This window comes from Papaver somniferum, chromosome 1, assembly GCF_003573695.1.
Source record: "Papaver somniferum cultivar HN1 chromosome 1, ASM357369v1, whole genome shotgun sequence".
Classification (NCBI taxonomy): domain Eukaryota; kingdom Viridiplantae; phylum Streptophyta; class Magnoliopsida; order Ranunculales; family Papaveraceae; genus Papaver; species Papaver somniferum.
Genome location: NC_039358.1, coordinates 233319189 through 233390897, shown reverse-complemented (window position 1 = coordinate 233390897; position 71709 = coordinate 233319189). Strand labels below are relative to the sequence as shown.

Below are 71709 nucleotides of genomic sequence, written 5' to 3'. Positions count from 1 at the left end.
AGGTACCTTTTGGATTTGAACCTTCACTTAGTGTAAGAAATTCAAAGCCTTATCGAGGTTCTATGGTGAAACTAGTCTTGAACCAAGTACCCCTTGTGATAAAACCGGAATCTCCACACATATTGATTTCATAAAATCATATGTTTCGTAGCTTAGCGCGTTAATGGCCATGCACTTATATCCTGGATTCATGAGTCTTCTTTAGAGAACGGTCTTCTTCTCTCAGGCCGATGACCGTAAACTCTGCGTAGCGGCAAACAATTTTGAAAATATCTAACATTCTCCCCCTATTTTCATAATTGAAAAAACACAAAAAACAAAGTAAAAACTTTTAAATCAGAGTGGCTGCATCACACAAGTGACTTCCTAAGTACCCGAGTGGGATCAAGCGAACATAGTTCTAGCTACATTGAGACTAAGCATCATCGTTGAAATCAACACATAAATGATAGGTATCTTTTGGATTTGAACCTTCACTTAGTGTAAGAAATTCAAAGCCTTAGCGAGGTTCTATGGTGAAACTAGTCTTGAACCAAGTACCCCTTGTGATAAAACCGGAATCTCCACACATATTGATTTCAAAAAATCATATGTTATGTATCTTATCGCGTTAATGGCCATGCGCTTATATCCTGGATTCATGAGTCTTCTTTAGAGAACGGTCTTCTTCTCTCAGGTAGATCACCGTAAACTCTGCTTAGCGGCAAACAATTTTGAAAATATCTAACATGTGATTCCGATTTCAAGCTGATTTCCAGAAATATTTGTACATTTACAGCTAGGTTTATCAGATGGAAAGACAAATCAACTACTTACGGTTTGTGGGACACGACTTAACCTCAAACATGTTTACGATTGAGAATCTTAAATATCCAAACGGTAACTATCAATTGCGTACGATGTTGTTTAATCTAGGCTGTTTGTGATTCCTCGACAAGATAGAAAAGTCATTCTCCGATAGGCAAGATAAAAAAGTCACAAACATCTTCGTCTCACTGTTTGTGATTCCTCGACAAACCTCCTGTGTAGTAAGGAAGGATTGTAGAGAGGTGATTGATTAATCTAGGCTGTTCTTCGGGAATATAAGACCGGATTATCAATTGGTTCATGTTCACCTTGATTTCATATCTTAAGACGGAACAAAACCTAGGGTTTATCTGTGGGAGAAAGATTTATCCTTTGATAGACTTTTCTGTGTGAGACAAATTTGTTTATTATCAAGTCTGCAATTTTGGTTGCAGCAACTCTTGGTTGTGGGTGAGATCATCGAAGAGAATCAAGCGCGCGGTATCCTGCTGGGATCAGAGGCGTAGGAGTACAACTGTACCTTGGACCGGTGGGAGACTGATTGGGGTTCAACTATAGTCCAGTCCGAAGTTATCTTGGAGTAGGCTAGTGTCTGTAGCGGCTTAATACAGTGTGTATTCAATCTGGACTAGGTCCCGGGGTTTTTCTGCATTTGCGGTTTCCTCGTTAACAAAATTTCTGGTGTCTGTGTTATTTCTTTTCCGCATTATATTTTATATAATTAAAATAATACAGGTTGTGCGTTCGTGATCATCAATTGGAAATCCAACCTTTGGTTGTTGATTGATATTGATTGATCCTTGGACATTGGTCTTTGGTACCGTCCAAGTATTCTTTGTGTTTGATTAGGACTCACATATTTCTATTAGCTTGAGTAATATCAAAAACAAGACAGAGATATTAAGTCCTTGAGATACTTTTATCTAGATTGAGTCTGACTGTCTAGTTGATTCTCTAGCAAAGTATTTCGGAGTTAGTCCTACAGATTGCTAAGCGAAATATTGGGAGCTGTTGTTAGACCCCCGCTTTTTCAATTGGTATCAGAGCAGGCAAACACGGTAAACCTAATAAGTTTGTGTTTGTTCGTTCCATATAAATTGCCCTATGGGAAATTTCCTTGGAAAACTTGCTCCTGACATCTGTAACGCACGCCAGAATTTCTTAAAGATTGTTCATGGATTGTTATGGTTGAAACCTCTGGGTTCTCATGATAATCTTACTTCACATAAAAGGGGAGATTTAGATGTTAAGATGCAATCTGAAAGAAAAAATAAAAAGAAGGAAAAATTGGGAAAACGTTCAATACGCTCAAGGATATGGAACCTCACTAGATTAAATCTTGATCTCTATGAGGAATACTATCGTGATGGATCAATTGATAAAGATCTGTTTAAAGCGTTCGAAGGGGTTTTTAAATTCTTAGAAAAACTTAATTATGTTAAGTCTATGAATCTTTCGGGAAAGGGTGTTGGTCGTGTTAAAACTGTTAATACTGAACAACCCAGAAATCGGAAATATCCTTCTTCTAGCCTGAACCAACGAAGGATAGAAAGCTCCAGCTGCCCTGACTATCATCATTATTTTAATTATACTACAGGGACTTTTCACACTTATCAACCAGACGTGTCGCATGAGAACTCCTCTGCGCATTATGCCTCTTGGTAAAAAGACTTGCTTTTCCCCATTTGTACATATCTTGAAGTGGGGAAAGAAATGGATTTGGTTGTGTACAGTTGTGTTGTTGATTGGTTAACCTTCTATTGCTTCTGTTTTCTTCCACTTTTATGTTGGTTGTTTACCTCTAATGTGGAAAGGGCTAAGATTTTTCCTTAAGTCTTGTGAATCACGGTTCGTGTACATCCCAAGCCCATGAATGAGGGATACATATATATGTTGGTGGTTCGATAACCTTCTTCTCTCTCATCTTCCGTCCGTGTACGTGAACTAGGGTTTGTGCTTCTCCACCATTAAAGCTTCTTTGAAGAAATCAAAAGGAAAGGTGTTTGAGGTTCTCTTCAAGTAAGTAATTTCCTCTTGTATATCCTTTTATGATGATTTCTAGAAGCATGAAAAGAAGTTCTAAAAGCTCAAAATCCTCTAGCTTGAATCCTCCTTGTGATCAAAATTCTCTTAAAATTAGGTTTGTGAATGATTCTTGTGCTAGAACTTTTGATATGATTGCTTCCAAAGGTTTTATTCTAGAAAAGAAATTGGAAACCTTTAGTGGACATGAAGAGGATTTAGTTTGCTTTAAAGAATTCAATCTTGGGAATATCTTTAATGGCATTGGTGAAGGTTTTGATTCTCTAACAAGGATTTTCTATGCCAACATTCATGATGTTGATTTTAAGAAGATGGAATTCAAATCTATGATAAATAGAGAAAGGTTTCTTATTAATAGAGAGTTAATTTCAAGGGTCACCGAAATGTCGTTGGGCAACGTACGGTTACCTAGACCAAGTGATGAACGTCCTTCTTATGATGATATCTCTATTGGACTTTGTGGAAAGAAGGTTGTTTGGAGTCAATGAAAGTTTCCTACTAATGATCTTAGTATTGCTATAATGGCGTTTGGAAAACTTGGTATCTCTAACCTTTGTCCCTCCATAATTGAAAATTCTTGGTGTAGTTATGTGTTTGCGGAATTGGTCTTCTTCCTTGCATCCGGCAATACAAATCTTGATATTTCTGGTTTTATCATCTTTCAAATGATGACGATGACTTCTCACATCAAGATTTTAAGCTATCCTTGTTTGATTAGCCAAATTTGTCGTGATCATGGACTTGATTTTATCGGAAATTCTCTTGGGGTTCCCAAACTTGTTCGTCCATGTACCTTTCGGCGTATAAGGGAAAATGTTCGCAAGCGACAAAGAGGTACTCCTCTTGATGTTGAAGACCCTACCACCTTGAGGCTTATTCAAAAGGTTTACAAGGGTGTATGCAAGGTAAATGCAAGAGTAAAGTGCTTAAAAGATCAAGTGTCATTAATTAAAACCAAGTGTCCTGAGCTCAAGGAAGAGTTGGATTCAATTCAAGCTACTTGGAAATTGTCCGATGATAAAGGTGATGAGTAATACATCTTCTTATATGCCTAGTATATCTTCTTTTTGGATTAGTTGGAAAAATAACTAGTGCTTTGAATAGCGATGATTGTGACTACACATAGCTATTTTTGTTTTCATCTTCTTGTTATTTTTAGGTTTATTGGTTATTAAATTCAAAAATATTTGGAGGATGATGTTATTGCAGTATTGATCTTTATGATTTTGTGATATTGCAATTTGTTTATGGGATATGTATTGTTTGCGTCCGTGAACTTGAAGGTCCCATATTGCGGTCAAAAGTAAAGTCGTTCATGAATTGGTATTCGTATTGATGAAAGGACGAATGGACTTTTGACAATTACAAAATTTATTCCTATGCATTCATTTATTTGATGGATTATAGGATAAAATATTTTGTTTGACAAGGATAAAGTTTATTATGTCGTTATGATGGAAAATAGAATAGATCCTTGTATGTTATCCACGGTATTAATCTTCATTGATCCATTTTGTTATGTATTATCGTGAAGGCTCCATTGTGTGTCTTATGATTGAGCACGATACAACTAAGTCTATTATTCTTATTGGCTTGTTGGTTGTTCCATAAGATGCTATATGTCGAGCATTATGAACTAAATTAATCATCTTGGTTGGTTATTTAGTTATTTGCTCCGAAAGTCTTCTTTTGTCGAGCAAAACCTTTTGACAATTAATTTGATTACTTTTGTGATTAGTTTGGTTGTTTGTATTCCAATTAGATTAATTATAAGTTCTCTTGTAATTAGTCTAGTTGAGTTTTCATATACTCTATAAATTCTTGTGTTGAGTATATGAACGGCTATACTAATCATGTTCTATTGGTTGATGTAGTCGTATATTCCGTAAGGTTTTCCTTATGTTATGTGAACGATTAAGTTAGTCATCTCCGTATGATTACCTTAGTCGTAGCTCCGTAAGTTTACTTATGTTGAGCATTTTCGATTAAATTAATCACTTTTGTGGTTTGATTTAGTTGCGTATTCCAATTGAACTAATCATGGGTTTACTTGTGATTAATTTGGTTGAGTTTTGGATATAGAAAATAATTTCTATGGTTTTTGGTGTCCAAATTAAAAAAATCCTTCTTTTCTTTCGAAATTAAGGTCGCTCTTTTTGTTCTTTCGGGAATGACATCAAATGGGGGAGAGTTCTTTTGAACTTGTGCTTAATGGTAATATCTTGCGGGGTGTGCGGATGTGGAATTTTATATGGTTTATCTTGTATCTTAAAACTCCTTGATGAATGCATTTAACTTCGACTTTATAATTGCATCTAAATTAAGTTGGTATGTATTTTTCTTTTAGTCTATGAAATGTCTCTTGTGGAAATTTCACTATGATCCCGTTCTTGTACCTTTGCCAATTTTATTAACAAAAAGGGGGAGAAATATTGTAGTTCACACTACAAATACATATGGTTTTCGGAACATTGTGTAAAGGGGAGTCGTTTCCATGATCGAGAGGGAGTATTGACTAAGGGGGAGTGATACATATCACCGTAGTATTATTGTTAAAGTCGTGATGCAAAAGGACTTTGATGTTACATAATAATACTATGACACTGTATAATGATGATTGAGAATCCCGATTTCTCTCATTGTTATAGCTACGGATCTTCAACAACGGTGATGCTAAACTTACAACCTTTGGGATCATTGGAGTACTTGGAAGGATGAAGATTTCAGGGAACGTTGAAGATTAGACTATGGAATAGGAGCCACTAAAGTTTATCTTTTTTGTATTCCATATGTATTAATAGTTTTGTCACTAAAATTGAAAAAGGGGGAGATTATTAGAGCATAACTCGGTCGACCTCGCATGCGTTGCTATCTCAAGCATGTTTGTCAATGTTAGTGATCAAAACTATGAGTCTTGATTTCTAGCCTACATAGATAAGTCTCGGACTAGGATAGAAAAGTGTAGTTGAGCTCAAGGACTTCATGGAGATTCATCATACAACGACTAAGATTCATCAACAAAAAGGTTTGTGGAGACTTGAACTTATCTATCACTCAAAAGTCTATCTCTTCTATCTCCTACTTCTTATGAGACAAAAAGTCGTATGTTATATAGACTAGATCATACACATGTGACATTTCGAGCTCAACATTCATTGCTTATCTTTTTTTCGAAATCGTGTGTTGGTAAAGCGTTTCGCTTTGATCAAGTTTATCTTCATCTAGTGACGAAAGTCATGAAAAGTTTCAATCACTTTGAGAATTTCTCTGACGTGAATCGGTCAGTGAATAACGGCTACATAGCATCCTCTGAGAATGTCTCAATGATTGAAATGAGAGTTTTGATTACATAACCATGTATTCCTTGAATCGAAGTTTTTGAACTTTGTTGATCAAGAGAAATCAGAAGGATTGTGGAATTGGCTTGCCAAGTCCGCGAACTGTCGGAAGTTCTCGACCGAGAATTTCTGCTGGATTTTCCAAAACTCGTTTGTGTGCTAAGTCCGCGAACCCAGTCCGCGAACTGGCGGAAGTTCTCTTTTCAAGAATTTCTGTTGAGTTTTGAAAACTCAACCGGTTTACTTAAGTCCGCGAACTTGTTTGTGAACTTAAGAAGTTATGATCTAAAGATGTGCTCTAAACATGAAACTTAAATTACTAAGGAATGCTTTATGCAAACCGTGGTTATAAAGTTCATGAGCCGATTCAATCGAATCGAATCATCTTTGTTTTAATTGTGTCTTGTGTAGTTGCATAAGATCTCATAGCAATTTAACAACTATTTAACTAGTTCATTTGAGTCACTTTAACTAGTTATGGTGAAGAAGAACAAGGTTAATATGAAATGCTCATATGGTTAACCTTTTGGGTTACTATGTTGAACCAACATACACGTACACGTTTGGGCATGGTTTTCGCAAACCCAGTAAACGTATACCCAAGTGTGTGTGACAAGCTAAGTTTTCGATCTAATGGTTGAGAAATATTAGCTTGAATCTAAATCAGGTTTTCATCTAACGGTGAATATGGATTGCTTTGTAACTAAGGAATAACCCTGATTTAAAGGCTATATAAAGGAGACATCTAGCTTTGAGAAAAACTAATCCCTACACGTCTGTGTGATACTAGTGCGCTCGTTAGAGTCAATTCTCCTTTAACCTTTGGTTTTCTTCTCTAAAACCTGGTTAACAACTTAAAGACTTCATTCGGATTGTGAAGCCAGACCGATACTACTTTTATCGTAGTTGTGTGATCTGATCTTGCATATTCTATCGTACGAGTACAATCGATTGATTGGCTTGAGATCGTGAGAGTTCTCCGATAGGCAAGATAAAGAAGTCACAAACATCTTCGTCTCACTGTTTGTGATTCCCCAACAAACCGCATGTGTAGTCAGGAAGGATTGTAGAGAGGTGATTAATTAATCTAGGCTTTTTTTTGGGAATATAAGACCGGATTATCAATTGGTTCCTGTTCACCTTGATTTCATATCGTAAGACGGGAAAAAACCTAGGGTTTATCTGTGGGAGACATATTTATTCTTTGATAGACTTTTCTGTATGAGACAGATTTGTTTATTATCAAGTCTGCGATTTTGGGTTGCAGCAACTCTTGGTTGTGGGTGAGATCAGCTAAGGGAATCAAATGCGCAGTATCCTGCTGGGATCAGAGGCATAGGAGTACAACTGTACCTTAGATCGGTGGGAGACTGATTGGGGTTAATCTATAGTCCAGTCCGAAGTTAGCTTGGAGTAGGCTAGTGTCTGTAGCGGCTTAATACAGTGTGTATTCAATCTGGACTAGGTCCCGGGGTTTTTTTGCATTTGCGGTTTCCTCGTTAACAAAATTTCTGGTGTCTGTGTTATTTCTTTTCCGCATTATATTTTATATAATTTAAATAATACAGGTTGTGCGTTCGTGATCATCAATTGGAAATCCAACCTTTGGTTTTTGATTGATGTTTATTGGTCCTTGGACATTGGTCTTTGGTACCGTCCAAGTATTCCTTGTGTTTGATTAGGACTCGCTGATTTCTATTAGCTTGAGTAATATCAAAAACAAGAGAGAGATATTAACTCCTTGAGATACTTTTATCTAGATTGAGTCTGACTGTCTAGTTGATTCTCTAGCAAAGTATTTCGAAGTTAGTCCATACAGATTGCTAAGAAAAATATTGGGAGGTGTTGTTAGACCCCCGCTTTTTCACATATCACTCGAGATATTTTCATTTATATAATATCAGAGTGTTTGTGTTTGCCTTGGTATTAGTTTATATAATTATGATTCCCAAAATAGATAATCTAGATTTGATGCTTCAATTAGGTTGTAGTCATATTAGCCAAGCAGTTAATTAGGTTGGGGCATGACACAGTCGTAGTTTTAATTGATTAAAATTATAAGTAGAAGGTAGCAGAATTAAAAGTTACAATTACAATTTCTCTAACATCGTCCATTATTATCTTCTGGTCCTGAAGTTCATTCTCAAAGATCTAGGATACCCCCACTTGCCAACAAACTTTGGAAATGTTGAAACGTGGGAGGAAATGGTTGAAGACCACTAGGTGATTTTTGGAAAATACTCGGTGCTCCAAATGTATAAGCGGTTTGTTGTAGTGGTGTAACAGTGCAATAAGGTTAAATTGGGTTGTATGGCGAGAATGATGATGAAATACGTCTCGGATAAGGTTGTATCAGTGGAGGTTGAGAAACATGAACAATTTATGGTGAAGTATTGGGTGCTTGTGTATCTCCCACCACTATATCATTGTTGTGCCATGATTTGTTACTACTGGTATAATCGAAAGACTGTGAACACCCATCAGCATTTATAGTTGGACTCAATCCAAACATTGTGTCTGTCTGCCATCTCTGACATACTCACGTGTATAGACATTGACTGGTTTTCTGAATCCAAACGATATGCATTGGCTGGTTTTCCGAACCAACCAATGCATATCGTTAAGTTGTCTCTTCAACTCATCATTACTGGAATCCACATTGTAGTAAGCATGCATATCGTGTTTGGCTCACCTTGTGAAGTAATACTTGGCATCTACCAACGGATTTCGTGTAAATTTGATGAGGAAGATGAAGAACTTCCATACGTGGTGGGGTAACTCATAAAGCATGTATCTTCTAGAGGCGTCTGGCTAGGAACGATCTTCATATCAAGATCCATGCGTGATAACCCTGGGAAATCAAACCCATATATATGCATGTTGTGTGTACTAATTAAAGACTTTGCAATTGACTGGTACCAGTTAACATACTGTGATTCCTCAATACCACGTGTGTGTTTATAATATCACACCTCCCACGGCGTCATTCTCTCCCAAACAAAATTTGATGCGGAGGTTTTCATCTGGTGTTCGGGTTAATTGCAATTGTGTAAATCCCCTATAATAAGAACAATAGTCATTCTCCCATGTACCAAACACCACTGTCCCTTTTCGGAGCGTCAAAAACAACTCTTTGAGGGAATAATCGAGAATAGCTCGTACCTCCTCATTTTGCAACTTAGGAAAATTAAAGTAAGGGTGGACATAAACATTCTTGTGGCTCCGAGTCATCTGTTGATATCTCAAAACAAAACTAGAAGATGAGCCGTCGCTACCAGTGTCCTTCGCCCAGTTAGTCGTGTAGTCCATGTCAAGTATTGGAATTCTATGGATATTGTGTTTAAAAATTGGTTTACCAACACGGGAGTAGGTATACCACCAATACTACAAATTAATCGATAATTTAGTATTTTTGACCATGTTTGTATTTTTATTTTTTCATAAAAATTCTTAAAGTTTCTTAAAAAATAATTTTGATATTTACCTCTATGATGCCACAGAAACCAATGAAGTTAGGTATATACCTATGGACGCTTGATCCATCCACAATATATTTCTCCTAAAATTGCAGACCCCCATAATTTGGTGTTTTTCTAAGATATCTTAACGCTCCAAGCCAACCCATATGAGAAACAGTAGTTTAGTTTGGAAAGAACGTCTAACCCATCAACCATAATATAAACACTCTTCCACGTTCAGTACATGCAGAGTCTCTACAAATGAAACCGGCACCTGCGAAACATGGATGCCCCACGGCTGCACCATCTGCATTAATCTTAATCTAATTCAAGTTTGATGTGGACCAACCTACCGAAATTGTCGAAATCCTTTTGGCATTTCTTGAGTGGTTAAGAACCGGTGAATCTCCTGGTAACATTGGAGGTAAGGATTCTATTGCTACGAAATATTCTTGATGTTGTTTTTTCTCCCAAGCCAGTATTTTTTCTGATGTTATTTGCTTTTGGCGGTAAATTAGCTCATTTCTGGCCAGCCATAAAGTCCAGAATAGAAAGCAAACAGAAGAGATGACAGATACTGGTGCTGATTGTTGCAGAATTTGGGAAATGGTCGTTTGCGGCATTAAAGGACATATGGGTTATAGTTGGATTTGGTAAGGTTGATAGCTGAGTGAATAAGGTGTTCCAAGCTGAAGTCGCCATTGGGCAGTGAATTAGCAGGTGAGTCGTTGATTCCTGATTAGCGTTGCATCTGGGGCAAATGTCGGAATTGGTCAGATGGATGTGATGTAGGAGAGAAAAGGTTGGTAGACCCTCATTGATTGCTTTCCACAAAAAAAGCTGAATTTCTGGTGGAAACGACAAAGTCCACAAGAATTTTGTAGGTGGGAGGGGTTTTTGAGTAGGTTGACCTTGGGTTAGACATTTGTATCCCGATGAAGTAGTGTATTTTCCAGATTTTGAATGGGGCCAGATTATTTTGTCCTGGGGGTATCTTTGGATAGGTGGACGTTTATTATTTTCTGAGATGTATGATTGGGTAGGGTGTTTAATTTTTCCTGGTTCCAGTTATGAGAGATCGGATCAATGATATCAGCCACTTTCCGGATAGGGTAACATTCAGCTGGGTCTAGGTTTGGGGAGTGTGGAATCCAGTCGTCTTCTGTTGGTGTTGATAACTTATTTCTAATAAAATGAAAAATCAATTGTTTCATGGTAGGGACGAGTGATGCTAATTGTCTCGATTGAGCGTTGGAGGAAGATAGTATAGTATCAATGCCCTGTAGAATTGGTTGCCGGTTGAGATATTTTTCACTGCATAGACTTCCACAAATGAAGTTAGGTTGTTCATGTAAATTCCATATTATTTTCATGAGAATTTCCTTGTTATGATTATTGCTTTTCCTTATGCCTAGCCCTCCTTCAGATATTGGTTTTGAAAAAGCGGGGTTACAACAACCACACCCAATATTTCGCTTAGCAATCTGTATGGACAAAATCCAATATACTTTATAGAGAATCAACTAGACAGTCAGACTCAATCTAGATAAAAATTATATCAAGGAGTTTATATCTCAAGCTCTCGATTTGATATATACTCAAGCAAATAGAAATCTGCGAGTGTCAATCCAAGTGTCAATCAATTTATCAAATACTAGAGAGATAACTTGGATGGTACCAAAGAACAATATCCAAGTGTCAATCAATTTAAATCAACAACCAAAAGGTCGGATATTCTAATTGATTGAACAACGCACGACCTGTGATATTTCAATTATATAACAAAATATAATGCGTAAAAGAAATAACACAGACACCAAAATTTTGTTAACGAGGAAACCATAAATGCAGAAAAACCCCGGTACTAAGTCCAGATTGAACACACACTATATTAAGCCGCTACAGACACTAGCCTACTCCAAACTAACTTCGGTCTGGACTGTAGTTGAACCCCACTCAATCTCACACTGATCCAAGGTACAGTTATGCTCCTACGCCTCTGATCCCAGCAGGATGCTACGTACTTGATTCCCTTAGCTGATCTCACCCACAACTAAGAGGTGCTACGACCCAAAGTCGAATACTTTAATAAACAAATTCGTATCACACATAAAAGTCTACGATGATATATAAATCCGTCTCCCACGAATATACCTATGAGTTTTATTCCGTCTTTTGATATATCAAGGTGAACAGGAACCAATTGATAAACCGGACTTATATTGCCGAAGAACAACCTAGTATTATCAATCACCTCACAATAATCTTAATCGACGCAACGAAAAAAGATATTGCGGAATCATAAACGATGAGACGAAGTGTTTGTGATTACTTTTCTATCTTTCCTATCGGAGATATAAAATCTCAAGTCAATTATTAACAATAGAAATAGAAAGATCAGATCACACAACTACAAGAAAAGTAGTATCGGTCTGGCTTCACAATCCCAATGAAGTCTTTAAGTCGTTAACCTGGTTTAGAAGAAGAAACCAAAGGTTAAATGAGAATCGACTCTAGCTTAGCACAACTAGTATCACACAAGGTGTGGGGATTAGGTTTCCCAGTTGCTAGAGTTCTCCCTTATATAGTGTTTCAAATCAGGGTTTGCATTCAATGTTAGCTTGGTAACAAAGCATTCAATAGTCACCGTTAGATGAAAACCTGATTAGATTCAAGCTAATATTTCTCAACCGTTGGATCGAAAGCTTAGCTTGTTACACACAAATGAAATGTTCAATTTTGGGTTTATGTAACCGTTCCCAAACATTAACATTTGTTGGTTCAACAATAATTAACAAAATGGTTAGCCATATGATCACTTTCATATCCACCATATTCTTCTTCACCATAACTAGTCCAAATTACTCAAATGAACTAGTTAGAGAGTTGTTCAATTGCTTAGATCTTATGTAACTACGCCAGACACAATCGAACCAAAAACGGTTTGATTCACTCGAATCGGTTCATGAACTTTATAGTCACGGTTTCCAAAAGCATTTCTTAGTTTATATAAACATGAGTTCAAGAACAACCGATTTTAGATATAACCTACTCAAGTTCGCGGACTTAAGCTCACGGAAGGAGTTCACAAATTACCGCCGGTTCGCGGACTTGGCTCACGCCACATTCCGTTTCTCTTGATCAACAAAGTTCGCAAACTTTGGTTCAAGGAATAAGGACTTATACATATATGTGTCCACAAAAACGCTTATACCCTACCAATGGTTATGTAATCTAAACTCTCATTTCAATTATTGAAACATTCTCTGAGGACGTTATACAGTCGTTATTCACAGACCATTTTTCGTCAAAGCAATTTCCTAAGTGATTGAAACATAACATGACTTTCGTCACTAGGTAAAGATGAATTTGTCTAAAGCGAAAGCTTACCAACACATATTTCGAGAAATAGATAGGAGAGATAAACTCGGCTCCAAATAGAAAATGTGTATAATGAAAGTCTATATGTCAACACGACTTTTGTCTCAAGAATAGGAGATAGAGTAGATAGACTTTTGAGTGACAGATAAGTTCAAGTCTCCACATACCTTTTAGTCGATGAAGATCCACCAGTTCCTTGAGTAGTCCTTCGTCTTGTATGATGATTTCCATGGAGTCTTGAGGTCAACTACACTTTCTATCCTAGTCCGAGACCTTTAGCTATATAGGCTAGAAATCAAGACTTATAGTTTTGATCAGTAACATTGACAAACATGCTTGATATAGCAACACATGCGAGTTCGACCGAGCAATGCTCTAACAGGTTTTCTTACTTTATCCCAACCAATAAGATGAATCTTTTTAACTGATGAATCATGTCTCCAGAAAAAAATCCTCGTTATACGATCTATTTGTTTGTGAACATTGATGGGTAGATTTTGTGTTTGTATGAGGTGGTTTGAGATGGGAGTTAGGGAGGTTTTAATGAGGACAATTCTTCCATCTGGAGTCAGACATTTTGTCATCCACCCTTTAGTTTTTCGAGTTAATCTTTGAAGAAGCGGTGCAAAGGTGTGATTAGATGTTCTTCCTTGTTTGAATTGGACTCCAAGATAAATCGAGGTTTTTGATGTGGACGACATTTCGAAAAATTGCTGCAGAGTACTTATTTCAATGGGATCCAATCTCGGGCGATGAATAATTACTGATTTGCAAGTATTAATTACCTGGCCTGCCGAAGTGCCGTAAGAGTGAAGTAGGTTCTTGAGTTGGAGATTACTCTCAGCGGAAGATTTATATGTGATTAGAAGATGATCAACATACATTAAAGGAATAATTGGTGGCGCTTTTCTTGAAATGTTAAGTCGGCGAACCAACTTTTGATTGGATCTCCTTGTCTAATACCTCTAGTTGGGCTGATATATCCATGAGGTGTGCCATTTATGTTGATCGAGTATGTAATAGTTATGACGCGTAACATAATGTAATCTACAAAGATTGTTGAAAATCCAAGTTTGGTGAAGGAAGCTTTGATGAATCACCAATCTAAGCTGTCGTAGGCTTTCTGGATATCCAGCTTTAGAGCTATTTTCGGGTCTTTGGTGAGGCTTGAATTTTTTATATGGTGAAATAGCTCTCTAGCAATTGATATGTTATCATGAACTGATCTTTATGATACAAAGGCACTTTGAAAAGGGCTTATCAGAAAAGGGAGTAATGGTCTAATTCGATTAACTAGGATTTTTGCAATGATTTTATAAGTGACGTTACAGACCTATGGGTCTGAATTGAGAAGGCTTTGATGGGTGGTCCACTTTAGGTATTAGTGTTAGGTTTGTGTGGTTCATGAATGGATGTATATTAAGATCATTGAAAAAACTTTCGAACCATGGCAACCAATTGAGGATGAGTTGTTTCTCAAATTTTTTTGAAAAACTTACTCGTATAACCATCTGGACCAGGAGCACTCTCGGAGTTTATGGAGAATAAAGCTTATTTGATTTTTTCTGTAGTTACCTCTTTAGTAAGAAGGTCCATTTGTATGGGACTTCATCTGGGATTGATATGTATGAAAAGATCTTCATCTATGATTCTATGTTGAGCTGTGTATTGTTGGGAGAAATGGTCAAGAATGAGTTGAGCCACATCTTCCTTCATATTGACCCTAGTTGTTTTGTGGGTCATGAATTTGTTGTATATTGTTGCATGCTCGGTGGATGGTTGGTTGAGTGTGGAAGAAGGTTTTGTTGAGATCACTTCATTGTAGCCATTGGATTCTGGATCTTTGTTGCCAGTATGTTGCGTGACATTGTAGTAGTTCTCTTTGATCTCTTCTTAGTTTTTGTTCCTGACCCAGACAGAATTCCAGGTCGTCACCCGATTGGGTAGCACACTGATGTTGAGCCTGTTTTATCTTTGTCGTCGATTTTCTGATCATAGTTGGAAGATGGCCAAATTTGTTCTTGTTCCACTCCATGAGGGTTTGTCCGGTTGGTATGAGTTTTAATTGAAGATCCGGGATAGGTTCCAAATCTTATTGTTATACCCAAGCCAAATCAACCACATGATTGAGTTGTAGATGTGAGAGCCATAAATGTTCACATTTGTAAACGTAGCTTGATTCGGACAGGCAGTGAGCATTTTTGGTCAATAGTGGGCCCTACCCAAAAATTTGATGTGACCTACCGAAAAACCAACTCTACTGGACTCGGTTTTGGGATCTTTTTCCCCTCTCGGTCCCTGTTATCATTTTTGATTTTATTGATAATTTGATACCACGGCCAAACCTTTTCATCCCTACTGAAATGTGAATACGTGATTATTCGGGCAACTAACAATTTCTTCATCTTCTCTGGATAGATTTTCTTTGATCAATTTCTTCACCGTCAAATCAATCAATGGAGAGAGTTCTTCCTGAAGATATCATACTAAACATATTTTCTAGGGTTCCATTTGAATCTCTATTTGAATGCAGATTAGTATCCAAGACATGGAATTACTTCATCTCTAATCTCAATTCCCCTTCTTCTTCTTCTTCTTCTTCAGATTCAAAGGTAAGTTTCATTTCCTTGAATATGTTACAAAGTCCCAAATTCCAACTTCTTTATCTAGAGTATGATGAAACCAATAATAATAATGAACAACAACTTAGAATTTCAGAGATCAATCATCCACCCTTTAGCAGAGTACCCTATTGGTTATCTATGATATCTGGTGGTAATGCTCCATACCAGAAGATTAAGTCTGTGATAATTGGTTCATCTAATGGTTTGATTTGTTTATCTATACCTAGAGATGGTTATTTCGGGGATTTTGATGATCCTCTCTATATCTTTAATCCTGTTACTAGAGAGTACATTTCGTTACCAATTTGTGGTGGAAATTGTTTGAATGGTCGAAATGTATTTGGATTTGGGTACAACTCGAAGACGAATGAGTATAAGGTAGTTAGAATCTATTATGAATCGAAGGGACATACAGAAGCAGGACAAGTCCAGGTATACACTCTTGGGGCTGGTAGTGGGTGGAGAAACAAAGGAGAGATTGCTTGTTCCTTGCAAACGAATAATTCTTATTCACCGGGAATGAATGTGGATGGAGAGGTTTATTGGTTGCACCAAGGGATATTGAAGAAAGATAGTGTCAGCTGGTCAAATAATGGGATCAAACGAAGGTCCAATTTTGGCCTTCAATTTGGCAGATGAGGTATTTTGGTTGCTTCCTAATCCGCCTTATTACATTACCCTGCCTAATGGCCAAAAATTTGTGGCTTTTCTTTACCAGCAAATCCAGGTTTTAGGAGGCTGCTTGTGTTATGTTCTCAAAGCAAGATATGACACAATTAATATATGGTCATTCAAGAAGAATAATGATACTAGTAAGGAGGAAGAGGATTCGTCCAATTGGAGTTCGGTAGGCACCGTGCAAATCCAACATGACAATCTTGCGCAATTTTTCTACTTCACAAAGAGCGGTAACATTTTATATTGGGATGATAAAAAAACTGCTTTAAGTTATGACCCAAGAACCTCAAGTATTAAAGAGCTTCTGAACGATGGTACTACTGGTTTGGAAGTTTTTGAAACGATTAGTTACCGGAGTAGCTTTGTTTCGTTGAAAGCGTTAGGAGAAGAGAATGTGAAGATGTTCGATCGAATCAACTGATTGACTACTAGAGTCATAGAAGCTTTGCGTTAGGTTTATGAGCTTCACCGTACAATTTATCATCAAAGAAGGTGGTAATCACAATTTGGAGCATTTTTTGGGGTAAAAGTAGTCATCTGGTCGAACATTTGATACTGGTAGTATGACTATCAAACTTGTCTTTATTTCTTTCATCACTTTTTACTGTAATGTAGTTAGTATACAGAAACAGTAGTGTCGCTCAAAGTTAAACGAGTTATGGAGTGTTGTTGTTGTTTACTCCATCCATACTTGTCAGACTTCATTTGGTGTTAGTAATTTGTGGACGATTTTAGAGTAATCAATTTATAGCTCTTGTACATATATGATGTTATCATGTTCGGTAGTTCTTGAAAAATTTACTGCGTTCATTTTGAAATGGACTGTACTGCTTTTCTTGTTTGTTCGTGTTAATTTTTTTTGTGCAGTAAGTAGAAATCTAGGCAGAACGGATTTCAGCTGCTGCAGTGATTGAAAAGTAGTTATAACAGAGCGGGGATTTCTTTCAGATGGCGACAGAAGAAGCTTGATTAAGGTACACACATAGGCTTACATATATTAAGGTTTTTAAAATTCCTCGGGGTTTTAAGTGTTTCAGCTGAAGCTATAAGTGTTATCTCATGGATCTGTAATGTGCATAACTAGTTTGAACTTGGCACGCATATATTCCATTTTCTTGCATCTTTCTTTGTTAGTTTTTGCACACGATTTGGTATGCAATAATGTAATCTTGTTTTGCATCTCTAATATGGTTGTTCTTACCTCTGATTGTTGTAATCTTGTCTGCATCTTTTTTTGGCAGTCTTTGCGTCTTGTCTTATTAATATTACAATAAAGACAGTAAGTCCTACCTTAGTAGCCAGCACCGCATGACCATGGACCTACTTATATTGGCATCCAAAGTATAAAGTTCTAGATCTTGATAGCCCAAATCTGCAATAGCATAATTAATTTTGTAATAATTTACTATTACGTCGATGAAATATATGTTAATCTGATATATCATAGGGGCCAACCATCCTCTATGGCTGCTATGAGGTATAACCTCCGAAATGCTTTTTTCTTTCTAGACACAGCTCCTGAATTTTCTCCTGCTGACAATATTGGTTAAGACTTCAGGCTAGATAGTATATAAAGAATTAGATCATATTGTTGTTGTTTTTCATTAGTATGTTTGTTTGTTTATGCACTGGTATGACAAGAGTCGATTTGCATGGTTCGAAAATTTCTACTCAAGCTCAGAGGATCTGCGCCAATGACTTGATGCAGGTGCTCGAGTGTAAAAGTTCCCTAGATGTGGATTATATCAGGCAGGTCACACGAAGTTGAAAAGTAATTATTAACCATGCTGCAATAGTAAAACCCAGAATATTAGTTTTAAGGTTAATGCTGCTTAGGAAGCTTTGCCTGGGGAATCACCATTCCAACAGGCGGGTGTTCTTACTTTCTTCTTCTGAATTTTGCTTGCATGCGGGTGAGTTTTTAGTATTAGTCTCTGTGTGGTAGCCAACAGGATTTTTCTTTTTACAGTCCTTATTCTCAATGTTTTCATACTGTCTGGTTACTTCTGATTCTGAAGCATTGCACGCAAGAATACATACATCATATCTAAGTTTTATTCAGCAATGAGAGTAGTATTTTCCGGATCCTGATGAACACGTCTCTAGTTAATTTTCTGAAAGATATACTTGAGAGTCCAAAAGTCAAACTCACATTTGAGGGATGCACAGATCCTCGTAAACAAAGTGGCTTATTCCAAGTGTTTGTTAGAGTAGCTTTGTATGAATGGTACAGTACATGGTGTTACTGCTTTACATGGTTTAAAATGTACCAAATGGAGCTGATGTATTGCAAAATTTGATATGATACTTAAATCTCCTTGATCCATTTTTACGTCTGCCGTGGTCGAGGTCTTTAAAGGAAGTTTCTGATTTATGATTCCATCTTACATATGGATGCTGGAGGTTGTGTGTTTTCCTATGTTTCTAAGATTGTCAATGAATGACTGAATTTTTTACTGCAACAAGATTGCTCTGGCAATAGTTACTGCCTTTAAGTTACTGAATTTTGTATTAATAACATCTTTTAAGTTCTCATTTCTTAATCTTTTATTTTCTGTTGACCATTCATTCATTCATTTTAAAATTAGTTTCTGGTAAAATGGTTCTGGTATATAGTTTAAAATCACTTTTTATTGCTGTTTTTGTTGAGCAGAAAGTATCAAGCAGCCAACACTGCTTTTCAAAGGGATTACTCCGCGTCTCTGCCCAAATCCTGTCGAAGAAGGCACAAGTTGATTGCTATGCCAAGTTATAACATATAAGTCAGCCAAGAAATTTTAGTACAAAGAATGGCAAATCTGATGTATGGAAGCTGGACCTGCATTGTTTGGCATGATTCTGGAGGTGTTCACGTGCATCTTTGAAAGATGGAGACACATATCTCAGTAAGCAAGACTGGAAACTGACTTTGCCAGAGAAAGGCGAGAAAGCAGAATCTGCTTGGGTACATGTGTATGGTTTTTATAGCAAAGAAAGAGAATGCGGAGGATACAATAAGTCTGCAAAGCCACTATCCGGAGTAAATTATATTTATCAAATGTTGAAGGGACTAGAAGCTGGTCTAAAACTTGCTTTAAGACATGGCTGTTCTAAAGCTCGTGTGTTGTGCAAGTTTAGCTTCTGAGCTCCATTGCCTCTGGTATATGCCCTAGATTTGGTTGCAGAAGCAGCTAAAATTAAGGTGGTCAATAATGTTTGCCAGAGCTGTATTACGGGGATGGTCTCTTTTTTATTATTTTGAAAATGTGGCGCCTGTCTTTGAAACACTCCTCCAAGCCCAAGGCAAGCAACATTTTTCAAATTTTGGAACAAAGGTGTGCTTATTATCTGGCAAAACAGGCAAAAAGGACATTAGTGATCTATGGCTGTTGTTCAAAGATTACACCAGAGAATTTCTGAGGAGCTACTAGAAAAAATCACATGATGATGACATGAGTAATGCACTTTTGTTTTTTTGCCATCAGTTCCCATTCCTTTTTACCATTTGGATATCAGCTGAACTGTGACCATCAGTTATTTTTTTGAGTTCAAATCAGTTGTTTAGAAAGCTCTCAATCAAAAAAATTATGGCCAGAGATGGGTTGTTTTTTCACCTCCTTCAGGGACACATCCGTAAAAAAATACAGTAAACAACAGGTCATTACAAAAATTCAAGCCTGAATTTTTAATATTTCTCTCTCCTCTCCCTACCACTTTTGAGTGGAAATGGATGAACAACCCAGCCTCCTGAACTTTTCCGGCGTCCAAGGACGTATCGGCATGGCTGATCTTTCCCCTTGGGTCTGAAACTTCTTGGGAGTGTGCTAATTGATATTCTCCGACGTCCAAGGACGGGTCAGCAGGGCTGATCTTTCCCCTTGCGTCCGAGTCTCTTTGGTTAGTGGGGTGTGTTTTTCGGTGTTAAGATCCAGATTTTTTCAATTTTTGTTTGGTTTTGGTGTTCAGTGGTTTTCTTCATGAGAATCCCTTACTGTTTTAGCTTTCTCCGTGTAGTTTTGAGTTTGAGTTCACTCTAGTCCTGTAGTTATCATAAATTTGACAATTACATTCCACTATCACTAAATGAGAATTTAGATAATCATCTTCTTATTATATGAAATGTAAATAGAATTACAAGGATTGATCAACTATTACAATGATTTATTTACCCTAAATTTACTTTCTCTCTCTGTTTCTTGAATAAGACTCACCCCATAACTCCCCTTACAAGTAGTGACCCCTCTCCTTTATATAAGATTTTACACAGTGGATGACAACTAAGAAACCCACTATTTTCGGGATCACTATGTGACACATTCGCTCATATACAATCGCTCATCTTCGCATAGCGTACCTCTTCGCACAGTTCTTCACACTTTACTCGTGACTTTGCTGACATCATCCGGTGCATCATCTCAACTTTGTTGTGTGCGATGCTCTTCACTTAGATTGTATTCTTTACTTCGCTTGATTATTAACGTGTGCGATATTTTACTCCTACATTGTGCCTCTTCTCATTTCGCTTATTCTTCAGAGTGAGCGATATGAGAAATTCCCCTTTTGCAAATCGCACATGCTTGTCTTTTTTCATTTTACTTTACCGACAATTTCACGGGTTTCAAGTTTCTCTCTACACGTGTCGATTTTCTTCCTTTTTACCGGCTTGAACTGTCTTCAACCGGTTGCTTCTTTTCACCTATTTAAGGGTTTTTCAACAGTAAATAATCCTTCTTTTCCTTCTTTTTATTCTCTGCATCTATACTTCTACACTTATCTTCTCTCTCTTGTTGCTATTCATCTTCATCTGTTATTATCCATCTCTGCTGCTGCTGTCACCGATTTCTTCTACTATTGTTCTTCCACCATGAACTCTGAATCGAAGTTTGTTTCCTTTTCTCATGATGATTATAATTATTGATTTTAACCATTTTCATCTAAGTTTTTTATTAACCTAATCCCCCTACTTTTGCAGGAAAAGTTCTTCGATTAGCGCTCTTCAAATCATGCAAAAACCCAAATCTTCTTCGAATGAAAATATAGAATCGCAGAAGAAGAAACCAAACATTGATAATAAAGAATCTCATAAGAGGAAGACTTCGCACAATAAAGAAGTAAGAAATATCCAATCTATTTGAAACAATATTGTTGCCTCTATTTCTTATCTATTTTATTTTCGCAGGCTTTCGATTCTGAGATGATTGATGGTAAGAAGCAAAAAGCTAAGAATCCTCGCAAGCCCATACCAATCCCTTCAAATCTTTTTATTCTAGATTTTAGTGCTGCAGATGTTGTCCATATAACCACAGTTCAACCTTCGCATACTAATCGTCCTATCATTCCTACAATAATTCAAACTCCTGATAAAAATGTTCTTGTTACTCCTACATCATCTCAAGCTTTTGATAATAATGTTCCTGCTATCCCTTCACCAACAATCCGTCTTACAGATGAGAATGCCTATGTTACTTATGATGAACTTTTTCTTGAAAAGGAGTCTCCTGTGAATAAGGAGTTTTCTCTTAATCGAGGAATAAAAAAATACTCCTCCTATTGCCTCTGTGAATCCATCGCATGCAAATCAACCTTCTTCACCCATTAATTCTAGCTCTCAACCAAACCTTCTTCAAAAGAAATCCCCCGTCACAACAGATTTTACTACTCCTTCTCTTTCCTTATTAAATTCTTTTCCTTTGAACAAGAAAGCTTTGGATAGTGTAAAACTTGCTGCTCAAACTCTATCCGATATCATCAACTCTGCCCCATATTTAACTGATGATCCTTGCAAGTTTCGCTCCTGTTCTGCCTTAAGCAAGCTTCTATGTGAATTTCCCGCTGATAAAGCTTCAAGGGATGAGATCCTTTCCCAAATTGACCCGAGCTTCCATGTTGCTCTAGATGTTCTGGTAACTATCTTTCGCACCTTATCTTTATCTTCTTTTATGCTACTTCCAAGTTATATTAACTTCATCTTTTTCCCTTTTAGGACTCTCATCGTCGCATGATGCTAGCTGAAAAGCATTTTGAATATAGATGTTCTCAGTTGGAATTTTCACAGAAACAATTTTCTTTGGAGAAGGAAATACAAAAGCTGAGAGGAGAACTCCAAGTTACGAGTTTGGATGTTGAAACTCTTCGCAACGAAAATCAAAAACTTAGAGGTATTTATTATTATATTTGAGTCATTTATCATATTCTATATTCCTTCGCATACATTCATTTTTGTAAATTTCTTCGTGCATTTATTAAGATTTAAACTGGAAGCGAACGAATGAGAGGTATGACTTTCAATTCCTTGCTGAAGATACTCAAGCGAATAACGAGAAGTTGCAGTCTCAACTTAGCCAATTAAATAATCAATATTCATATTCGCTTGATCAGATTAACAATCTTTCCCATGAAAATAACCATCTCACTCAAAAAATTGAGTTTTTTAACGATCAAATATCCTATTTTTCTAAATTGTCATGCGATGCTGATTTATTACATCAAACTTTATCAGAAGAAAACCATACCCTTTCTATGGAGAAGCTATCTTTCTCGAAGAAAGAAGCAATGTTATCACATCAGTATTCAATTCTTCATGAAATAAATGAAAATCAAGCGCGAACTCTTCGTGTACTGAAGGAACAGTATGAGACTTCTCTTAAAGATTTAAGATCCTAAAATGAGAAACTTATTCAAAACAGTATAAATCTTTCTGTGAAAAAGAATCAGTTTCAAGAACAATACAGTCAATTAAAGAATTGCCATGATGTTCTTAAGAAAAAAAACAAATCTCTTTCTTCTGAAGAAAAGAAGATTCGATCTCGCCTTAGTGGTTCAGTTGGTGATGTATTTGATAAGGCTATGGAAAGTATAAGGACAATACCCCTGCTCTTTCTAAATTCTTCCAAGGTAGTCAGCTAGAGTTGACTGCCTTATTATGATTTCTTGGTATTTCTCCGCACAATGTTGATTTAATTTTTTTATTTATTTATGGCTATTTATTATTCTTTGTAGATTCCGAAAGATCGCACCAGTCTGTTGTTACTCAATTGAAGTCTGAATTATCCAAGGCTCGCAAAGAATGTGCGAATCTGGAAATATCTCGTGGGAATCTTAAAATCTCTCTTTCTGCTTCTCGAAGCAGAGCACAAAGAAGGTTCGCATACCAGAAGAATTTTTTAGAGATGAATGCTAGAAACCTTGAAAGAGATGCTATTCGCAAAGATCATTCTAGTGCCCAATCTGTTATTGACGGAATTCTTTTAAGAAATTCTCTCCTAGCATTAAAACTCCCCGTATGTAACGTGAGTGCGGATGAAGAATATCCTGAATTATAGTGATTATGAGTTTTTAAGTGATGATGAAAAGGATGAAGATGAAGAAGAAAATTAGCAAGAAGAAGAGAAGTTTGCTAAGGAGGCCAATGCTGAGATTGAAAATCAGCAAGAAGAAAAGAAGTCTGCTGATGAAGTCAATACTAATTGAAAATCTTGGACCTAGTGCTAAGATTTGAAAAGTACTTTGAATAAGATGTTGTTGTTGAGCATTCTTGATTTCCTTTCTTTATTTTGATGAATTTTGAACCTTCGTATTTTTAGATTTGTTTGTTGCAAGGAAGATAATACATCGTTGTTTTAATTCCCATACTTGCCTCTTATTATTTTTCTTGTAAGAAACAATTTGTGCGAATTTATCACTAGTTTGTTTAATTTACTTGGGAGGTCTTATTTTGCCTTTCTATGTAAAGGTCTTCTCTTGCCTCATTCTTGTGCGACGAGATCGCAGGCGCTCTTTGCATTTTAGTACATCGACCCATTGATCTCGTCTTATCTTTTTCTCTTGTATTATTTCCTCTTCAGGTTTGTCGCATAAATATCACAAGTCTTAGTACTCCCATGAGTAAAAGCCTTATGATATTTATGTCTTTTGACACAATTCAGCTCCCTAATGGAGGGTGTCGTCCTTATCTTCCCCTCTGGTTGCCCCTTCAAGGAAGCTTACCTCTATCGGGTTAAAATTATGGCTCTTCCCATCCAGTTATTCAACAACCAGTTGATTTCGCAATCTCGCATACACTACCGATAAGGTTTATGGCAACAAGAACGCACCCTAAGTGGGGTATCTTCGGACTGAGTGCATCATAGTCATGACTTGTCAAGAGTGGCAAGGTACGCCCCGGGCACTCTTGACTCAACCGTGTACCTCGGTGCCCTGATCAGTTTCTGCACTCCTTGGGAGAACCTTTCTCACCTTAGGCTCTCAATCTAAGATTACTATCTTAGACTGAAAATTTAAGGTATCTCTCCCGGATGGGAATTATCGTTTTATTCTCACCCCAAATCTCCACAACTCAAGTTCCGGGGTCGGTGTAGCCTTCCCTTGAGTCATGCCTTCTAGGTCTTTCCAATTATGACGTGCGATAGGTCTTACTATATTGCCTCTTGCATATGAGCGAACTAGGGTGCACACCACATTCGGATTCCTAGCCAATCTGATAATAAATACCATTTTATGTAGCCTTGTATCAAGGTCTTACTTTTCTTTTATAGAATTTCGTAACTTTCAAGCGAAATATTCGCATTACAGACTTGTTCAAAAATATGAACTTACAGACTTTTAACTGTTTATCCATGCGAGTTAATTCGCTAGTGGCTATGGATAATATTTTTTCAAGAACTGCCTATTCCAAGGTCGATCTAATTTACGACCTGTATTTCGTCCTTCAGAATCCATTAACTCATAGGCTCCCTCTCCAACTATTCTTTTTATTATATAAGGTCCATCCCAGCTTTTCTCCAATTTTCCATCTTTTCCTTTTTGATACACTGGAATTTCGCGTAGCACTAATTCTCCTGGTTGGAATTCCCTTATTTTAACCCGCTTGTTGTATTCTCGAGCTAGTCTTTTTTGATAATTTTCCATGTGCTGCAAAGAGACTTCTCTTACTTCATCCAAATCATCCAATTTTGTTAAGATCAAGTCCGCACTTAAATTCTTTTCCCAAGCTTCTCTCTCTGTGGTAGGGATGATAACTTATGTTGGTAGCACTGCCTCTACTCCATATGTCAAACAGAAGGGCGACATTCCTGTTGCTTCTCTTCTTGTAGTTCTGTAAGCCAATACTACATTATGTACTTGTTCGCACATCCTTTGTTGTGCCCTTCTAACTTTTTCTTCGGGTTGTCTGCGATTGTTTTATTTGTAGCTTCTACTTGTCCATTACTTTGAGGATACAAAGGAGTAGATTTGCCACTTTGAATTTTGAATGCATTGAGCAGCATTGTTATATTCTCGCCTTCAAACTGCTTCCTATTATCAGACACCAATTGTGCCGGAATTCCAAATATGCATATAATATTTTCAAAAATGAATGTGAAGATGTCTTTATCGCGAATATGTTGAACTGCTTTTACTTCTGCCCATTTAGTGAAATAATCTGTCGCGACAATTAGGAATCTTTTTTCCCCGTTCCTGGTATAAATGGTCCAACAATATCTATTCCCCATTTTCCAAAGGGCCATACATTTGTTGATGTATTAAGCATAGCCCCAGGTGCATGTATCTTCTTTTCATGACGTTGACATTATTCGTATCTCCTCGAAACTTGTTTTGCATCTTCATGCATATATGGCCAGTAATATCCCTGTATTTTTGCCCTATATCCGAGTGATCTTCCTCCAGTATGGTTGCCAGCATCGCCATAGTGTAATGCTTTTAGAATTTCAATTCCCTTCTTTCGCGTAAGATATCTAAGCGAAGGTCCAAGAAATGATCTTCTATAAAGAACATCATCCCTTAACTCATAATTTGCCGCACGACTCTTTAATTTGTGTGCTTCTAATCTTTTCCTCGGCAATTCTCCCTTCTCTAGATAAAAGTGTATCTCAGTTCTCCAATCCTTCTCTTCGCTCACACTTTCTTCTTGTGTATCGTCTATGATCATCACATCTGTTTGCACTTCTTCACCCTTTTCTATAGATAGTAATAATAGTGTTTGTATTTTTATATCCCTTGCAACCGGATCTACTAACATTGATGGTATGAACGCCAATGCATATGCAAGTCTATTATCTTTTCTCCCTATATGTCTCCAACTTATTTTTGGAATGTGCATTGCTAAATCCATAACCAACTTCCTATATTTTTGCAAAGATGGTTCATTAGTACTATATGTGCCTTCTATCTGACGAATTACCAACTGGGAATCACTAGTTATTCGCGCATCCTCAATCTTCATTTCAATTGCTAATCTTAATGCATGGACGACTGCTTCATATTCAGTTTCATTATTTGTGGATGCGAAGTCCAATCCGAATGATTAAGCCATTCTCGCTCCTGTTGGTGAAATGAATACAATACCAATTTCATTTCCTTTTCCATTGGAGGATCCATCCACCAATATCTCCCATCTGTTTGGATTTCGCTCAGTCAATAAATCATTAGGATTTCCATGTTCTTCATCCACCTCCATCATTTCTTCTACGCATTCATCTTCTTCTATTGGAAATTCTGCACGGAACTCTGCGATAACTTGAGACTTTGGTGAAGATAAAATTTCATAACCAATCTCATAGTTTTCTAATTGTGCATCCCACCTCTCTATTCTACCTGACCTCTTCGAATTCTTCATTGCGTTTTCAATTGGTACTCTTGTTGATACTTTAATTTTGTAAGCTTGAAAATAAATGCGAAGCTTGAATGATGCATATACCAGTGCGAGAATCAACTTTTCAATTTTTGAATAATTTTTCTCTGCGGAGTTATATGTTTTGCTTATGTAATATATTGGGTTTTCTTCGCTTTCATCTGAACGTAACAGTACTGCACTTGATGCATGAGATGTTGATGCTAGGTATAATAACAGTTCTTCTCCCTGCTTCGCCTTTTGCATAATGGATAAGTTTACCAAATAATTTTTTATGCTCTGCAATGCTTTGTCGCACTCCATTGTCCATTCAAATTTGGTCCCCTTATTTAGTATATTGAAAAAGTGTTTACACTTATCCGAAGATCTTGCAATAAATCTTCCCAATGATGCTATCAATCCATTTAACTTTTGAACATCTTTGACTGTCGCAGGTGGTGGCATATCTCTAACCGCTTGTACCTTCTCCGGATCAACTTGTATTCCCTCCTTAGATATAATACAGCCTAAGAATTTTCCTGATGATACGCCAATTACACATTTTTCTGGGTTTACTTTAATATTAAATTTTCGCATTTGTTCAAATATTGCTCGCAAATCATTAACACGATCTTTCGCCTCTTTGATTTTAATTAGCATATCATCTACATAGACTTCTAATGTTTTATGTATCCATTTTTCGAATACTTCTGCACCATTCTTTGATAAGTCGCACCTGCATTCTTCAATCCAAATGGCATTTTCGTGTAACAATATAAACCTCCTGGTGCGAAGAAAGCAGTGTGTTCTTGATATTCTTCTGCCAAAGGAATTTGATTATAGACTTTATACCCATCTAGCATTGTGACTCTATCATTCCCTGATGCTGATTCCACCATTTGAGGTATGTCGGGTAAAGGGAAGCTGTCTTTAGGGCACGATTGTTTAGATCTGTAAAATCTATGCAAATCCTAATTCCGTTGTTCTTTTTAGGTACCACTACCACATTTTCTATCCACTCTGGATATTTTGCCTCCCTTATAATTCCTGCATCTAGCATCTTCTGCAATTCTGCTTCTATTTTAGGATGATAATCAGTTGCAATATTTCTTATCCTTTGCTTCAACGGCTTTACATTCTTCTTAATGTCTATTTTATGACATGCGACAGACGGATCTATTCCTGGCATTTCTTCCATACTCCATGCGAAAATATCATTATATTCTCGCAGAATGCTTATCGTTTTTTCCTTTTCTTCTTTATCCATTTTAGTTCCAATTTTAATATTTTGGTTCTTCTTCAGTTCCTATGTTTATTTCTTTTGTTTGTTACGCTGCAGTAAAATTCGCTTTTGGTTCCCCCATAGGTGTTGGTTTCTTAATTTCTTTAATTTTTCCACCTTCCTCCGTTGGTTCTTCGTCTGGTATTCCCTTTCCCTCTTTCGCTCGTATCATTTATATTCGAAACTCCTCTTCTTTCCTTTGTTCTTTTTCTTTTCTCCATCGATCCTTTCGCTTCTTTGCTCGCCCTTCATAATTTCGCACATCTATTTGATCACAAGTATTCGCAACCTTAACATCTCCTCTGATTTCACTTATACCGCTTGGAATTGGGAATCTAATACATTGATGTAATGTTGACGCTACGGCCTTTAGTCCATGTACCCATGGTCGTCGCAACATCATGTTGTATGGTGGCTCAATGTCAATCACACACAGTGTTATCTTTGTTTGAACCTCTCCCAGTAATATTCACATCACAATTTCTCCTTTCGTCTTTGTAATTGCTCTATTGAATCCATGAACATTATAGGATGTAGGTGTCATTTCTGCATCTTCATATCCCATTGCTTTGAATGTGCGATAAAATAATACATCAACTGCACTTCTTGTATCTATCAATGTTCTATCAATGGCCCATCCTTCAAATCCCCTATATTTTGCACTAATTTTTTCTCGCTCAACCGTGACAGTAATTACCAATGGATCTTCTTGCCTTCGTAATTTCTTTGTCTACCGTCTCTATCTTCTTGCCTTCGTAATTTCTTTTATGAATTCTCCCTGTTATTGTTGCTTGAAAATCTGCCTCAGAAATTAATACTCTAGTTATGTTATTGCACTGTATATCTCTGCCTCTTCCTTGAATTGGTATGATTCGTGTTGTCTTCATGGATCCCTTATGATTCTTCCTTAATTTCCCTAAGAATTTCATATCTATTAACAAGAATTATCATCCAGATATGTTTCTGGCGCCAAGAATGTAGTTGTCATAAATCTGACAATTACATTCCACTATCACTAAATGAGAATTTAGGTAATCATCTTCTTATTATATGAAATGTAGATAGAATTACAAGGATTGATCAACTATTACAATGATCTATTTGCCCGACTCACCCCAGAACTTCCCTTGCAAGTAATGACCCCTCTTCTTTATATAGGATTTTACACAGTGGATGACAGCTAAGAAACCCACTATTTTCGGGATCACTATGCGATACATTCGCTCATATACAATCGCTCATCTTCGCATAGTGTACCTCTTCGCACAGTTCTTCACACTTTACTCGTGACTTTGCTGACATCATCTGGTGCGTCATCTCAACTTTGTTGTGTGCGATGCTCTTCGCTTAGATTGTACTCTTTACTTCGCTTGATTATTAACGTGTGTGATATTTTACTCCTACAAGTCCCAAGCTGCTTAGGCCATGTTTGGTGGTTTGAACTTGTATTTGAAAACAGAGCTTAGAATTGTCAAAGCTTTCTTTGTTCTTATTCTTCTTCCAAGTTATTTACTCGGTTTTTGTAATGGCTACTTTGATTAGAAGATTCGAAATTGAAAAAAAATCCTTCACTTGTACTAGGAGTAATGACTCTCTTATTGAGATTTCGGAAAAGGGGAAGGGATATTCCTGGTCAGCTTCATTGTTGTTTGAATCCATCTACGTGTTAATTGGTTTTCTGAGACATCATTTTGTAAAACCATTAGTTCCGTATGATCAGGTGAAGTGTGTGGAACAGGTAGGGAAATGGGTTTTTGAAAGACTATCCAATGTAAGAGGTGAGTTCATTAGGGCTACTCGATTCCTTTTCTCGAACAACAACGGAAAGAAGAAAAGTTTTTGCTTTCCGGCAGGCCGAGACAGATGGGGATGGGATTATTGGGCATCTCAGTTGGAACTGGTGGTGACAAAAAAGTGCAACAAGAACAAAGCTCCACCAAAGCTCAAAGAATTTCCTCAATTGCAGCATAAGAAGTCCAACTCAATCAGTTTAGCAAAGAAGAACTATGCTAGTGCTGTGTCATCAAAGGGTGTAGACAATCAGCCAAAATCTTATTTCTCAACAACTTGGAACCCTGGATCAGCAGCGCAAGAGATAAAAGATTTCGGCATCATTTGCTCAACAGGAAGATGGAATCCTGGCTGGCGTCTAGAGGCAAGTACGATCAAGGAACAAATGGGATGGACAAGGAATATAAGTCTAAGACAGTTAGATGCGGCTCATGCATTATTTATTGCCGAGAATGATTTTCAACTAGATCAAATTCTTAGCATTAAAGGCATGCACATTAAATTCAGTAATCTCAATTTCCAGAAGTGGTCAGGGGAATGGACTAATAAAACATCTGAGATCTTCTCACAGAAGTTGATTTGGTTAAGAATGAAAGGCTTACCTTTGGATCTCTGGACGGAATCTTCGTTCATAAGTATTGTCAACAAATGGGGATGGCTACGAGCAATATCGAAGGCAACTTCTGGTTTTTTCAAGCTATCAGAAGCTACTATTTGTGTTGAAGCTAAACTAACTGAAATACCAGTAGCAATGACTATGTGGTTAGATGGTCCGGAAATCAGTTTATTATTAGAGGTCATACCAACAGGTAATTTGGATAAAATCATGTGTACTTTAGTTGATTTTAAGGAGGATTACAATGATGATAACCAAGAATCACCAAGGTTGGCTTATCCAAGTAGAGATCAAGCTAAAGAGGACTTTAGCTCTGTTGTCATCTCTCCGGCAAATCACAAGGAATTACGGCATGATGATCAGCTTCAAGTCATTGAATCGCCGGCTACATCAGAGAGACCGTTCATCAGAATGGAGGGAGGAGAAACCTCCACGTCAGGAGGCAATTCGAGTAACCAATTTGAATTTTTACACACTATTCGAGCAAACAGTCCTATTGGAAGTAGGCGAAAATGCTACTTATACCCCGGATTTGTACACCAAAATTATACCCCGCTTGTGTGTCAAGTTTGCATTAGTTCATTCTTTGAAAGGGATCCCCTGTTTTTCCTGGTGAGGTAGGATGTGGAAGCAATGAATGATGGATATCACAGCCACATAGGGGTGTATCTATCCCGTGTATGAAACCGGTAGATATGTAGCAGCTTCGGGAAGTAGGTTGGATGTCAGGTTGGAGGTCGAATCGCAGGGGAGAGACGTAAGGGAAGAACTAGCTCAGTCTGCAGAGACTAATCACATCACCATTAATGAGATGGATACAAGTTTGGTGAGAAACAAGGAAGTAGAGGAGGTGAACAATCGAACGGAGGAAGTTGAATCATCACAAGATGCAACAAATCTCAAATTCCTTTGTGGAAGACTCGGATGGAGACAATGAGGTGTCCATGTCGGAGCAGACAACCCCCCTTCTGATCAATGCATTCAATGCGAACAGTCTTCAGGACAATAGCAAGTCTCAATCGAAACTGGTGGTAAATGTATGGAAAAGTGAAAAGCAAAAGAAAAGCCATTATATGGGCGTCGGTGAAAATCACCGTCCAAGTGCTAATATAGTTTGGCGGAAAAAGAGCAAAACTAGTCATAAAAATTCAAGGTGTCCAAACTTGTGGTACAAAAACCCCACTTAAATGTTGGATCAATTAAAACTCCATCGTAAAAAAATTGATACAAAAACTCCAAATTTTTAAAAATTTGATACAAAACCCTCAAATTTAAATGTTGGTTTCATCAAATTTTATGATGAAACCAACATTTAAATTTGGGGTTTTTGTGTTAATTTTGTTTTGATGGGATTTTTGTGTTACTTTTGTTTTGATGGGTTTTTTGTGAAAGGATGGTGACACCTCTAGGATTATAACTCGCGGACCGAAAAAAGAAATGGGTCTAGGCCTGCTGGGGGAAAGCCATTTGTTTCTTCCGGTAACAACTCGCTTCTGGGCTCAAGGGTAAACCAGTCTTTTGCATATCAAAATCTGGTTGACCAGAGAAGATTAGTTATCAACAATGGTTTCAAAGAGATTCTAAATTCATCTCCTTGCGGTTCTTTTTTCTAACTTCGTCCTTCTCCCATTATAATTTATAATCAATTTTCTATTCTTGAGGATCAATCCCATAATTTACCTATGGAATTAAGTGAAGAAGCTAGTGAAATTGATGTACAAGAAGAGCCGTTATTGATTACTCCACTCCATCGATTGGATCCGGCTGCTAAAATTGAGGAATCATATATGTGTAATCATGGGGGAATTGATAGAGGGTGAAAGGAGGTCATTGTGACATAAATCAAGGGGCTATTTTGTGTTTCCTCCCCTCCCAAGATCGCTAATTAGCGTTTCTTTCCCAAAAAGATTGAAATTAGTGTTTCCTCCCGTCGTTACATTTTCCATCCAACTTCTAGTTAACTGAGTCAGCAAAGATACACGTGTGGCAAATATATACATGTGTCAAACAAAAATTCCAAAATACCCTCATTCGTTTCGGTAAATTACATCAAAGTCGCAATCTAAATCAATTTACAGTCTTCTTCCTTCCGAACCGAGACTCGGATCACTCGTCTGCATCTTCAATGGAAACACAACATCACCAGCAACTCCTTTTAAAACAAAACACCCATCTGTAATCGCCCACCAACCCAAATCAATCTCGGCACCAAACCTTAATTCTTCATCTGCAATTTCATGTAACCATTCAATCTAAAGAAAATTATGGTTTATTTTGATTCCACTATATGCAAAGCGATCAACCAAGGGTTTCAATTAATTAATTAAGTTCATCTCAATCTTGTTCATCTTCACTAATCGAACCCTGGGTACTCAACTGCATCTTCATCTCTCAATTTTATAGCCGCCAGTAAACCCTTCATTCTTCACTCAGTTGTCGGATTTGTTATTAACCCAAATCTCCCCTTTAATATAACATCCACTCACTTCAAACTCAAATCCATCTCGAATTCAACCTTAGTCTTCAATTCCTGCATCAATTTCTCATAACAACTCAACCCATTCATTCTACCAGACCCATCTTCAAATCATCCATCATCTCTTAAATCCACAAGAGCATCGCAGCAACAACATTGAGCATCAGCAAGCATCCATGAATACTTGAACCCATACTCCCAAGTCACCAAAAAATACTCATCCTTGCTATTCTTTTTGATTTCTCCTCCAAACCCTTTTCGATTTTTTAGCTAATTGCTACTTCTTCTCTGTTCGTTCTTTCGAACCTTGTAATTTCAATCTAACCCATTTAGTAACCCTTGTAATTCCAATCTACGTCGAACCAGGTTTCGCTATCAATCTTGTCTTTGGAGAAATTCAGACAGAAATTAGGTCAAGAGAAGACTCTAAAGATAAATTCAGATAGAAATTAGGTGATGGAGGAATCGGTGATGGATTCTAGGTTAGTGGCTACAGATGGGTATGTGAACTGGTTAGTACTGGAGGGTATTTTAAGAAGGTCAGGAAACACATGTACAGTTTATGCCACGCGTACAGAGGTGCTTACTCAGCTAACTGAATAATGGATGGAAAATGTGACGATGGGAGGAAACACTAATTTCAATCTTTTTGGGAAGGAAACGCTAATTAGCAATCTTGGGAGGGGAGGAAATGCAAAATATCCCTAAATGAAGAAGTAAACAGTATTGAAATTAGTATTATAGAGAGTGAAGAAGACCGATTAGCAAAAGAACAATTGATTTTTGCTTTTCAATCAGTTATGACACTTTTTGGTATTCCACAAGGTGAAAAGGAGAAGGAAATTGATGAAATTGTCAATCGTCAGTTGGGGGAAACTAAACAAAGAAAGTTGGTTAGGAGGGAGAAAAGAGAACATGCAATTGAGAGCTAGATGAGGCAGTTCTAGACGAGGGACTGGAGGGGGAAAGATTACTACTCATGGGTACTGAAGAAGGCGTAATTGGTGATGCTACACAGGAAGAGGATTGCTCGGAGCTATCTATCAGTACACCAATCATTGCTAGCGCTACAAAAGTGCAGCGGGAGTCAAACAGGTTAGCATGTTATATTAGTAACCTTTTACCTAGCAGTTCTAAATCTTATAGAAGAGTGGTAAATGGGGGTAAGAAATGTTATAAATGAATGCAAACATAGTAAATTGGAACATTAGGGGGGCAGGAACCTTTCACGGAGGATGTTCAATTCTCAACAGTGTCACCCGCGGACAATGTCAGACTAGAGAGGCCAATGACTGAGGAAGAAATATTGGGTACCATTAAGGAAATGGAGCATAACAAGGCACCGGGACCTGACGGGTATCTGATTGAGGTGTTCACTAGGTACTGGAAGATTCTATGGGAGGATTTTATGAAGGTGGTGAAGCATTTCGAGGTAACAGGGTCTTTAGATTGGAGGATAAGTAATACTTTTGTCACACTAATACCAAAAAAGGAAACGGTTGAGGTGGTTAAGGATTTTAGGCAGATTAGCTTGATAAATACATATTATAAAATCATTGCTAAAACGTTGGCGACAAGATTGAAACAAGTTCTTCCTGTTTTGATCTCGGACACCCAGAGCGCATTCATAGCTGGGAGACAAATTACTTATTGCATCTTACTCGCGAATGAATGTATGGACACTTGAGTGAAACAAAAATAAGATAGTTGGGTATTGAAGTTGGATGTGGAGAAAGCGTATGATAAGGTGCATTGGAACTATTTACTAAAGGTTATGGAGAGGATGGGGTTTGGTTTCACTTGGAGGAACTGGATTTGTTCTTGCATATCACATGCCCACTTCTCCGTCTTAGTCAATGGGGTTCCGGGTGCTAATTTTAGGAGCTCTAGGGATCTCAGGCTATGTGACCCCTTGTATCCATTCTTATTCACCATAGTCATGGAAGGTTTCTGCCGGATGATTGCAAAAGCGGAAGAAAACGGTCGCTTATCTGGTTTCAAGGTAACTCTTGTCGGGCCCGTAGTGTCCCACTTGCTTTTTGCTGATGATACTTTACTCTTTAGTGCAGATAAGGCTCAAAGCTTACTTACTATTAGGGAAATCTTAACCTGTTTTGAGTTGGTCGCGGGACTTAGTATAAATCTAATGAAAAGAACAACAATTAGTATTGGCGCTACCACACATGACGAAGTTGTGGAAAATTTTCTCGGTTGCGCACTTGAAGAGTTGCGTTTCAAGTATTTGGGAATGCCTGCATGGGCCTAATATAAGTGCAAGAAGATTTGGGACCATGTGGTTGAGAGTGTGGAGAAAAGACTAGAAGAATGGAAGAGAAGGTATCTTTAATATGGGGGGTAGGGGGAGGTTGGTTCTTATTAAGAGTGTTCTCTGTTTTCTTGCAGTCTTCTTGATGTCTGCTTTTACAATTCCTCCTCCTGTAGCAAAGAAGATTGAAAGAGAAATGGGAACTTTTCTTTGGAGAACAAATGATGGGAAGAATAGAGTTCCACTAGTGGCATGGCACAAAATTTGTCATAGTAAATTATAAGGAGGTTTGGGCATAAAAGTTGTATCAGTGATGAATGATGCTTTATTGTGCAAGTGGTTGTGGAGGTTTTCAAATGAGCCGGAGGCACTGTGGAGAAGAATTATTGAGGCTAAGTATGGGTGTGACAGTAATGTTTGGGATGCTAAAAAAACTAAGAAACCGTATGGCATGAGATTGTGGTGAGGGATTTGCAACAGAATTGGTAAATACAAATTGGGAATTCTACACAAGGTTGCAAATGGGAGAAAAATCCGATTCTGGGTTGATAGATGGATAGGGGAAGAGGCGCTTAAGGACAAATTTCCTAATCTGTATGAAGTTACTAGAAAGCAAGGAAGTTGGATAAGCGAACTGGCCAAAAACAACTCAGAAGAGCGCATTAGTCGGGACTTGGATTTTAAAAGAAGACTTACGGATTTGGAGATTAACGAGGAAGCTACTCTATCTCATTTCTAGAGGGAACCGTATTAAGCAATGGGGAAGATACTAGAAGGTGGAGTTGGGAGTCGAGCGGAGTCTTTTCGGTGAAGTCGTGCTACAAAGGGCTGGCGAAGAACTCAGGTATCATCTTCCCTTCTACACAAATTTGGAAACGATTAGTACCAACTAAAGTTTCTTTCTTTGTGTGGTTAATTCATCATAATGCTATTTTAACTCAAAATAATCTAAAGAAGAAGGGATGGAAGTTAGCAAATAGGTGCATTTTGTGTAAGTCAAATGAAGAAACGATTGATCACCTTTTCATTCACTGCCCAGAAATGTATGATGTATGGATGTTCTTCATGAAGGAATTTCATAGGGATTGGGTTATCAGTGAAAGTGATACAAACTTGTTTATCGAGCAACAGGCTCGCGGGCTCACCGAGAATGGCAGGACTATTTGGGAATTACTACCCTTTGCTTTCGTTTGGGGAGTGTGGAAACAGAGAAATAAGTGCATTTTTCAAGATTCAGAATACTCTCAAGAAATTTTGATTAGGAAGATTAAGGCTCTCTTATTGTATTGGACGTCTACAACAATATCTTTTAGAGGCATTACTTACCAGAATCTGCACTATAACTAGGATATTGTAGTTAATAGGTAGTAGCTATCATTGTTAGTAGAGGTTCTCTCTTTCTTTGAGCAGGTCTGATTGTTTAGGATCTTGGCTAAATTTACCTTGTATCCATTACGGTACTTTTGTTGTCAACCGAAAATGCTCAAGGTTATCTTTTCCTCTTTTTCTCACTTCTTTTCTCCTCCCCTGATTGTACTATCTTTCTTTATTTATAAAATTCTTTGTTATATTGATCAAAAAAAAATAATAAATAAATAAAGTAAAAATGACACGCGTCCAACCCAAATTAACTCAAAAACCGGCGTAACTCAAAACCGGAGACTCAGTTTGTTATATTTCAAACCCCCCATTCTCTCTCTACGGCAATGGAGTAACTCAAAACCGGAGACTCAGTCAGATTTATCATCAAAGGTACATTGTATTCCCGCTCAAACATTTCAAATCACTGAATCTGATAGATAAATTACACAAATGAATCTTCGTTTTGTGAGAAATTATCGTTGCACCATATCACAACTTGAGAGTTTTGTGAGAGACGAGTGTAAATCTGGTAAAATTAAGAAGCTTGATGATGGTTTGAGATACTTCGATCAATTGATTTCAGAAAAGCCTTTGCCGTCTAATCATACATTTAATCATGTATTTGGTTCACTATCCAAAATCAAATGCTATTCAGATGTCATTTTGTTGTACAAGAAAATGAATTTGGTTGGGGTACAACCCAGTATATATACATTGAGCATTTTGATTAATTGCTGTTGTCAATTAGGCAAAGTTGATCATGGGTTTTGTTTGTTTGGGGAGGTGTTAAAGAGGGGTTATCATCCTGATACTGCCACTTTTAATACACTGATTAAAGGGTTGTGTCTTCAACAAAAGATTGATTTTGCATTCAAAGTGTTTGATAAAATGGCTGAGATGGGTGTTCAACCTGATGCTATTACATGTAATACTCTTATATCCGGGCTTTCTAAAACTGGAAAAGTTGATCATGCTCTTGAGGTGAAAAACAAGATGGTTGAATGGAAATGCAGCCCTACGGTTGTTACATATTGTGCGACTATAGAAACACTTTGTAAAGGAGGATTAGTTGATGAAGCTTTGGTTCTATTCTCTGAAATGCTTAAAGATCTGAATGTTGCACCCGATGTAGTTGTTTACACTTCTTTGATTAACGGGCTTTTCGATTCAGGACGGTTGGACGAGGCAAGGAGAATCTTTGACGAGATGGTTAGTAGAGGAATCTCTGCGGATGTAACAACTTATAGCTGTATGATTCATGGTCATTGCATACATGGTCAATGGGAAGAAGCAAGAAGATATTTTAATGAAATGTTGGATCAAGGGATTTTACCCACTACAATAACCTTTACTATATTGATAGATTCACTTTGTAAATATGGTAACATAGATGATGCTGTGGGGGTATTTAGATACATGGAGAAGCTAAATATAAAACCTGATCGGATTACTTATAATTCAATGATCAACGGTCTATGTTTGGCAGGTCGGTTGCAAGATGCGGCGGAACTATTTGACTCGATGGTGGATAGGGGCCTTGAACCGAATGCTGTCAGTTGCACTACATTAATTGATGGGTATTGCAGGAATTGTAAGCTGGATGAAGCTATGTTGTTATTCAATAAAATGAAACAAAACGGGTTGAAACCTACAACACTTACTTACAGTATACTCTTAGCTGGGCTATACCGAGGTGGTAGAATAAAGGTCGCAGAAGGTATCTTCAATGAGATACAATCATTTGGTCAATATCCAAATAAAATTACATTTGGTACAGTTTTAGATAGAATCTGCAAGAATGGAAAAATTGAGGAGGTAGTAGAATTGTTTGGATCGATGGATGCTTCCTTTATCTCAGGTAATTGCCAGTGTCTGTATACTGTGTGTTTATGATTAGAGTAGTCTTTTTTCGGATGGTGCATGGTGTCATTACTTTACATGGTTTAGTATGCATACCAAATGTAGCTAATTTATTTTTCAAAATTTGCTTTCGCAGTTACATCCCCTTGATCCAGTTTTACGCCAGCCCTGGCCGAACTCCTTTACGTAAGTTTTGGTTTCATGATTGCATCTGACATGTGGATTGTTGAGGTTTGTGGGATCTTATGTTTTTAAGATTGTCAGTGAACAACTGATTTTCTAATTGAACAAGTGTTGCTCAGGCAATAGTTACTGTCTTAGATTGGTTTTTACTTAAATTTTGTAAGTTTTTCACCTTTTCTTTCTTTTCTTTTCTTTTCGTTGTTTGAGTTTTCACTACTAAGATCTTTTTACCCTCTGTTGATCATTCGTTCATTTTTCTAATAGTTTCTTATTAAGTGGCTCTGATATTTAAATGAAGATTTTTTTGGGTGTTGTTTTTGTTGAGTAGAGAGTATCTAGTAGCTGCCACTGCTTTCCTAAGGGGTTACTCAATGTTTCTGCCCAAAACCTGTCGAAGAAGATACAAGAAGAATGGACTGCTACACTAAGTCATAACTTCTAAGTCAGCCGAGTAGTTGAGTATAAAGAATGACAAATCTGATGCTTGGAAGCTGGACCTGCATAGTTTGGCATGTACCTGCACTTTATCTGACAGATTGGTGTTTGATGCCCTACCTTGAATGCACCGTTGTTTGTGGCTATCAAATATTCTTTGGCACAAAGAAGAGTACATCCATGGATAAACACCCAATCAGTACCCAATTGAGTGGAAAGTCTCGTTTACCAAGATGTTTCACTTTCTTCTTTCTATGTTCAAGGTGGTCTAGCTGCTCTCACTAACGGCTGTGCTAAAGGCTGGAGGTGGATTTCAGGGATTTTTGATTCGAGTCCAGCATATTTTTACCTGATCCTTAAGTCAGCTAGAGGAAGAAGTCGTATGATCAAGGATTTATGGCTAATTGCTAATCTAGCAAGCAGCGAACTATTGAAACTGAGAAATAAAGTGCATTGCGACAATGAAAAGGTCAGATGGTTCCAATTTAAGATCAAAATTTTCAGGAATGTGCTCAAGGTTAACATGGTTTTATGCACAACACCTGTGAAGTCCTCAGGATCACAGAGGGTTAAAATGGTAGCGTCAGCTGAATTTAGCTGGAGACCTCGAGACCCTAATGAAGTCTTATTATGTTTCGTTGGGGCATCAGTTGGCAATCCTGGCAGATTGCAGCGTCATTGGGGCTCAGAATATTGGGCTTGGCATCACACCAAGTTTTTCTGCAGAGACATACGCAGTGATTGCATTGCTTGAATGACCAATGGGCATGGCAATGGAGTCACAAAAAGGCCTTGGTTGGACGAGATAAGGCTAGTACAGTGAAGGCTTTTGATGGTAATTCGATTCCTTGGAGATTCAGGCAAAGATGGTTAGCTGTGGGGAGTCATTACGACTCTATTCATTATGAGCATGCTTTCAGGGAAATGAACTTTGTGGCAGATGTGGGAAGGTCTTAAACTTTATGAGTTTTAGAAAGGCCGGATATGGAATATTACGTTTTTAAGTAATTTAGTTCCATGGCTTATGTTTGAGACTGTGAGCAGCGTCTTTCTCAGGTAGTTCAGTTTTTATTTGTGGCTAAGTTTTTGGTTCCCTTTCTTGTAATTCCTCATGTATATTACTTTTTGCATTTTTTTTTTTTGAAATTTGGGACTTAGCAAAACAAAGAGTATAACGGCTGTGGGTCTGTGATAACTGATAAGTATGGTAAAAGAACAAGGGTGCAACTTGGAGAGTGCCCTTTATTTTGATTTTACAGCCTTCTGTATTTGGATTTTAGACTCCAACATACTACAGCAGCCAAGGCCAATAAACCGTGCTAAGAGTGTTTGTTTTTTTGCTGACTCGGTTCTAGTCATATGTCAGATCGTTTGTTTTTGATATTGAGTCAGATCTGACTCCCAATATGACTCATGATTCGCCCATCTGAGTCATGGATAGTGACTCCTGAGAACAAGCCACTGACTCACATATTATCGAGACAAATGACTCATTTGACTCAAAATATCGGGTGATATCCATAAGATTCATAAGAGTCAGATTCGGCGACTCAGATGAGTCAAGAAAAAACATTTAAATATACAAGGGCGGAATAGAAAACCCTAGCAGTACAACAAGAATCAAAGAAGAGACAATAATAAATCTGGAGCTACTTGATTTGTGGATAACATAAAACTGCAGCTGCACTGGTGGAGAAATTGAATCCAGATATGATATTAGACATACGTGCTAGATTACCTATCAAATCCATCTTGCAATGCAGAAAAGTATGCAAACCCTGGCGATGCCTCTTTGGGAAATCCAAGACAGGTATGCTATTCGCAATGGGAAAATTATGCGCAGACCCAATAAAAATAATATTCTTATTATCAGGCCCAAGATTAATTTTTTGTTCCGTGACACCCATAATTATATGAAATTTTGAAAAATGTCTGCATCACGGATTATGCATCAGGAGTATAATTGACAATGCAACTTGGATATAACATATCTCAAATGTTGGGATCCATTAAAACTCCATCGTAAACAAAATTGATACAAAAACCCCAAATTTTTAAAAATTGATACAAAACCTCAAATTTAAATGTTGGTTTCATCAAATTTTATGATGAAACCAACATTTAAATTTGGGGTTTTTGTGTTAATTTTGTTTTGATGGGATTTTTTGTTACTTTTGTTTTGATGGGTTTTTTGTGAAAGGATGGTGACACCTCTAGGATTATAACTCGCGGACCGAAAAAAAAATGGGTCTGGGCCTGCTGGGGGAAAGCCATTTGTTCTTCCGGTAACAACTCGCTTCTGGGCTCAAGGGTAAACCAGTCTTTTGCATATCAAAATCTGGTTGACCAGAGAAGATTAGTTATCAACAATGGTTTCAAAGAGATTCTAAATTCATCTCCTTGCGGTTCTTTTTTCTAACTTCGTCCTTCTCCCATTATAATTTATAATCAATTTTCTATTCTTGAGGATCAATCCCATAATTTACCTATGGAATTAAGTGAAGAAGCTAGTGAAATTGATGTACAAGAAGAGCCGTTATTGATTACTCAACTCCATCGATTGGATCCGGCTGCTAAAATTGAGGAATCATATATGTGTAATCATGGGGGAATTGATAGAGGGTGAAAGGAGGTCATTGTGACATAAATCAAGGGGCTATTTTGTGTTTCCTCCCCTCCCAAGATCTCTAATTAGCATTTCTTTCCCAAAAAGATTGAAATTAGTGTTTCCTCCCGTCGTTACATTTTCCATCCAACTTCTAGTTAACTGAGTCAGCAAAGATACACGTGTGGCAAATATATACATGTGTCAAACAAAAATTCCAAAATACCCTCATTCGTTTCGGTAAATTACATCAAAGTCGCAATCTAAATCAATTTACAGTCTTCTTCCTTCCGAACTGAGACTCGGATCACTCGTCTGCATCTTCAATGGCAACACAACATCACCAGCAACTCCTTTTAAAACAAAACACCATCTGTAATCGCCCACCAACCCAAATACCCAAATTAATCTCGTCACAAAACCTTAATTCTTCATCTGCAATCCATTCAATCTAAAGAAAATTATGGTTTATTTTGATTCCACTATATGCAAAGCGATCAACCAAGGGTTTCAATTAATTAATTAAGTTCATCTCAATTTTGTTCATCTTCACTAATCGAACCCTGGGTACTCAACTGCATCTTCATCTCTCAATTTTATAGCCGCCAGTAAACCCTTCATTCTTCACTCAGTTGTCGGATTTTTTATTAACCCAAATCTCCCCTTTAATATAACATCCACTCACTTCAATCTCAAATACATCTCGAATTCAACCAATTCATTCTACCAGACCTATCTTCAAATCATCCATCATCTCTTAAATCCACAAGAGCATGGCAGCAACAGCACCGAGCATCAGCAAGCATCCATGAATACTTGAACCCATACTCCCAAGTCACCAAAAAATACTCATCCTTGCTGTTCTTTTTGATTTCTCCTCCAAGCCCTTTTCGATTTTTTAGCTAACTGCTACTTCTTCTCTGTTCGTTCTTTCGAACCTTGTAATTTCAATCTAACCCATTTAGTAACCCTTGTAATTCCAATCTACGTCGAACCATGGTTCGCTATCAATCTTGTCTTTGGAGAAATTCAGACAGAAATTAGGTCAAGAGAAGACTCTAAAGAGAAATTCAGATAGAAATTAGGTGATGGAGGAATCGGTGATGGATTCTAAGTTAGTGGCTACAGATGGGTATGTGAACTGGTTATTACTGGAGGGTATTTTAGGAAGGTCAGGAAACACATGTACAGTTTATGCCACGCGTACAGAGGTGCTTACTCAGTTAACTGAATAATGGATGGAAAATGTGACGATGGGAGGAAACACTAATTTCAATCTTTTTGGGGAGGAAACGCTAATTAGCAATCTTGGGAGGGTAGGAAATGCAAAATAGCCCTAAATCAAGAAGTAAACAGTATTGAAATTAGTATTATAGAGAGTGAGGAAGACCGATTAGCAAAAGAACAATTGATTTTTGCTTTTCAATCATCATTATGACACTTTTTGGTATTCCACAAGGTGAAAAGGAGAAGGAAATTTATGAAATTGTCAATCGTCAGTTGGGGGAAACTAAACAAAGAAAGTTGTTTAGGAGGGAGAAAAGAGAACATGCAATTAGAGAGCTAGAGAGCAGTTCTAGATGAGGGACTGGAGGGGAAAGATTACTACTCATGGGTACTGAAGAAGGCGTAATTGGTGACGCTACACAGGAAGAGGACTGCTCAAAGCTATCTATCAGTACACCAATCATTGCTAGCGCTACAAAAGTGCAGCGGGAGTCAAACAGGTTAGCATGTTTATTAGTAACCTTTTACCTAGCAGTTCTAAATCAGATAGAAGAGTGGTAAATGGGGGTAAGAAATGTTATAAATGAATGCAAACATAGTAAATTGGAACATTATGGGGGCAGGGGATGCGAGCAAGAGGGCTGTTATTAATGAAGCACTATTGAGAAGCAAACCGAATGTTGTTGTTTTACAAGAAACGAAGATGGAGGTTATCACACAAGTTTTTGTAAAGAATTATGGAACAAGAATGGAATCCAGTTTCGTTATGTTCCATCACAAGGGACTTCAGGGGGTATGTGCATCATGTGGTGTGAAGATGAGTATGAATTATTAGATACATTAGAAGATCAGTATACTCTCTCTTGTATGTTTAAATCGAGAAGGGATGGGACTGAATGGTTTGTCACTGGGGTGTATGCACCAAATGATAGAGTACAGAGGAGGAAAATGGAGGGAGATTGCTGGTGTTTTGGGAGTCTGGGATTTACCGGGTTGTGTTGTAGGAGATTTTAACACAATTCTCTTTGTCGAGGAGAAGAACAGAGATATTACCGCTAATAGAGGTATGGCTGAATTTTCAAATTTCATTTCGGACTGTGATCTGTTTGACCTTCCTTTGTACGGGGCTCATTACACTTGGTCGAACTTTCAAGAGGATCCAATTTGCTGTCGACTTGATCGTATGTTAGTTAACAGCAAATGGGAGGAGAGGTTTCCTGACACCACACAAAGCGCAAGACCGAAACCTACTTCTGATCACTACCCATTGTTACTAAACACTCATGGGATTACTGGTGGTCACTTACCTTACAAGTTTGAGATCATGTGGATGGAAGATAACTCACTGATGAGTTGATCAAGGGGTGGTGGGAAGGATATGAAGTGTCTGGAAACCCTGGATATATTTTTTGGAAGAAGTTACAACTGCTCAAAGGAGATTTAAAGACTTGGAATTGGACACACTTTGGCAGTACGAAGAGAGTTTTGGATGACATTTTGGCTAACATTCATATTATAGATCAGAAGGATGAAGCTCGCGAAGCGACAATGGAGGATAGATTTGATAGAATCAACCTTAAAAGATATTTTAAAAAATGGGCAAGACTAGAGGCATTAAGTCTGAAAAGTAAGGCAAAAGACAAGTAGGTGGATGAGGGCGATAACAATACAAGGTATTTTCATAGATGTGCAAACCAGAGAAGAAGGCAGAATTTCATAAGCTTTTTGGTAATTGACGGGGAAATACAAGAGATGAAAGTGTGATTAAGGGCCACATTGATGATTATTATTCCAGAGTATATACATAAAACATTGCTCAGAGACCTTTCACGGAGGATGTTCAATTCTCAACAGTCTCACCTGCTGAAAATGTCAGACTAGAGAGGCCAATGACTGAGGGAGAAATATTGGGTACCATTAAGGAAATGGAGCATAACAAGGCACCGGGACCTGACGGGTATCTGATTGAGGTGTTCACTAGGTACTGGAAGATTCTATGGGAGGATTTTATGAAGGTGGTGAAGCATTTCGAGGTAACAGGGTCTTTGGATTGGAGGATAAATAACTTTAGCCACACTAATACCAAAAAAGGAAATAGTTGAGGTGGTTAAGGATTTTAGGCCGATTAGCTTGATAAATACATCTTATAAAATCATTGCTAAAATGTTGGCGACAAGATTGAAACAAGTTATTCCTGTTTTGATCTCGGACACCCAGAGCGCATTCATAGCTTGGAGACAAATTAGTGATTGCATCTTACTCGCGAATGAATGTATGGACACTCGAGTGAAACAAAAATAAGCTAGTTGGGTATTGAAATTGGATGTGGAGAAAGCGTATGATAAGGTGCATTGGAACTATTTACTAAAGGTTATGGAGAGGATGGGGTTTGGTTTCACTTGGAGGAACTGGATTTGTTCTTGCATATCACATGCCCACTTCTCCGTCTTAGTCAATGGGGTTCCGGGTGCTAATTTTAGGAGCTCTAGGGGTCTCAGGCTAGGTGACCCCTTGTATCCATTCTTATTCACCATAGTCATGGAAGGTTTCTGCCGGATGATTGCAAAAGCGGAAGAAAACGGTCGCTTATCTGGTTTCAAGGTAACTCTTGTCGGGCCCGTAGTGTCCCACTTGCTTTTTGCTGATGATACTTTACTCTTTAGTGCAGATAAGGCTCAAAGCTTACTTACTATTAGGGAAATCTTAACCTGTTTTGAGTTGGTCGCGGGACTTAGTATAAATCTAATGAAAAGAACAACAATTAGTATTGGCGCTACCACACATGACGAAGTTGTGGAAAATTTTCTCGGTTGCGCACTTGAAGAGTTGCGTTTCAAGTATTTGGGAATGCCTGCATGGGCCTAATATAAGTGCAAGAAGATTTGGGACCCTGTGGTTGAGAGTGTGGAGAAAAGACTAGAAGAATGGAAGAGAAGGTATCTTTAATAGGGGGGTAGGGGGAGGTTGGTTCTTATTAAGAGTGTTCTCTGTTTTCTTGCAGTCTTCTTGATGTCTGCTTTTACAATTCCTCCTCCTGTAGCAAAGAAGATTGAAAGAGAAATGGGAACTTTTCTTTGGAGAACAAATGATGGGAAGAATAGAGTTCCACTAGTGGCATGGCACAAAATTTGTCATAGTAAATTATAAGGAGGTTTGGGCATAAAAGTTGTATCAGTGATGAATGATGCTTTATTGTGCAAGTGGTTGTGGAGGTTTTCAAATGAGCCGGAGGCACTGTGGAGAAGAATTATTGAGGCTAAGTATGGGTGTGACAGTAATGTTTGGGATGCTAAAAAAACTAAGAAACCGTATGGCATGAGATTGTGGTGAGGGATTTGCAACAGAATTGGTAAATACAAACTGGGAATTCTACACAAGGTTGCAAATGGGAGAAAAATCCGATTCTGGGTTGATAGATGGATAGGGGAAGAGGCGCTTAAGGACAAATTTCCTAATCTGTATGAAGTTACTAGAAAGCAAGGAAGTTGGATAAGCGAACTGGCCAAAAACAACTCAGAAGAGCGCATTAGTCGGGACTTGGATTTTAAAATAAGACTTACGGATTTGGAGATTAACGAGGCAGCTACTCTATCTCATCTTCTAGAGGGAACCGTATTAAGCAATGGGGAAGATACTAGAAGGTGGAGTTGGGAGTCGAGCGGAGTCTTTTCGGTGAAGTCGTGCTACAAAGGGCTGGCGAAGAACTCAGGTATCATCTTCCCTTCTACACAAATTTGGAAACGATCAGTACCAACTAAAGTTTCTTTCTTTGTGTGGTTAATTCATCATAATGCTATTTTAACTCAAAATAATCTAAAGAAGAAGGGATGGAAGTTAGCAAATAGGTGCATTTTGTGTAAGTCAAATGAAGAAACGATTGATCACCTTTTCATTCACTGCCCAGAAATGTATGATGTATGGATGTTCTTCATGAAGGAATTTCATAGGGATTGGGTTATCAGTGAAAGTGCTACAAACTTGTTTATCGAGCAACAGGCTCGCGGGCTCACCGAGAATGGCAGGACTATTTGGGAATTACTACCCTTTGCTTTCGTTTGGGGAGTGTGGAAACAGAGAAATAAGTGCATTTTTCAAGATTCAGAATACTCTCAAGAAATTTTGATTAGGAAGATTAAGGCTCTCTTATTGTATTGGACGTCTACAACAATATCTTTTAGAGGCATTACTTACCAGAATCTGCACTATAACTAGGATAGTAGTTAATAGGTAGTAGCTATCATTGTTAGTAGAGGTTCTCTCTTTCTTTGAGCAGGTCTGATTGTTTAGGATCTTGGCTAAATTTACCTTGTATCCATTACGGTACTTTTGTTGTCAACCGAAAATGCTCAAGGTTATCTTTCCTCCTCTTTTTCTCACTTCTTTTCTCCTCCCCTGATTGTACTATCTTTCTTTATTTATAAAATTCTTTGTTATATTGATCAAAAAAAATAATAAATAAATAAAGTAAAAATGACACGCGTCGCAACCCAAATTAACTCAAAAACCGGCGTAACTCAAAACCGGAGACTCAGTTTGTTATATTTCAAACCCCCCATTCTCTCTCTACGGCAATGGAGTAACTCAAAACCGGAGACTCAGTCAGATTTATCATCAAAGGTACATTGTATTCCCGCTCAAACATTTCAAATCACTGAATCTGATAGATAAATTACACAAATGAATCTTCGTTTTGTGAGAAATTATCGTTGCACCATATCACAACTTGAGAGTTTTGTGAGAGACGAGTGTAAATCTGGTAAAATTAAGAAGCTTGATGATGGTTTGAGATACTTCGATCAATTGATTTCAGAAAAGCCTTTGCCGTCTAATCATACATTTAATCATGTATTTGGTTCACTATCCAAAATCAAATGCTATTCAGATGTCATTTTGTTGTACAAGAAAATGAATTTGGTTGGGGTACAACCCAGTATATATACATTGAGCATTTTGATTAATTGCTGTTGTCAATTAGGCAAAGTTGATCATGGGTTTTGTTTTTTGGGGAGGTGTTAAAGAGGGGTTATCATCCTGATACTGCCACTTTTAACACTGATTAAAGGGTTGTGTCTTCAACAAAAGATTGATTTTGCATTCAAAGTGTTTGATAAAATGGCTGAGATGGGTGTTCAACCTGATGCTATTACATGTAATACTCTTATATCCGGGCTTTCTAAAACTGGAAAAGTTGATCATGCTCTTGAGGTGAAAAACAAGATGGTTGAATGGAAATGCAGCCCTACGGTTGTTACATATTGTGCGACTATAGAAACACTTTGTAAAGGAGGATTAGTTGATGAAGCTTTGGTTCTATTCTCTGAAATGCTTAAAGATCTGAATGTTGCACCCGATGTAGTTGTTTACACTTCTTTGATTAACGGGCTTTTCGATTCAGGACGGTTGGACGAGGCAAGGAGAATCTTTGACGAGATGGTTAGTAGAGGATCTCTGCGATGTAACAACTTTATGCTGGTATGATTCAGGGATCATTGCATACAGTCATGGGAAGCAGAAGATATTTTAATGAATGTTGGATCAAGGGATTTTACCCACTACAATAACCTTTACTATATTGATAGATTCACTTTGTAAATATGGTAACTAGATGATGCTGTGGGGGTATTTAGATACATGGAGAAGCTAAATATAAAACCTGATCGGATTACTTATAATTCAATGATCAACGGTCTATGTTTGGCAGGTCGGTTGCAAGATGCGGCGGAACTATTTGACTCGATGGTGGATAGGGGCCTTGAACCGAATGCTGTCAGTTGCACTACATTAATGATGGGTATTGCAGGAATTGTAAGCTGGATGAAGCTATGTTGTTATTCAATAAAATGAAACAAAACGGGTTGAAACCTACAACACTTACTTACAGTATACTCTTAGCTGGGCTATACCGAGGTGGTAGAATAAAGGTCGCAGAAGGTATCTTCAATGAGATACAATCATTTGGTCAATATCCAAATAAAATTACATTTGGTACAGTTTTAGATAGAATCTGCAAGAATGGAAAAATTGAGGAGGTAGAGATTGTTTGGATCGATGGATGCTTCCTTTATCTCAGGTAATTGCCAGTGTCTGTATACTGTGTGTTTATGATTAGAGTAGTCTTTTTTCGGATGGTGCATGGTGTCATTACTTTACTGGTGTATGCATACCAAATGTAGCTAATTTATTTTTCAAAATTTGCTTTCGCAGTTACATCCCCTTGATCCAGTTTTACGCCAGCCCTGGCCGAACTCCTTTACGTAAGTTTTGGTTTCATGATTGCATCTGACATGTGGATTGTTGAGGTTTGTGGGATCTTATGTTTTTAAGATTGTCAGTGAACAACTGATTTTCTAATTGAACAAGTGTTGCTCAGGCAATAGTTACTGTCTTAGATTGGTTTTTACTTAAATTTTGTAAGTTTTTCACCTTTTCTTTTCTTTTCTTCTTTTTTCGTTTTGAGTTTTCACTACTAAGATCTTTTTACCCTCTGTTGATCATTCGTTCATTTTTCTAATAGTTTCTTATTAAGTGGCTCTGATATTTAAATGAAGATTTTTTTGGGTGTTGTTTTTGTTGAGTAGAGAGTATCTAGTAGCTGCCACTGCTTTCCTAAGGGGTTACTCAATGTTTCTGCCCAAAACCTGTCGAAGAAGATACAAGAAGAATGGACTGCTACACTAAGTCATAACTTCTAAGTCAGCCGAGTAAGTTGAGTATAAAGAATGACAAATCTGATGCTTGGAAGCTGGACCTGCATAGTTTGGCATGTACCTGCACTTTATCTGACAGATTGGTGTTTGATGCCCTACCTTGAATGCACCGTTGTTTGTGGCTATCAAATATTCTTTGGCACAAAGAAGAGTACATCCATGGATAAACACCCAATCAGTACCCAATTGAGTGGAAAGTCTCGTTTACCAATGTTTTCACTTTCTTCTTTCTATGTTCAAGGTGGTCTAGCTGCTCTCACTAACGGCTGTGCTAAAGGCTGGAGGTGGATTTCAGGGATTTTTGATTCGAGTCCAGCATATTTTTTACCTGATCCTTAAGTCAGCTAGAGGAAGAAGTCGTATGATCAAGGATTTATGGCTAATTGCTAATCTAGCAAGCAGCGAACTATTGAAACTGAGAAATAAAGTGCATTGCGACAATGAAAAGGTCAGATGGTTCCAATTTAAGATCAAAATTTTCAGGAATGTGCTCAAGGTTAACATGGTTTTATGCACAACACCTGTGAAGTCCTCAGGATCACAGAGGGTTAAAATGGTAGCGTCAGCTGAATTTAGCTGGAGACCTCGAGACCCTAATGAAGTCTTATTATGTTTCGTTGGGGCATCAGTTGGCAATCCTGGCAGATTGCAGCGTCATTGGGGCTCAGAATATTGGGCTTGGCATCACACCAAGTTTTTCTGCAGAGACATACGCAGTGATTGCATTGCTTGAATGACCAATGGGCATGGCAATGGAGTCACAAAAAGGCCTTGGTTGGACGAGATAAGGCTAGTACAGTGAAGGCTTTTGATGGTAATTCGATTCCTTGGAGATTCAGGCAAAGATGGTTAGCTGTGGGGAGTCATTACGACTCTATTCATTATGAGCATGCTTTCAGGGAAATGAACTTTGTGGCAGATGTGGGAAGGTCTTAAACTTTATGAGTTTTAGAAAGGCCGGATATGGAATATTACGTTTTTAAGTAATTTAGTTCCATGGCTTATGTTTGAGACTGTGAGCAGCGTCTTTCTCAGGTAGTTCAGTTTTTATTTGTGGCTAAGTTTTTGGTTCCCTTTCTTGTAATTCCTCATGTATATTACTTTTTGCATTTTTTTTTTTTTGAAATTTGGGACTTAGCAAAACAAAGAGTATAACGGCTGTGGGTCTGTGATAACTGATAAGTATGGTAAAAGAACAAGGGTGCAACTTGGAGAGTGCCCTTTATTTTGATTTTACAGCCTTCTGTATTTGGATTTTAGACTCCAACATACTACAGCAGCCAAGGCCAATAAACCGTGCTAAGAGTGTTTGTTTTTTTGCTGACTCGGTTCTAGTCATATGTCAGATCGTTTGTTTTTGATATTGAGTCAGATCTGACTCCCAATATGACTCATGATTCGCCCATCTGAGTCATGGATAGTGACTCCTGAGAACAAGCCACTGACTCACATATTATCGAGACAAATGACTCATTTGACTCAAAATATCGGGTGATATCCATAAGATTCATAAGAGTCAGATTCGGACGACTCAGATGAGTCAAGAAAAAACATTTAAATATACAAGGGCGGAATAGAAAACCCTAGCAGTACAACAAGAATCAAAGAAGAGACAATAATAAATCTGGAGCTACTTGATTTGTGGATAACATAAAACTGCAGCTGCACTGGTGGAGAAATTGAATCCAGATATGATATTAGACATACGTGCTAGATTACCTATCAAATCCATCTTGCAATGCAGAAAAGTATGCAAACCCTGGCGATGCCTCTTTGGGAAATCCAAGACAGGTATGCTATTCGCAATGGGAAAATTATGCGCAGACCCAATAAAAATATTCTTATTATCAGGCCCAAGATTAATTTTTTGTTCCGTGACACCCATAATTATATGAAATTTTGAAAAATGTCTGCATCACGGATTATGCATCAGGAGTATAATTGACAATGCAACTTGGATATAACATATCTCAAATGTTGGGATCCATTAAAACTCCATCGTAAACAAAATTGATACAAAAACCCCAAATTTTTAAAATTGATACAAAAACCTCAAATTTAAATGTTGGTTTCATCATTTCATTTTATGATGAAACCAACATTTAAATTTGGGGTTTTTGTGTTAATTTTGTTTTGATGGGATTTTTGTGTTACTTTTGTTTTGATGGGTTTTTTGTGAAAGGATGGTGACACCTCTAGGATTATAACTCGCGGACCGAAAAAGAAATGGGTCTGGGCCTGCTGGGGGAAAGCCATTTGTTTCTTCCGGTAACAACTCGCTTCTGGGCTCAAGGGTAAACCAGTCTTTTGCATATCAAAATCTGGTTGACCAGAGAAGATTAGTTATCAACAATGGTTTCAAAGAGATTCTAAATTCATCTCCTTGCGGTTCTTTTTTCTAACTTCGTCCTTCTCCCATTATAATTTATAATCAATTTTCTATTCTTGAGGATCAATCCCATAATTTACCTATGGAATTAAGTGAAGAAGCTAGTGAAATTGATGTACAAGAAGAGCCGTTATTGATTACTCAACTCCATCGATTGGATCCGGCTGCTAAAATTGAGGAATCATATATGTGTAATCATGGGGGAATTGATAGAGGGTGAAAGGAGGTCATTGTGACATAAATCAAGGGGCTATTTTGTGTTTCCTCCCCTCCCAAGATCTCTAATTAGCATTTCTTTCCCAAAAAGATTGAAATTAGTGTTTCCTCCCGTCGTTACATTTTCCATCCAACTTCTAGTTAACTGAGTCAGCAAAGATACACGTGTGGCAAATATATACATGTGTCAAACAAAAATTCCAAAATACCCTCATTCGTTTCGGTAAATTACATCAAAGTCGCAATCTAAATCAATTTACAGTCTTCTTCCTTCCGAACTGAGACTCGGATCACTCGTCTGCATCTTCAATGGCAACACAACATCACCAGCAACTCCTTTTAAAACAAAACACCCATCTGTAATCGCCCACCAACCCAAATACCCAAATTAATCTCGTCACAAAACCTTAATTCTTCATCTGCAATCCATTCAATCTAAAGAAAATTATGGTTTATTTTGATTCCACTATATGCAAAGCGATCAACCAAGGGTTTCAATTAATTAATTAAGTTCATCTCAATTTTGTTCATCTTCACTAATCGAACCCTGGGTACTCAACTGCATCTTCATCTCTCAATTTTATAGCCGCCAGTAAACCCTTCATTCTTCACTCAGTTGTCGGATTTTTTATTAACCCAAATCTCCCCTTTAATATAACATCCACTCACTTCAATCTCAAATACATCTCGAATTCAACCAATTCATTCTACCAGACCTATCTTCAAATCATCCATCATCTCTTAAATCCACAAGAGCATGGCAGCAACAGCACCGAGCATCAGCAAGCATCCATGAATACTTGAACCCATACTCCCAAGTCACCAAAAAAACTCATCCTTGCTGTTCTTTTTGATTTCTCCTCCAAGCCCTTTTCGATTTTTTAGCTAACTGCTACTTCTTCTCTGTTCGTTCTTTCGAACCTTGTAATTTCAATCTAACCCATTTAGTAACCCTTGTAATTCCAATCTACGTCGAACCATGGTTCGCTATCAATCTTGTCTTTGGAGAAATTCAGACAGAAATTAGGTCAAGAGAAGACTCTAAAGAGAAATTCAGATAGAAATTAGGTGATGGAGGAATCGGTGATGGATTCTAAGTTAGTGGCTACAGATGGGTATGTGAACTGGTTATTACTGGAGGGTATTTTAGGAAGGTCAGGAAACACATGTACAGTTTATGCCACGCGTACAGAGGTGCTTACTCAGTTAACTGAATAATGGATGGAAAATGTGACGATGGGAGGAAACACTAATTTCAATCTTTTTGGGGAGGAAACGCTAATTAGCAATCTTGGGAGGGTAGGAAATGCAAAATAGCCCTAAATCAAGAAGTAAACAGTATTGAAATTAGTATTATAGAGAGTGAGGAAGACCGATTAGCAAAAGAACAATTGATTTTTGCTTTTCAATCAGTTATGACACTTTTTGGTATTCCACAAGGTGAAAAGGAGAAGGAAATTTATGAAATTGTCAATCGTCAGTTGGGGGAAACTAAACAAAGAAAGTTGTTTAGGAGGGAGAAAAGAGAACATGCAATTAGAGAGCTAGATGAGGCAGTTCTAGATGAGGGACTGGAGGGGGAAAGATTACTACTCATGGGTACTGAAGAAGGCGTAATTGGTGACGCTACACAGGAAGAGGACTGCTCAAAGCTATCTATCAGTACACCAATCATTGCTAGCGCTACAAAAGTGCAGCGGGAGTCAAACAGGTTTCATGTTCTATTAGTTAACCTTTTACCTAGCAGTTCTAAATCAGATAGAAGAGTGGTAAATGGGGGTAAAAATGTTATAAATGAATGCAAACATAGTAAATTGGAACATTATGGGGCAGGGGATGCGAGCAAAGGGCTGTTTTAATGAAGCACTATTGAGAAGCAAACCGAATGTTGTTGTTTTACAAGAAACGAAGATGGAGGTTATCACACAGTTTTTGTAAAGAATTATGGAACAAGAATGGAATCCAGTTTCGTTATGTTCCATCACAAGGGACTTCAGGGGTATGTGCATCATGTGGTGTGAAGATGAGTATGAATTATTAGATACATTAGAAGATCAGTATACTCTCTCTTGTATGTTTAAATCGAGAAGGGATGGGACTGAATGGTTTGTCACTGGGGTGTATGCACCAAATGATAGAGTACAGAGGAGGAGAGAATGGAGGGAGATTGCTGGTGTTTTGGGAGTCTGGGATTTACCGGGTTGTGTTGTAGGAGATTTTAACACAATTCTCTTTGTCGAGGAGAAGAACAGAGATATTACCGCTAATAGAGGTATGGCTGAATTTTCAAATTTCATTTCGGACTGTGATCTGTTGACCTTCCTTTGTACGGGGCTCATTACACTTGGTCGAACTTTCAAGAGGATCCAATTTGCTGTCGACTTGATCGTATGTTAGTTAACAGCAAATGGGAGGAGAGGTTTCCTGACACCACACAAAGCGCAAGACCGAAACCTACTTCTGATCACTACCATTGTTACTAAACACTCATGGGATTACTGGTGGTCACTTACCTTACAAGTTTGAGATCATGTGGATGGAAGATAACTCACTGATGAGTTGATCAAGGGGTGGTGGGAAGGATATGAAGTGTCTGGAAACCCTGGATATATTTTTTGGAAGAAGTTACAACTGCTCAAAGGAGATTTAAAGACTTGGAATTGGACACACTTTGGCAGTACGAAGAGAGTTTTGGATGACATTTTGGCTAACATTCATATTATAGATCAGAAGGATGAAGCTCGCGAAGCGACAATGGAGGATAGATTTGATAGAATCAACCTTAAAAGATATTTTAAAAAATGGGCAAGACTAGAGGCATTAAGTCTGAAAAGTAAGGCAAAAGACAAGTAGGTGGATGAGGGCGATAACAATACAAGGTATTTTCATAGATGTGCAAACCAGAGAAGAAGCAGAATTTCATAAGCTTTTTGGTAATTGACGGGGAAATACAAGAGATGAAAGTGTGATTAAGGGCCACATTGATGATTATTATTCCAGAGTATATACATAAAACATTGCTCAGAGACCTTTCACGGAGGATGTTCAATTCTCAACAGTCTCACCTGCTGAAATGTCAGACTAGAGAGGCCAATGACTGAGGAGAAATATTGGGTACCATTAAGGAAATGGAGCATAACAAGGCACCGGGACCTGACGGGTATCTGATTGAGGTGTTCACTAGGTACTGGAAGATTCTATGGGAGGATTTTATGAAGGTGGTGAAGCATTTCGAGGTAACAGGGTCTTTGATTGGAGGATAAATAATACTTTTGTCACACTAATACCAAAAAAGGAAACGTTGAGGTGGTTAAGGATTTTAGGCAGATTAGCTTGATAAATACATCTTATAAAATCATTGCTAAAATGTTGGCGACAAGATTGAAACAAGTTATTCCTGTTTTGATCTCGGACACCCAGAGCGCATTCATAGCTGGAGACAAATTACTGATTGCATCTTACTCGCGAATGAATGTATGGACACTCGAGTGAAACAAAAATAAGCTAGTTGGGTATTGAAGTTGGATGTGGAGAAAGCGTATGATAAGGTGCATTGGAACTATTTACTAAAGGTTATGGAGAGGATGGGGTTTGGTTTCACTTGGAGGAACTGGATTTGTTCTTGCATATCACATGCCCACTTCTCCGTCTTAGTCAATGGGGTTCCGGGTGCTAATTTTAGGAGCTCTAGGGGTCTCAGGCTAGGTGACCCCTTGTATCCATTCTTATTCACCATAGTCATGGAAGGTTTCTGCCGGATGATTGCAAAAGCGGAAGAAAACGGTCGCTTATCTGGTTTCAAGGTAACTCTTGTCGGGCCCGTAGTGTCCCACTTGCTTTTTGCTGATGATACTTTACTCTTTAGTGCAGATAAGGCTCAAAGCTTACTTACTATTAGGGAAATCTTAACCTGTTTTGAGTTGGTCGCGGGACTTAGTATAAATCTAATGAAAAGAACAACAATTAGTATTGGCGCTACCACACATGACGAAGTTGTGGAAAATTTTCTCGGTTGCGCACTTGAAGAGTTGCGTTTCAAGTATTTGGGAATGCCTGCATGGGCCTAATATAAGTGCAAGAAGATTTGGGACCATGTGGTTGAGAGTGTGGAGAAAAGACTAGAAGAATGGAAGAGAAGGTATCTTTAATATGGGGGGTAGGGGGAGGTTGGTTCTTATTAAGAGTGTTCTCTGTTTTCTTGCAGTCTTCTTGATGTCTGCTTTTACAATTCCTCCTCCTGTAGCAAAGAAGATTGAAAGAGAAATGGGAACTTTTCTTTGGAGAACAAATGATGGGAAGAATAGAGTTCCACTAGTGGCATGGCACAAAATTTGTCATAGTAAATTATAAGGAGGTTTGGGCATAAAAGTTGTATCAGTGATGAATGATGCTTTATTGTGCAAGTGGTTGTGGAGGTTTTCAAATGAGCCGGAGGCACTGTGGAGAAGAATTATTGAGGCTAAGTATGGGTGTGACAGTAATGTTTGGGATGCTAAAAAAACTAAGAAACCGTATGGCATGAGATTGTGGTGAGGGATTTGCAACAGAATTGGTAAATACAAACTGGGAATTCTACACAAGGTTGCAAATGGGAGAAAAATCCGATTCTGGGTTGATAGATGGATAGGGGAAGAGGCGCTTAAGGACAAATTTCCTAATCTGTATGAAGTTACTAGAAAGCAAGGAAGTTGGATAAGCGAACTGGCCAAAAACAACTCAGAAGAGCGCATTAGTCGGGACTTGGATTTTAAAATAAGACTTACGGATTTGGAGATTAACGAGGCAGCTACTCTATCTCATCTTCTAGAGGGAACCGTATTAAGCAATGGGGAAGATACTAGAAGGTGGAGTTGGGAGTCGAGCGGAGTCTTTTCGGTGAAGTCGTGCTACAAAGGGCTGGCGAAGAACTCAGGTATCATCTTCCCTTCTACACAAATTTGGAAACGATCAGTACCAACTAAAGTTTCTTTCTTTGTGTGGTTAATTCATCATAATGCTATTTTAACTCAAAATAATCTAAAGAAGAAGGGATGGAAGTTAGCAAATAGGTGCATTTTGTGTAAGTCAAATGAAGAAACGATTGATCACCTTTTCATTCACTGCCCAGAAATGTATGATGTATGGATGTTCTTCATGAAGGAATTTCATAGGGATTGGGTTATCAGTGAAAGTGCTACAAACTTGTTTATCGAGCAACAGGCTCGCGGGCTCACCGAGAATGGCAGGACTATTTGGGAATTACTACCCTTTGCTTTCGTTTGGGGAGTGTGGAAACAGAGAAATAAGTGCATTTTTCAAGATTCAGAATACTCTCAAGAAATTTTGATTAGGAAGATTAAGGCTCTCTTATTGTATTGGACGTCTACAACAATATCTTTTAGAGGCATTACTTACCAGAATCTGCACTATAACTAGGATATTGTAGTTAATAGGTAGTAGCTATCATTGTTAGTAGAGGTTCTCTCTTTCTTTGAGCAGGTCTGATTGTTTAGGATCTTGGCTAAATTTACCTTGTATCCATTACGGTACTTTTGTTGTCAACCGAAAATGCTCAAGGTTATCTTTTCCTCTTTTTCTCACTTCTTTTCTCCTCCCCTGATTGTACTATCTTTCTTTATTTATAAAATTCTTTGTTATATTGATCAAAAAAAAATAATAAATAAATAAAGTAAAAATGACACGCGTCCCAACCCAAATTAACTCAAAAACCGGCGTAACTCAAAACCGGAGACTCAGTTTGTTATATTTCAAACCCCCCATTCTCTCTCTACGGCAATGGAGTAACTCAAAACCGGAGACTCAGTCAGATTTATCATCAAAGGTACATTGTATTCCCGCTCAAACATTTCAAATCACTGAATCTGATAGATAAATTACACAAATGAATCTTCGTTTTGTGAGAAATTATCGTTGCACCATATCACAACTTGAGAGTTTTGTGAGAGACGAGTGTAAATCTGGTAAAATTAAGAAGCTTGATGATGGTTTGAGATACTTCGATCAATTGATTTCAGAAAAGCCTTTGCCGTCTAATCATACATTTAATCATGTATTTGGTTCACTATCCAAAATCAAATGCTATTCAGATGTCATTTTGTTGTACAAGAAAATGAATTTGGTTGGGGTACAACCCAGTATATATACATTGAGCATTTTGATTAATTGCTGTTGTCAATTAGGCAAAGTTGATCATGGGTTTTGTTTGTTTGGGGAGGTGTTAAAGAGGGGTTATCATCCTGATACTGCCACTTTTAATACACTGATTAAAGGGTTGTGTCTTCAACAAAAGATTGATTTTGCATTCAAAGTGTTTGATAAAATGGCTGAGATGGGTGTTCAACCTGATGCTATTACATGTAATACTCTTATATCCGGGCTTTCTAAAACTGGAAAAGTTGATCATGCTCTTGAGGTGAAAAACAAGATGGTTGAATGGAAATGCAGCCCTACGGTTGTTACATATTGTGCGACTATAGAAACACTTTGTAAAGGAGGATTAGTTGATGAAGCTTTGGTTCTATTCTCTGAAATGCTTAAAGATCTGAATGTTGCACCCGATGTAGTTGTTTACACTTCTTTGATTAACGGGCTTTTCGATTCAGGACGGTTGGACGAGGCAAGGAGAATCTTTGACGAGATGGTTAGTAGAGGAATCTCTGCGGATGTAACAACTTATAGCTGTATGATTCATGGTCATTGCATACATGGTCAATGGGAAGAAGCAAGAAGATATTTTAATGAAATGTTGGATCAAGGGATTTTACCCACTACAATAACCTTTACTATATTGATAGATTCACTTTGTAAATATGGTAACATAGATGATGCTGTGGGGGTATTTAGATACATGGAGAAGCTAAATATAAAACCTGATCGGATTACTTATAATTCAATGATCAACGGTCTATGTTTGGCAGGTCGGTTGCAAGATGCGGCGGAACTATTTGACTCGATGGTGGATAGGGGCCTTGAACCGAATGCTGTCAGTTGCACTACATTAATTGATGGGTATTGCAGGAATTGTAAGCTGGATGAAGCTATGTTGTTATTCAATAAAATGAAACAAAACGGGTTGAAACCTACAACACTTACTTACAGTATACTCTTAGCTGGGCTATACCGAGGTGGTAGAATAAAGGTCGCAGAAGGTATCTTCAATGAGATACAATCATTTGGTCAATATCCAAATAAAATTACATTTGGTACAGTTTTAGATAGAATCTGCAAGAATGGAAAAATTGAGGAGGTAGTAGAATTGTTTGGATCGATGGATGCTTCCTTTATCTCAGGTAATTGCCAGTGTCTGTATACTGTGTGTTTATGATTAGAGTAGTCTTTTTTCGGATGGTGCATGGTGTCATTACTTTACATGGTTTAGTATGCATACCAAATGTAGCTAATTTATTTTTCAAAATTTGCTTTCGCAGTTACATCCCCTTGATCCAGTTTTACGCCAGCCCTGGCCGAACTCCTTTACGTAAGTTTTGGTTTCATGATTGCATCTGACATGTGGATTGTTGAGGTTTGTGGGATCTTATGTTTTTAAGATTGTCAGTGAACAACTGATTTTCTAATTGAACAAGTGTTGCTCAGGCAATAGTTACTGTCTTAGATTGGTTTTTACTTAAATTTTGTAAGTTTTTCACCTTTTCTTTTCTTTTCTTTTCTTTTCGTTTTGAGTTTTCACTACTAAGATCTTTTTACCCTCTGTTGATCATTCGTTCATTTTTCTAATAGTTTCTTATTAAGTGGCTCTGATATTTAAATGAAGATTTTTTTGGGTGTTGTTTTTGTTGAGTAGAGAGTATCTAGTAGCTGCCACTGCTTTCCTAAGGGGTTACTCAATGTTTCTGCCCAAAACCTGTCGAAGAAGATACAAGAAGAATGGACTGCTACACTAAGTCATAACTTCTAAGTCAGCCGAGTAAGTTGAGTATAAAGAATGACAAATCTGATGCTTGGAAGCTGGACCTGCATAGTTTGGCATGTACCTGCACTTTATCTGACAGATTGGTGTTTGATGCCCTACCTTGAATGCACCGTTGTTTGTGGCTATCAAATATTCTTTGGCACAAAGAAGAGTACATCCATGGATAAACACCCAATCAGTACCCAATTGAGTGGAAAGTCTCGTTTACCAAGATGTTTTCACTTTCTTCTTTCTATGTTCAAGGTGGTCTAGCTGCTCTCACTAACGGCTGTGCTAAAGGCTGGAGGTGGATTTCAGGGATTTTTGATTCGAGTCCAGCATATTTTTACCTGATCCTTAAGTCAGCTAGAGGAAGAAGTCGTATGATCAAGGATTTATGGCTAATTGCTAATCTAGCAAGCAGCGAACTATTGAAACTGAGAAATAAAGTGCATTGCGACAATGAAAAGGTCAGATGGTTCCAATTTAAGATCAAAATTTTCAGGAATGTGCTCAAGGTTAACATGGTTTTATGCACAACACCTGTGAAGTCCTCAGGATCACAGAGGGTTAAAATGGTAGCGTCAGCTGAATTTAGCTGGAGACCTCGAGACCCTAATGAAGTCTTATTATGTTTCGTTGGGGCATCAGTTGGCAATCCTGGCAGATTGCAGCGTCATTGGGGCTCAGAATATTGGGCTTGGCATCACACCAAGTTTTTCTGCAGAGACATACGCAGTGATTGCATTGCTTGAATGACCAATGGGCATGGCAATGGAGTCACAAAAAGGCCTTGGTTGGACGAGATAAGGCTAGTACAGTGAAGGCTTTTGATGGTAATTCGATTCCTTGGAGATTCAGGCAAAGATGGTTAGCTGTGGGGAGTCATTACGACTCTATTCATTATGAGCATGCTTTCAGGGAAATGAACTTTGTGGCAGATGTGGGAAGGTCTTAAACTTTATGAGTTTTAGAAAGGCCGGATATGGAATATTACGTTTTTAAGTAATTTAGTTCCATGGCTTATGTTTGAGACTGTGAGCAGCGTCTTTCTCAGGTAGTTCAGTTTTATTTGTGGCTAAGTTTTTGGTTCCCTTTCTTGTAATTCCTCATGTATATTACTTTTTGCATTTTTTTTTTTTGAAATTTGGGACTTAGCAAAACAAAGAGTATAACGGCTGTGGGTCTGTGATAACTGATAAGTATGGTAAAAGAACAAGGGTGCAACTTGGAGAGTGCCCTTTATTTTGATTTTACAGCCTTCTGTATTTGGATTTTAGACTCCAACATACTACAGCAGCCAAGGCCAATAAACCGTGCTAAGAGTGTTTGTTTTTTTGCTGACTCGGTTCTAGTCATATGTCAGATCGTTTGTTTTTGATATTGAGTCAGATCTGACTCCCAATATGACTCATGATTCGCCCATCTGAGTCATGGATAGTGACTCCTGAGAACAAGCCACTGACTCACATATTATCGAGACAAATGACTCATTTGACTCAAAATATCGGGTGATATCCATAAGATTCATAAGAGTCAGATTCGGACGACTCAGATGAGTCAAGAAAAAACATTTAAATATACAAGGGCGGAATAGAAAACCCTAGCAGTACAACAAGAATCAAAGAAGAGACAATAATAAATCTGGAGCTACTTGATTTGTGGATAACATAAAACTGCAGCTGCACTGGTGGAGAAATTGAATCCAGATATGATATTAGACATACGTGCTAGATTACCTATCAAATCCATCTTGCAATGCAGAAAAGTATGCAAACCCTGGCGATGCCTCTTTGGGAAATCCAAGACAGGTATGCTATTCGCAATGGGAAAATTATGCGCAGACCCAATAAAAATAATATTCTTATTATCAGGCCCAAGATTAATTTTTTGTTCCGTGACACCCATAATTATATGAAATTTTGAAAAATGTCTGCATCACGGATTATGCATCAGGAGTATAATTGACAATGCAACTTGGATATAACATATCTCAAATGTTGGGATCCATTAAAACTCCATCGTAAACAAAATTGATACAAAAACCCCAAATTTTTAAAAATTGATACAAAAACCTCAAATTTAAATGTTGGTTTCATCAAATTTTATGATGAAACCAACATTTAAATTTGGGGTTTTTGTGTTAATTTTGTTTTGATGGGATTTTTGTGTTACTTTTGTTTTGATGGGTTTTTTGTGAAAGGATGGTGACACCTCTAGGATTATAACTCGCGGACCGAAAAAAGAAATGGGTCTGGGCCTGCTGGGGGAAAGCCATTTGTTTCTTCCGGTAACAACTCGCTTCTGGGCTCAAGGGTAAACCAGTCTTTTGCATATCAAAATCTGGTTGACCAGAGAAGATTAGTTATCAACAATGGTTTCAAAGAGATTCTAAATTCATCTCCTTGCGGTTCTTTTTTCTAACTTCGTCCTTCTCCCATTATAATTTATAATCAATTTTCTATTCTTGAGGATCAATCCCATAATTTACCTATGGAATTAAGTGAAGAAGCTAGTGAAATTGATGTACAAGAAGAGCCGTTATTGATTACTCAACTCCATCGATTGGATCCGGCTGCTAAAATTGAGGAATCATATATGTGTAATCATGGGGGAATTGATAGAGGGTGAAAGGAGGTCATTGTGACATAAATCAAGGGGCTATTTTGTGTTTCCTCCCCTCCCAAGATCTCTAATTAGCATTTCTTTCCCAAAAAGATTGAAATTAGTGTTTCCTCCCGTCGTTACATTTTCCATCCAACTTCTAGTTAACTGAGTCAGCAAAGATACACGTGTGGCAAATATATACATGTGTCAAACAAAAATTCCAAAATACCCTCATTCGTTTCGGTAAATTACATCAAAGTCGCAATCTAAATCAATTTACAGTCTTCTTCCTTCCGAACTGAGACTCGGATCACTCGTCTGCATCTTCAATGGCAACACAACATCACCAGCAACTCCTTTTAAAACAAAACACCCATCTGTAATCGCCCACCAACCCAAATACCCAAATTAATCTCGTCACAAAACCTTAATTCTTCATCTGCAATCCATTCAATCTAAAGAAAATTATGGTTTATTTTGATTCCACTATATGCAAAGCGATCAACCAAGGGTTTCAATTAATTAATTAAGTTCATCTCAATTTTGTTCATCTTCACTAATCGAACCCTGGGTACTCAACTGCATCTTCATCTCTCAATTTTATAGCCGCCAGTAAACCCTTCATTCTTCACTCAGTTGTCGGATTTTTTATTAACCCAAATCTCCCCTTTAATATAACATCCACTCACTTCAATCTCAAATACATCTCGAATTCAACCAATTCATTCTACCAGACCTATCTTCAAATCATCCATCATCTCTTAAATCCATAAGAGCATGGCAGCAACAGCACCGAGCATCAGCAAGCATCCATGAATACTTGAACCCATACTCCCAAGTCACCAAAAAATACTCATCCTTGCTGTTCTTTTTGATTTCTCCTCCAAGCCCTTTTCGATTTTTTAGCTAACTGCTACTTCTTCTCTGTTCGTTCTTTCGAACCTTGTAATTTCAATCTAACCCATTTAGTAACCCTTGTAATTCCAATCTACGTCGAACCATGGTTCGCTATCAATCTTGTCTTTGGAGAAATTCAGACAGAAATTAGGTCAAGAGAAGACTCTAAAGAGAAATTCAGATAGAAATTAGGTGATGGAGGAATCGGTGATGGATTCTAAGTTAGTGGCTACAGATGGGTATGTGAACTGGTTATTACTGGAGGGTATTTTAGGAAGGTCAGGAAACACATGTACAGTTTATGCCACGCGTACAGAGGTGCTTACTCAGTTAACTGAATAATGGATGGAAAATGTGACGATGGGAGGAAACACTAATTTCAATCTTTTTGGGGAGGAAACGCTAATTAGCAATCTTGGGAGGGTAGGAAATGCAAAATAGCCCTAAATCAAGAAGTAAACAGTATTGAAATTAGTATTATAGAGAGTGAGGAAGACCGATTAGCAAAAGAACAATTGATTTTTGCTTTTCAATCAGTTATGACACTTTTTGGTATTCCACAAGGTGAAAAGGAGAAGGAAATTTATGAAATTGTCAATCGTCAGTTGGGGGAAACTAAACAAAGAAAGTTGTTTAGGAGGGAGAAAAGAGAACATGCAATTAGAGAGCTAGATGAGGCAGTTCTAGATGAGGGACTGGAGGGGGAAAGATTACTACTCATGGGTACTGAAGAAGGCGTAATTGGTGACGCTACACAGGAAGAGGACTGCTCAAAGCTATCTATCAGTACACCAATCATTGCTAGCGCTACAAAAGTGCAGCGGGAGTCAAACAGGTTAGCATGTTCTATTAGTAACCTTTTACCTAGCAGTTCTAAATCAGATAGAAGAGTGGTAAATGGGGGTAAGAAATGTTATAAATGAATGCAAACATAGTAAATTGGAACATTATGGGGGCAGGGGATGCGAGCAAGAGGGCTGTTATTAATGAAGCACTATTGAGAAGCAAACCGAATGTTGTTGTTTTACAAGAAACGAAGATGGAGGTTATCACACAAAGTTTTTGTAAAGAATTATGGAACAAGAATGGAATCCAGTTTCGTTATGTTCCATCACAAGGGACTTCAGGGGGTATGTGCATCATGTGGTGTGAAGATGAGTATGAATTATTAGATACATTAGAAGATCAGTATACTCTCTCTTGTATGTTTAAATCGAGAAGGGATGGGACTGAATGGTTTGTCACTGGGGTGTATGCACCAAATGATAGAGTACAGAGGAGGAGAGAATGGAGGGAGATTGCTGGTGTTTTGGGAGTCTGGGATTTACCGGGTTGTGTTGTAGGAGATTTTAACACAATTCTCTTTGTCGAGGAGAAGAACAGAGATATTACCGCTAATAGAGGTATGGCTGAATTTTCAAATTTCATTTCGGACTGTGATCTGTTTGACCTTCCTTTGTACGGGGCTCATTACACTTGGTCGAACTTTCAAGAGGATCCAATTTGCTGTCGACTTGATCGTATGTTAGTTAACAGCAAATGGGAGGAGAGGTTTCCTGACACCACACAAAGCGCAAGACCGAAACCTACTTCTGATCACTACCCATTGTTACTAAAACTCATGGGATTACTGGTGGTCACTTACCTTACAAGTTTGAGATCATGTGGATGGAAGATAACTCACTGATGAGTTGATCAAGGGGTGGTGGGAAGGATATGAAGTGTCTGGAAACCCTGGATATATTTTTTGGAAGAAGTTACAACTGCTCAAAGGAGATTTAAAGACTTGGAATTGGACACACTTTGGCAGTACGAAGAGAGTTTTGGATGACATTTTGGCTAACATTCATATTATAGATCAGAAGGATGAAGCTCGCGAAGCGACAATGGAGGATAGATTTGATAGAATCAACCTTAAAAGATATTTTAAAAAATGGGCAAGACTAGAGGCATTAAGTCTGAAAAGTAAGGCAAAAGACAAGTAGGTGGATGAGGGCGATAACAATACAAGGTATTTTCATAGATGTGCAAACCAGAGAAGAAGGCAGAATTTCATAAGCTTTTTGGTAATTGACGGGGAAATACAAGAGATGAAAGTGTGATTAAGGGCCACATTGATGATTATTATTCCAGAGTATATACATAAAACATTGCTCAGAGACCTTTCACGGAGGATGTTCAATTCTCAACAGTCTCACCTGCTGAAAATGTCAGACTAGAGAGGCCAATGAGGGAGAAATATTGGGTACCATTAAGGAAATGGAGCATAACAAGGCACCGGGACCTGACGGGTATCTGATTGAGGTGTTCACTAGGTACTGGAAGATTCTATGGGAGGATTTTATGAAGGTGGTGAAGCATTTCGAGGTAACAGGGTCTTTGGATTGGAGGATAAATAATACTTTAGCCACACTAATACCAAAAAAGGAAATAGTTGAGGTGGTTAAGGATTTTAGGCCGATTAGCTTGATAAATACATCTTATAAAATCATTGCTAAAATGTTGGCGACAAGATTGAAACAAGTTATTCCTGTTTTGATCTCGGACACCCAGAGCGCATTCATAGCTTGGAGACAAATTAGTGATTGCATCTTACTCGCGAATGAATGTATGGACACTCGAGTGAAACAAAAATAAGCTAGTTGGGTATTGAAATTGGATGTGGAGAAAGCGTATGATAAGGTGCATTGGAACTATTTACTAAAGGTTATGGAGAGGATGGGGTTTGGTTTCACTTGGAGGAACTGGATTTGTTCTTGCATATCACATGCCCACTTCTCCGTCTTAGTCAATGGGGTTCCGGGTGCTAATTTTAGGAGCTCTAGGGGTCTCAGGCTAGGTGACCCCTTGTATCCATTCTTATTCACCATAGTCATGGAAGGTTTCTGCCGGATGATTGCAAAAGCGGAAGAAAACGGTCGCTTATCTGGTTTCAAGGTAACTCTTGTCGGGCCCGTAGTGTCCCACTTGCTTTTTGCTGATGATACTTTACTCTTTAGTGCAGATAAGGCTCAAAGCTTACTTACTATTAGGGAAATCTTAACCTGTTTTGAGTTGGTCGCGGGACTTAGTATAAATCTAATGAAAAGAACAACAATTAGTATTGGCGCTACCACACATGACGAAGTTGTGGAAAATTTTCTCGGTTGCGCACTTGAAGAGTTGCGTTTCAAGTATTTGGGAATGCCTGCATGGGCCTATAAGTGCAAGAAGATTTGGGACCCTGTGGTTGAGAGTGTGGAGAAAAGACTAGAAGAATGGAAGAGAAGGTATCTTTAATATAGGGGGTAGGGGGAGGTTGGTTCTTATTAAGAGTGTTCTCTGTTTTCTTGCAGTCTTCTTGATGTCTGCTTTTACAATTCCTCCTCCTGTAGCAAAGAAGATTGAAAGAGAAATGGGAACTTTTCTTTGGAGAACAAATGATGGGAAGAATAGAGTTCCACTAGTGGCATGGCACAAAATTTGTCATAGTAAATTATAAGGAGGTTTGGGCATAAAAGTTGTATCAGTGATGAATGATGCTTTATTGTGCAAGTGGTTGTGGAGGTTTTCAAATGAGCCGGAGGCACTGTGGAGAAGAATTATTGAGGCTAAGTATGGGTGTGACAGTAATGTTTGGGATGCTAAAAAAACTAAGAAACCGTATGGCATGAGATTGTGGTGAGGGATTTGCAACAGAATTGGTAAATACAAACTGGGAATTCTACACAAGGTTGCAAATGGGAGAAAAATCCGATTCTGGGTTGATAGATGGATAGGGGAAGAGGCGCTTAAGGACAAATTTCCTAATCTGTATGAAGTTACTAGAAAGCAAGGAAGTTGGATAAGCGAACTGGCCAAAAACAACTCAGAAGAGCGCATTAGTCGGGACTTGGATTTTAAAATAAGACTTACGGATTTGGAGATTAACGAGGCAGCTACTCTATCTCATCTTCTAGAGGGAACCGTATTAAGCAATGGGGAAGATACTAGAAGGTGGAGTTGGGAGTCGAGCGGAGTCTTTTCGGTGAAGTCGTGCTACAAAGGGCTGGCGAAGAACTCAGGTATCATCTTCCCTTCTACACAAATTTGGAAACGATCAGTACCAACTAAAGTTTCTTTCTTTGTGTGGTTAATTCATCATAATGCTATTTTAACTCAAAATAATCTAAAGAAGAAGGGATGGAAGTTAGCAAATAGGTGCATTTTGTGTAAGTCAAATGAAGAAACGATTGATCACCTTTTCATTCACTGCCCAGAAATGTATGATGTATGGATGTTCTTCATGAAGGAATTTCATAGGGATTGGGTTATCAGTGAAAGTGCTACAAACTTGTTTATCGAGCAACAGGCTCGCGGGCTCACCGAGAATGGCAGGACTATTTGGGAATTACTACCCTTTGCTTTCGTTTGGGGAGTGTGGAAACAGAGAAATAAGTGCATTTTTCAAGATTCAGAATACTCTCAAGAAATTTTGATTAGGAAGATTAAGGCTCTCTTATTGTATTGGACGTCTACAACAATATCTTTTAGAGGCATTACTTACCAGAATCTGCACTATAACTAGGATATTGTAGTTAATAGGTAGTAGCTATCATTGTTAGTAGAGGTTCTCTCTTTCTTTGAGCAGGTCTGATTGTTTAGGATCTTGGCTAAATTTACCTTGTATCCATTACGGTACTTTTGTTGTCAACCGAAAATGCTCAAGGTTATCTTTTCCTCTTTTTCTCACTTCTTTTCTCCTCCCCTGATTGTACTATCTTTCTTTATTTATAAAATTCTTTGTTATATTGATCAAAAAAAATAATAATAAATAAAGTAAAAATGACACGCGTCGCAACCCAAATTAACTCAAAAACCGGCGTAACTCAAAACCGGAGACTCAGTTTGTTATATTTCAAACCCCCCATTCTCTCTCTACGGCAATGGAGTAACTCAAAACCGGAGACTCAGTCAGATTTATCATCAAAGGTACATTGTATTCCCGCTCAAACATTTCAAATCACTGAATCTGATAGATAAATTACACAAATGAATCTTCGTTTTGTGAGAAATTATCGTTGCACCATATCACAACTTGAGAGTTTTGTGAGAGACGAGTGTAAATCTGGTAAAATTAAGAAGCTTGATGATGGTTTGAGATACTTCGATCAATTGATTTCAGAAAAGCCTTTGCCGTCTAATCATACATTTAATCATGTATTTGGTTCACTATCCAAAATCAAATGCTATTCAGATGTCATTTTGTTGTACAAGAAAATGAATTTGGTTGGGGTACAACCCAGTATATATACATTGAGCATTTTGATTAATTGCTGTTGTCAATTAGGCAAAGTTGATCATGGGTTTTGTTTGTTTGGGGAGGTGTTAAAGAGGGGTTATCATCCTGATACTGCCACTTTTAATACACTGATTAAAGGGTTGTGTCTTCAACAAAAGATTGATTTTGCATTCAAAGTGTTTGATAAAATGGCTGAGATGGGTGTTCAACCTGATGCTATTACATGTAATACTCTTATATCCGGGCTTTCTAAAACTGGAAAAGTTGATCATGCTCTTGAGGTGAAAAACAAGATGGTTGAATGGAAATGCAGCCCTACGGTTGTTACATATTGTGCGACTATAGAAACACTTTGTAAAGGAGGATTAGTTGATGAAGCTTTGGTTCTATTCTCTGAAATGCTTAAAGATCTGAATGTTGCACCCGATGTAGTTGTTTACACTTCTTTGATTAACGGGCTTTTCGATTCAGGACGGTTGGACGAGGCAAGGAGAATCTTTGACGAGATGGTTAGTAGAGGAATCTCTGCGGATGTAACAACTTATAGCTGTATGATTCATGGTCATTGCATACATGGTCAATGGGAAGAAGCAAGAAGATATTTTAATGAAATGTTGGATCAAGGGATTTTACCCACTACAATAACCTTTACTATATTGATAGATTCACTTTGTAAATATGGTAACATAGATGATGCTGTGGGGGTATTTAGATACATGGAGAAGCTAAATATAAAACCTGATCGGATTACTTATAATTCAATGATCAACGGTCTATGTTTGGCAGGTCGGTTGCAAGATGCGGCGGAACTATTTGACTCGATGGTGGATAGGGGCCTTGAACCGAATGCTGTCAGTTGCACTACATTAATTGATGGGTATTGCAGGAATTGTAAGCTGGATGAAGCTATGTTGTTATTCAATAAAATGAAACAAAACGGGTTGAAACCTACAACACTTACTTACAGTATACTCTTAGCTGGGCTATACCGAGGTGGTAGAATAAAGGTCGCAGAAGGTATCTTCAATGAGATACAATCATTTGGTCAATATCCAAATAAAATTACATTTGGTACAGTTTTAGATAGAATCTGCAAGAATGGAAAAATTGAGGAGGTAGTAGAATTGTTTGGATCGATGGATGCTTCCTTTATCTCAGGTAATTGCCAGTGTCTGTATACTGTGTGTTTATGATTAGAGTAGTCTTTTTTCGGATGGTGCATGGTGTCATTACTTTACATGGTTTAGTATGCATACCAAATGTAGCTAATTTATTTTTCAAAATTTGCTTTCGCAGTTACATCCCCTTGATCCAGTTTTACGCCAGCCCTGGCCGAACTCCTTTACGTAAGTTTTGGTTTCATGATTGCATCTGACATGTGGATTGTTGAGGTTTGTGGGATCTTATGTTTTTAAGATTGTCAGTGAACAACTGATTTTCTAATTGAACAAGTGTTGCTCAGGCAATAGTTACTGTCTTAGATTGGTTTTTACTTAAATTTTGTAAGTTTTTCACCTTTTCTTTTCTTTTCTTTTCTTTTCGTTTTGAGTTTTCACTACTAAGATCTTTTTACCCTCTGTTGATCATTCGTTCATTTTTCTAATAGTTTCTTATTAAGTGGCTCTGATATTTAAATGAAGATTTTTTTGGGTGTTGTTTTTGTTGAGTAGAGAGTATCTAGTAGCTGCCACTGCTTTCCTAAGGGGTTACTCAATGTTTCTGCCCAAAACCTGTCGAAGAAGATACAAGAAGAATGGACTGCTACACTAAGTCATAACTTCTAAGTCAGCCGAGTAAGTTGAGTATAAAGAATGACAAATCTGATGCTTGGAAGCTGGACCTGCATAGTTTGGCATGTACCTGCACTTTATCTGACAGATTGGTGTTTGATGCCCTACCTTGAATGCACCGTTGTTTGTGGCTATCAAATATTCTTTGGCACAAAGAAGAGTACATCCATGGATAAACACCCAATCAGTACCCAATTGAGTGGAAAGTCTCGTTTACCAAGATGTTTTCACTTTCTTCTTTCTATGTTCAAGGTGGTCTAGCTGCTCTCACTAACGGCTGTGCTAAAGGCTGGAGGTGGATTTCAGGGATTTTTGATTCGAGTCCAGCATATTTTTTACCTGATCCTTAAGTCAGCTAGAGGAAGAAGTCGTATGATCAAGGATTTATGGCTAATTGCTAATCTAGCAAGCAGCGAACTATTGAAACTGAGAAATAAAGTGCATTGCGACAATGAAAAGGTCAGATGGTTCCAATTTAAGATCAAAATTTTCAGGAATGTGCTCAAGGTTAACATGGTTTTATGCACAACACCTGTGAAGTCCTCAGGATCACAGAGGGTTAAAATGGTAGCGTCAGCTGAATTTAGCTGGAGACCTCGAGACCCTAATGAAGTCTTATTATGTTTCGTTGGGGCATCAGTTGGCAATCCTGGCAGATTGCAGCGTCATTGGGGCTCAGAATATTGGGCTTGGCATCACACCAAGTTTTTCTGCAGAGACATACGCAGTGATTGCATTGCTTGAATGACCAATGGGCATGGCAATGGAGTCACAAAAAGGCCTTGGTTGGACGAGATAAGGCTAGTACAGTGAAGGCTTTTGATGGTAATTCGATTCCTTGGAGATTCAGGCAAAGATGGTTAGCTGTGGGGAGTCATTACGACTCTATTCATTATGAGCATGCTTTCAGGGAA

At 37.9% G+C, this 71709-nt stretch overlaps 5 protein-coding genes and 1 long non-coding RNA gene across 10 annotated transcripts in view; all 6 read left to right on the top strand.

Moving 5' to 3' along the window:
• The first annotated feature begins 15483 nt into the window (after positions 1 to 15483).
• LOC113272502 (F-box protein At3g07870-like) lies at positions 15484 to 16750 on the top strand. Its single transcript, XM_026522330.1, has 2 exons — positions 15484 to 16188; positions 16370 to 16750. Exons 1-2 carry the CDS (start codon positions 15484 to 15486, stop codon positions 16748 to 16750), a joined length of 1086 nt encoding a protein of 361 aa, XP_026378115.1.
• A 20298-nt stretch (positions 16751 to 37048) lies between these two features.
• LOC113338589 (pentatricopeptide repeat-containing protein At1g12775, mitochondrial-like) lies at positions 37049 to 39206 on the top strand. 3 transcript variants are annotated; one of them, XR_003354797.1, is made up of 3 exons: positions 37049 to 38568; positions 38707 to 38801; positions 39082 to 39199. XR_003354797.1 is itself a non-coding variant. In XM_026583976.1 (3 exons), exons 1-2 carry the CDS (start codon positions 37161 to 37163, stop codon positions 38718 to 38720), a joined length of 1422 nt encoding a protein of 473 aa, XP_026439761.1. In that variant the 5' UTR covers positions 37049 to 37160; the 3' UTR covers positions 38721 to 38756; positions 39082 to 39206. The 3 variants fall into 3 exon arrangements, 1 of the variants encoding a protein (XP_026439761.1); XR_003354796.1 differs by having other exon boundaries at positions 38707 to 38912; XM_026583976.1 differs by having other exon boundaries at positions 38707 to 38756; positions 39082 to 39206.
• Positions 39207 to 49055: 9849 nt separating this feature from the next.
• On the top strand, positions 49056 to 49926 carry LOC113319229. Its single transcript, XR_003345251.1, has 3 exons — positions 49056 to 49090; positions 49225 to 49274; positions 49599 to 49926. It is a non-coding gene; the product is annotated as an uncharacterized LOC113319229 (long non-coding RNA).
• Positions 49927 to 58099: 8173 nt separating this feature from the next.
• Positions 58100 to 60582, top strand: LOC113319223 (pentatricopeptide repeat-containing protein At1g12775, mitochondrial-like). 2 transcript variants are annotated; one of them, XR_003345250.1, is made up of 3 exons: positions 58100 to 59621; positions 59760 to 59854; positions 60134 to 60582. XR_003345250.1 is itself a non-coding variant. In XM_026567494.1 (3 exons), exons 1-2 carry the CDS (start codon positions 58214 to 58216, stop codon positions 59771 to 59773), a joined length of 1422 nt encoding a protein of 473 aa, XP_026423279.1. In that variant the 5' UTR covers positions 58100 to 58213; the 3' UTR covers positions 59774 to 59809; positions 60134 to 60582. The 2 variants fall into 2 exon arrangements, 1 of the variants encoding a protein (XP_026423279.1); XM_026567494.1 differs by having other exon boundaries at positions 59760 to 59809.
• Positions 60583 to 66463: 5881 nt separating this feature from the next.
• LOC113272494 lies at positions 66464 to 68291 on the top strand. Its single transcript, XM_026522323.1, has 2 exons — positions 66464 to 67014; positions 67424 to 68291. Exons 1-2 carry the CDS (start codon positions 66464 to 66466, stop codon positions 68289 to 68291), a joined length of 1419 nt encoding a protein of 472 aa, XP_026378108.1.
• Positions 68292 to 68641: 350 nt separating this feature from the next.
• The window catches only part of LOC113319211 (pentatricopeptide repeat-containing protein At1g12775, mitochondrial-like), a 3179-nt gene continuing 111 nt past the window's right edge, over positions 68642 to 71709 (top strand). The window contains exons 1-3 of one of the 2 annotated variants that reach the window (XR_003345226.1): positions 68642 to 70163; positions 70302 to 70396; positions 70676 to 71709. The exon at positions 70676 to 71709 is cut by the window's right edge and continues 111 nt beyond it. Coding sequence is in view for 1 of the 2 variants with exons in the window: in XM_026567485.1 (XP_026423270.1) it covers positions 68756 to 70163; positions 70302 to 70315 (1422 nt within the window). In the remaining variant the exon portion in view is untranslated. The remainder of the gene's footprint in view (positions 70164 to 70301; positions 70397 to 70675) is intronic. The other variant, XM_026567485.1, reaches the window with a different exon arrangement.

What these genes read in the sequence shown, in the direction of transcription:
- LOC113319223 (XM_026567494.1), top strand. Translation starts at nt 58,214, where the DNA reads ATGAATCTTCGTTTTGTGAGAAATTATCGTTGCACCATATCACAACTT.
- LOC113272502 (XM_026522330.1), top strand. Translation starts at nt 15,484, where the DNA reads ATGGAGAGAGTTCTTCCTGAAGATATCATACTAAACATATTTTCTAGG. An exon ending in GAATGAATGTGGATGGAGAG is followed by an intron (nt 16,189 to 16,369) that starts GTTTATTGGTTG and finishes TTTCTTTACCAG; the next exon opens with CAAATCCAGGTTTTAGGAGG.
- LOC113338589 (XM_026583976.1), top strand. Translation starts at nt 37,161, where the DNA reads ATGAATCTTCGTTTTGTGAGAAATTATCGTTGCACCATATCACAACTT.
- LOC113272494 (XM_026522323.1), top strand. Translation starts at nt 66,464, where the DNA reads ATGGGGTTTGGTTTCACTTGGAGGAACTGGATTTGTTCTTGCATATCA. An exon ending in CTAGAAGAATGGAAGAGAAG is followed by an intron (nt 67,015 to 67,423) that starts GTATCTTTAATA and finishes GATTTGCAACAG; the next exon opens with AATTGGTAAATACAAACTGG.